Source organism: Podarcis bocagei, assembly GCF_964188305.1.
Source record: "Podarcis bocagei genome assembly, chromosome: 16".
Taxonomy (NCBI): Eukaryota; Metazoa; Chordata; class Lepidosauria; order Squamata; family Lacertidae; genus Podarcis; species Podarcis bocagei.
In genome coordinates, this window is record NC_138142.1 from 2918350 (window position 1) to 2989945 (window position 71596).

The 71596-nt window shown below is 45.6% G+C and overlaps 1 protein-coding gene across 3 annotated transcripts; it reads left to right on the forward strand.

The window, feature by feature from the left end:
• The first annotated feature begins 3400 nt into the window (after window positions 1-3400).
• On the forward strand, window positions 3401-58621 carry SCARB1 (scavenger receptor class B member 1). Of its 3 annotated transcripts, XM_081174473.1 has the most exons (14): window positions 3401-3597; window positions 16639-16796; window positions 21849-21990; window positions 23135-23338; window positions 25237-25332; window positions 27145-27260; window positions 29122-29288; window positions 33275-33393; window positions 41512-41585; window positions 42413-42464; window positions 45834-45980; window positions 54804-54899; window positions 55686-55820; window positions 57641-57775. In XM_081174473.1, exons 1-13 carry the CDS (start codon window positions 3472-3474, stop codon window positions 55797-55799), a joined length of 1611 nt encoding a protein of 536 aa, XP_081030599.1. In that variant the 5' UTR covers window positions 3401-3471; the 3' UTR covers window positions 55800-55820; window positions 57641-57775. The 3 variants fall into 3 exon arrangements, with proteins under 3 accessions (XP_081030599.1, XP_081030601.1, XP_081030600.1); XM_081174475.1 differs by lacking the exon at window positions 54804-54899; XM_081174474.1 differs by lacking the exons at window positions 54804-54899; window positions 55686-55820 and having other exon boundaries at window positions 3402-3597; window positions 57641-58621.
• Window positions 58622-71596: the final 12975 nt, after the last annotated feature.

The window sequence follows — 71596 nt, forward strand, 5'->3', positions numbered from 1 at the left end:
AAAAGTAACCAAGATGTTACAAGCATTGCAAGCTACATTAAGATGACCCAGAAAGTTCAGTTGATGTAAAGGAAGCCAATTCCCTCTTGATTATATTAGGAGTTCTACAAACACTGTGTTACAGTTGCTCAATTCAAGGTGCTGGTTTTAACACTAAAGCAGGCATAGGCAAACTGCTCCAAATGTTTTTGATCACCTTGTATGATAAAAAAGGCTTTAGAGCAGACATAGGCAAACTCGGCCCTCCAGATGTTTTGGGACTACAATTCCCATCACCTCTGACCACTGGCCTTGTTAGCTAGGGATGATGGGAATTGTAGTCCCAAAACATCTGGAGGGCCGAGTTTGCCTATGTCTGCTCTAAAGCCTTTTGTGGCCTGTGACTAGGATCGAGAGCTAAAGCCCTCCAAATTTAGAAACACTTCATTTGATTCCATTTATAAATACCTTTAAAGTGATTAAAAATATACCGGTACTAAAAAAAAGTAATAACATTTTCAAATGTAATAAGGATAACATTTGGATAGCCAATTAAAAGGCTTGTTGAAATTTTATTAAATATGTATACTGCCCTTCATATATCACAACATAAAAATACAAAATGAGAATACATAATAAATAAAAACAAATCAATCCCCCTCCCACAAAGACATTTGAAAGGCCACAGAATTTTAAATCAGCCAAAGGCTTGGTTACAGATAAATGTTTTCACTTGATGCTGAAGATATGTAACCAAGGTGCCAAGCAAGCCTTCCCAGGGAGTTCATTCCACAAACAGATCTGCTGCAGGAAGGGCCCATTCTTGCATTGCCACCTTCCAGACCTTTTGTGGAGGAGGCACACAAATGAGGGCCGCACAGAATGATCACAGGGTCTAGGCTGGCTTGTATGGGGATAGGTGGTCCTTGAGGTATTGTCCTGAGCTGTTAAGACTTTATAGTTCAAAATCCGCACTTTCGATTGGGCCTGGAAACTAATTGGCAGCTGGTGAAGTCAGGCCAGGATTGGCATTATGTGCTCAAAACGTTTTGCCCCCGTGAGCAACTGTCCGCTGAATTCTGCACCAGCTGAAGTTTCTGAACTGTCTTCACAGGCAGCTCTGCTTAAAATGTGTTGCGGTAATCTAACCTAGAGGTTACCAGAGCATAGACAACAGAAGTTAGGCTATCCCTGATGGAAGCAACTCTGTGCCACTGAGGCTGCCTGAGCCTCAAGCAACAAAGGATCCAGAATAATTTGTAAGCTGCGTACCCACTCCTTCAGAGGGAGTGTAACCACATCAAGAACAGGCAACCTCCCATCCATGCAGTCTAGGGAACCACCCACTAGCGTGCCTCATTCTTATCTTGATTGAGCTTCAGTTTTTTGGGTCTCATCCAATCCAGGCAAGACAACAGTCCAGCATATTCACTGTGTGTCTTGCTGATGAGGTACTCTAAAACTCTGGATAACCCCACTCAGTGGTTTGGTGCTAAGCGACATACAGGATGAAATCCAATCCTGAGGAACCCCACATGGAAAGCTTCACAGGGCTGAAGAGCACTCACCAAGCATCACTCTCTGGAAATGACCAAGTAGGCCCACAATGCAGTGCCATCCATCTTTAACTTGGGTAGCTGCTTGATTAGGAGATCATGGTCAACAGTACTGAAAGCAGCTGAGAGGTTGAGAATTAACAGGGGCCCATTTTCGCTGTCTTTCTCAACAGAGGTTATCATACAAGGTGATCAAAGCAGTTTCTGTGCCAAAGCACCAATTGAAATGAATCTAGAAATTCAGTTTCCTCCAAGAGTGCTCCAGAACCTTACCCAAGAAGGGGAGACTGGCCATTAGCTACTTAGATTTTCTGAATCCAGGAAGGGTTTGGCACTAACAAGATAACAGAGGCAATACTTGCTAGATGTGTAATGGGACAGAGTTCCAAAGGGCAGGTTGCTTGCGCCCTAGTGGCCCAGTATGGAAGATGGTATTGACAGGAGGCCCTCTTCCGCAGAATGCAGCAATTGATGGGGTATGTCTGTTCCTGTGTATAGATGTATGCACACTTAGCACAGATACTTCCTCTCTTGTCTATAGTAAACAGTTTTATGCATTCCATATACAGTCTTCCAATTTTTTCAGGGTGGGGGGAACCATAGCTCTCATACCCACTTTTTCCACACCTCTCTGTCTTAGCTTCTCAAGGCTCAGCTACTCTCCCCCTGCAATGGCAATCGGCAGTTTTTGGCTCTAAAAGCAAGCATTCAGGAAGTTATAGTCCCCTGCCCAGTGAAGTCTGCTCTATTGCAGGGTTGAGGGCTGATCTCTAAACCAGGTGTGAGGAATCTTTGGCCTTTCAGATGTTGCTGAACTACAACTCCCATCATCCCTGGCCACTGGCCATGCTTTGCTGAGGCTGATGAGTTGTAGTTTAGTAACACCCTGAGGGCCAAAGGTTCCCCCACACCTCTGCTCGGGGCCTGCAATCAGGAGCAGCTGTGTGCACTGTGCCCTGCCTTCAGAGTCCAAAGTAACATGGAAGGAACTTGCTCTGTTCTGTATTAAATAATAACAATAATAATAATAATAATAATAATAATAATAATAAGAATAAGAATAAGAATAAGAATAAGAAGAAGAAGAAGAAGAAGAAGTTGTCTTGTTAGCTGCTTGTTACCTAGAAGCCTACAAGCAGCTTCTGGCATATTAAAAAACATAAATGTAGTAATGGACTCCTCCCAAAAAACACAAAACAGCCACCTCATAAAGGCAGCAGTAAGTTTTGGCAGCCGACAAACTGGATAAATACCTGACCCTCCAAGTGTCCCTTTTCACCAGGGACAGTCCCAGATTTAAAAAAGCCACCCCAGTTTCTGATTTGATCCTGGAATGTCCAACGTTTCCCTATTTTCATTGTAGAAATGTTGGTCTACCCAAAACCAGGAGGGGGGTGGGGAGGTTGGCTTTTATATCCAAGAAGGATCCTTCACCTTAAAGAGCTTGAGAAGTCAAAACTGGGCTTGGAAACAGAGCAGGCAGCACAGAACTCCTCTTCCCTGCTCTGTTTACCACCCATCTGTCCACGTGTTTACACGGCCTGTTCCACGACCCGCCGCAGCTTTACTGGGTTCGCGGCCTGGGCGGCCAACCTGCCAGCCTGAAGAAGCGCCCTCCTCCGGTGCTGCTTTACTCGGAGGAAGCGCCGCTGCGTCCCAGCGCACGATACTCGCCGGAAAGTGCGCGCAGCACGTTTCCTCGCGAGTAAGCGCGTCCCCCAGGCAGCTCGCCCGCCCGCCCGCGAGATCGCGTCGGCGCCTCCCCCGGCCGGCCTTTCTGGGCGCGACGGGGCGGTCCCGCGGGGAGGGCCCGGCCTCAATCCGGGAGCGTAAATGGGGGCGAGCGCGGCGGCCGCGGCGTCTTCTCGGGCGCCGGAGAGCAGCTGGCGGCGGGTCCCCCGGAGGCACTTTCTGGCCGGCTCCTTCTGCGCTCGCCATGGCGCGCTGCTGCTCCGCCTTCCGCGCGGCCGTGGGGCTGGCCATCGCCGGCCTGCTCTGCCTGGGCGCCGGGGTCTTCCTGGTGGTCTCGCTGCCGGCCATCATGGAGGAGCAGGTGGTCAAGGTAGGGGCGCGGGGGGGAGGGGGCGAGGCGGGCACGGCGCGCTCCCGCGGGGCGCCGGGCTGGCCCAGCCGGGGGCGCGCGGCGCGCTCTCTGCCGCGTTGGCTCCCGACGCGCCGACAGAAGGGGCACCTGGTCCCCTCGAGGCGGGGGGGGGGTCTCCTTGGAGGTGCTTTTTAAAAATGCGACTCGACATCTTACTTGGCGCTCTGGGGGGGAAGACAACCTCCCCCTAGTCCTAAAACCATTCACATCAAACTAACAATTTCCCCTTTCCAGAAGTCTGGAAAGTCTGGACTTGCCAGCTGTTGCAAATCCGTGCTTGGTGGGTCCAGCATCCTCCAGGGATGGTCCAGCGCCTGGCCTCTCCTTCAGGGGGGAGCAGGAGCACAGCAGGAAGATCATAGCAAAAGTTTTCCCTGCTTTGAAGTTGACCCAGCTACTCTCCTGCTGCTACGACCATATGGTCCAATTCAGTATAAGGCAGCTTTTATGTTTTTTTTGCTCCTTCTGCCTTCAAACTAGAGTTCCCAGTTGGCCTGGGTTGGGGCTGCAGAGGGAAGAGAGCCTGACCACCATGCACCTGAGGGAGCTTGTTTACCTGTCCTGGGAAGAATGCTGTTGATTGTCCCCATCTTATACATCCTGTGCATTTGAATGGAAATTGGGACAGCATAGTTAATTATCCTAAATGCACGTTAGTGACTATGCATGTGTGTTAAGGCTGATTGCAACAATGAATTTTAAAATGTTTATTTGAAATGCTCCTAATGACTGCCTCCTCCCCACAAAGGCAAAATGGAGTATGTTTGGTGTTTGTGTCTGGGGGGGAGATTTCTGTTCGGATCACAGCTCAGGAGGTGTGGTGAACTCTATAAGCAGACCAAGCATATCTCTTTCTGTCAGGAGCGAGCCAGCAATAAATCACAGAGTAAGTGAAGTTAACTCTTTATTAGAAGAAACAAGGTCTGCTGAGGAATGCCAGGTGTAATGAGCACAGCAAATCTGATAGGTCTTGCCCCATGAGGCAGTTGTGGAGACTGAAGGTCCCTGTCTTCCCACAGCTACCTAAATCATCTCCTTTCCTGGGTCCTTCCCAAGCAATCCCTCTTCATACCTCTTCTGGTTCCGAGAGACAAATGGGAGGAGGGGAGCTGGTCACAGCAGGAGGGGGAGACCCCCTTGCTTCTTCACCAGCCTATCTCATCTCTGCCTCTGGGCCACACTCCTCTCCTGCTTCAGCTGGACTTCTCTCTGCCACAGACTCCCCCTGCTCACTAAGCCCTGCTGCCTCTTCAGCTTCCGACACCTCCTGCTCCCAGTCTGCTCTCTCTTCTCCCTCTGACCACTTATTGTCACCCCACCACCATTCTTTGGCTCTGAGCCTTCTTCTCTTGGACATTCCCCAGCTGGTGCCTCCCACCATTCCTCTGCATCCAGCTAGTCCATGACACTTAATCTGAGAGAACTGTTTTAAAAAGAGTGCCCTCAATAGGGGAAATTTCCCCCAGATCCATCACAGGAGGGAAGGAATTGAGCTCATTTCCTCATGTGCTCCAGGCCCAGTGCAAACTGATTCCCCTTGGCACCTAGTAGTATTATCTTTTTAAGCATGTAATTATTCAACTGCACATTTTGCATAACCTCTAGTTCAGCTGTATTTGCAATATAGCCTTTGAAGTGAACTGCTTATGAAGCCTTCCTCTTAAAACCCTTTCTCCAAGATCTAAGAAGTTCTGGTGCTTATTTCTGTTTGGGATGTGTGATGAGGGCAGGATTTGGCTCAGCATTGCCTTCACAGACTGATGGTTATTCTCCAAGGTTTCAGGCAGGAGTTTTCTTCCCTTGCCTGGAGATGCCAGGGAGATGCTCTGCCACTGAGCTGTGATGTCCTTGGTAATGAGGCTGGCTTGTGGGGTCCACCTGCTATGGGCTATCCACTCAACTATACTCAACAGCTCGTCCAAATAGAATAGACAGTTCCTTTTCACTCTGGATATCTGGCACATACCTCATGTAATTGTTCCTTTAACTGTGGGGGAAAGGCACACCCTGTAGCATTGTGGGTCTGTGTGATTTCTGCTCTGTGCATGCAGCTTGGGCAATAAATCATGGATGCAAATGAGCATCAGGCTAGGAACATCACCTACCATTGAAATTAATAGGATAAAATAAGGTGATGCAAATCTGAACAAGTAGAGGGGATGTGGAAAAGGTTCCTTACCTAGAGCACAGTTCAGCCCAGGTGAAAAAGAGACTATGTGTGCATGTGTGTGTCTCTTTATTCCTTTACCAGAAATTGGGTTGAAGCAAAATGCTGGAGGAAGATTTATAATGAGCATCTCATCTGGTGCAGAATGTTGCAAACTAATTGGGTTGTATGCCAGTTGAATGTGTGTTCGTATATTTGCTTTTTAAAGGCCCCTGCACAAAGCATATACTTGCTGACTATGATACAATTGTTCTCCTGTGTATGAATGACTAATAGTGAGTTTGAATGTCCTGTTTGCTAGATAATTATAATATTTTTGCTACTTGTATTGTGCTGTTGATTAGAGTATCCAGACTGCCAAAAATGCATATCATAAGGTGCTTTGCAGGGCTGTTGTAATTTATTCCTGTTTGATAGATTGAAAGTGGGAGTTTGTGTGTGTGTGCATTTGCGATTTGGGGCCAAGGCAGAGAGAGGCAAAGCACAATGCACCAGCCCTCAAATCCCCATGGGGTCCTCAGCTGGTAAGCAGCAAATGCTGTGATTTCAAGTGTGCTGTGAGGGAGGGCGGGCTAGCATGGGGATCTGATGCAGGTCAGAGGGCAAGTTTCCTCCTTTGGGAGCATCCTCTCACTAAGCTTCTGTTCACGCCTCCCTCATGTTAATATCTGCTCAAAGGAAATCTATCCACTCTGCAAAAGCGTTCATGACCCCTCATTGGCTAATTCAGGAAGAAGCAGGAAGCAGTAACTCTTAGGAAAAACATGATTATCCAAAACTTTCATAATCTTGACTTTCTGCTGCAGAATTGGGGTCCTCATTTGCAGAAATAGCGCTGAAGATAGATTTGAAAAAATGAGGTCATGCTTCTGTTCTTTCTACTGCTGCCTCCATTTTCTGGGAACAGGAAGTGTTCTGTCTGGGCGTTTTTCAGTTGTTGGTCCAACAAACTTGCATAGCAGAACTGTAAGAATTAAATTGCTGTGTCAGAAAACCCACATACAAGGCACTCCAGGACACTGTTTAGTCTTGTCTGGTGTCAGCTGACAATTCTTCCTCCTACTCTTGAGAATTACAAGAGGTTTAAGGGCAGATGGGGACTAGTTGTTGACCTGAACGATACCCTCCGAAGATGTTATGTAGTTGCAATGCGCAATGACTGTGTGTAACAAAAGAGAAGAAGAGCATTGGGGAAGTTTCCATAAAGACACTTGTGTTGTCCAGTGTTGTTTGGGAAGGGGAGAAATCGTGAAAAATATTTCTGAGGTAGATTGAACACTCCCCTGTCCTCTTGGAACTTTTATTTTTATATATGTATGAAGAGTCAATGCCAAAGTTTGTTTTACCACAGACTCGTCTTCAGTATATATTTGAAGCATCATCACACCACACTAAACAGTCATGGCTTCCTCCAAAAGTCCTGGGACCTGCAGTTTTTAAAGGGGGCTGTGAGTGTTAGGAGACTCTATTCCACCACAGAGCTACGGTTCCCAGAGTTCCCTGGGAAAAGGGATTGAGTGTTAAACCAATCTGGAGATTGCAGCTCTGGAAGGGAATCGGGAGCAGGGCTGAAACTGGGCTTCCTGCCACCTAGACCCAGTTTGGCACTCCACCCCCCCATACATGTTTGTGTACATACACATGCATGCATACAAGCACCCCCCCCCCTGAAAGATTTATTCGTAAAGGACATAAAAGTAGGCACAATATCATTTGAATACAAAGGAATCCTAAGAAGTATTATTACTGTATGAACAAAGGGAAAATGAGTATCTCTTCCACTAAAAACAAATTGTTTGTCAAAAGTAGAACTTCTGTGTGCAGCAATTGTCTATTTGGTCAGGTTTTGAATTGGATTATTTGGTCACAGGATCATTAAAAGACTGCATTTCCATAAGATCAGCCAAGACCCTCTGGTGTTTCCTTTTTTAAATTTTTTCCCCCTCTTTGAGGAAAAAACCCAACCCCCTTGGTTCTGTGCAAGGAGTTTTGACATGTAAATTTACTCCCGAGTAAGCTTCAACAAGATTCCTTTCAGTTTTATTTTTGTTTGATTACTCATTTTTAGGAAATGATAGTTTTGTAGTGATTTTAGGTTCCATGTGAGGTGAAGAAATGCTTTTTGCAAGTCTAAGGTAATGTAATAATAATAATATAATAATAATAACAAATTATTATTTGTACCCCGCCCACCTGGTTGGGTTTCCCCAGCCACTCTGGGCAGCTTCCAACAAAGACAAAAAATACACTAAAATGTCACACATTAAAAACTTCCCTAAACAGGGCTGCCTTCAGATGCCTTCTGAATGTCAGGTAGTTGTTTTTCTCTGTGACATCTGGTGGGAGGGCGTTCCACAGGGAGGGCGCCACTACCGAGAAGGCCCTCCGCCTGGTTCCCTGTAGCTTTGCTTCTCACAGTGAAGGAACCACCAGAAGGCCCTCGGCGCTGGACCTCAGCGTCCGGGCAGAACGATGGGGGTGGAGACGCTCCTTCAGGTATACTGGGCCGAGTCCGTTTAGGGCTTTAAAGGTCAATACCAACACTTTGAATTGTGCTCGGAAATGTACTGGAAGCCAATGTAGAAAGGTAGAAAGTGCCTATCTATTACATTCCTAATGCAGCCGGGCTGACCAGAGCTTGCCAGGGAACTGCCTCTGGCAGGGAAAATGCTCACCCCCCCTTACTTTCCTGTGTGCAGATCATGTATAGTCTGTAAAATCCCTCAACCTTAGCTATTTAAGCGCATTCAAAGTTCTGAAGGTATCATAGAATCATAGAATTGTAGAGTTGGAAGGGACCCCAAGGGTCATCTAGTCCAACTGATTCTCTTCCTCAGCTTCCTGTCCCTCCCTCTGTCCCTCAGAATTTCTTTCTCACACCGTGAGACCCCTTCAATTAATGTAGGATTCACCTGAGATCAGGCTACTTCCTGCACCACCCTCAAAAATGTTAAATTAGCATGGCAAAGCCATGTCAAACAGGTTCCTCTTTGGGCCCAAAGAAAATCTGGGAAGATGGCTTGAATATAGCAGCAGCGAAGTCTGTCTGAATGAGTGGATAAAAAACTGATTTAAATCTGTGTCACCAGGTATTTGTGAAATGTCAATGAAAATATTGCACCACTGATACAGAACTTAGGCACAGCTGGTAGATATTATACCTGCTTGTAACCTTGTTTCCTGTTAAAGGCACATACTTCCACCTTCGATGGGAGTGACCTTGTATTTCTTTTTGGTAAAGTTGTTGTTGTTATTTCATTTTATAGTAAGAATAATATATTTCTTGTACCCTTCCCATCTGACTGGCTTGCCCCAGCCACTCTGGGCGGCTTCCAATAAAGTATACACAGAGATAAAAATCTTTGGAATATTGGAGAAAGTTACTCCCATGTACAACTATTACAAGGGAAAGAGAAGCTGCAAACATTCAAGCTATATAGTGTAACTTTATTTCATATGCCAATTATGCATTAGCTACGTAGAACAGAGATTGGATTACATTATTTTTTTTGTCTTCACTATAAATGCAATTTGTCCTTTTACTTATTTTCTCTTCCTCTTTGTGCCAAAGTGCCAGTATAGTGATTTATTCTAGACCTTATGCCCATCTTATTTTGGGAAGATATTTAAAGGTTGTGTTTCTTTTTCTTTTGTATATATATATATTTTGAAAACTCCACACAACCACACACAGTCACACATGAGATGCAGCAGCAAAAAAAAGTTAATGCTATTCTAGGCTGCATCAGCAGAAGTCTAGTGTCCAGATCAAGGGAAGCTACAGTAGCACTCTGTTCCGCCTTGGTGATGCCACACCTGGAAGGAATATTGTGTACAATTCTGGGCACCACAATTTAAGAAGGATATTGATAAGCTGGAATGTGTGCAGAGGAGGGCAAGCGAGATGATCAAGGGTCTGGAAACCAAGCCTTGAACGGTTGAAGAAGCTGGGTGTGTTTAGGCTGGAAAAGAGGAGACTAAGAGGAGACATGATAGCCATCTTCAAATATTTTAAGGGTTGCTAGTTGGAAGATGGAGCAAGCTTGTTTTCTCCTGCTCTGGAGGGTAGGACTTGAACCAAAGGCTTCAACTTACAAGAAAGAAGACTCCAACTAAACATCAGGAAGAATTTTCTGACAGTAAGAGCTGTTCGGGAGGTTGTGGACTCTCCTTCAAGGGAAGTTTTAAAGCAGAGGTTGCATGGCCATCTGTCATGGATGCTTAATAATAATAATAATAATAATAATAATAATAATAATAATAATAATTTATTTATTTATACCCCGCCCATCTGGCTGAGTTTCCCCAGCCACTCTGGGCGGCTCCCAATCAGTGTTAAAAACAGTACAGCGTTACATATTAAAAACTTCCCTGAACAGGGCTGCCTTAAGATGTCTTCTGAATGTCAGGTAATTATTTATCTCTTTGACATCTGATGGGAGGGCGTTCCACAGGGCGGGTGCCACTACCGAGAAGGCCCTCTGCCTGGTTCCCTGTAGCCTCACTTCTCGCAATGAGGGAACCGCCAGAAGGCCCTCGGCGCTGGATCTCAGTGTCCGGGCTGAACGATGGGGGTGGAGACGCTCCTTCAGGTATACAGGACCGAGGTCGTTTAGGGCTTTAAAGGTCAGCACCAACACTTTAGCTTTAGCTGAGATTCCTGCATTGCAGGCGATTGGACTAGACGACCCTTGGGGTCCTTTGCAATGCTACAATTCTATAAAGCAGAGCTGTATTAAATTGTTGGTAGCAGTTCCAGCTGCTGTGAATGGAGCCACTCATCTTATCTAGTATACACTTGAGCTTTGCCTTGGAATGTCACAAGCTGTTCTTGTGTTTTATGGACCCCTGACTCCGCCACAAGCAGGCGTGATCTCTGGAGGGGGGGGGCTGCTGGACTGCAGCTCCCATCACTGGCTGTGTTACCTTAGGGCTGATGTGAGCTGGAACACAACCATCTCTGCAGGGCCACAATTCCTTGGCATATGAGTACGTGTACATATTGCAGCAGGCAATACAATGCATCTTTACTGAGAAGAAGTCCCACTGAATTTTTGAGTGGAATGTAATACTCCCAGGTAAATGTACATAAGTTATAAGACTGCAACTTTATGATGACATTTCTTACTTCTATTTCCAAAAAGAGCTTATGCTATAATGATTTTCTACATTGTTTGGTACAGAATAATAAATGTATCCAGTTCCTATAAAGAGAGGAGAGACCATACACACTTGCACTGAGTGGTTTACAAAGTTAGACAATTTACTGTTTTAAATATGGCCACAATAGTTTCCCAAGAAAAGAGGTTTGGCAGCTGTGATTAAAGGAAACTCCAACTCCAGGGCCTAAGCCAGGCATGAGGAAGCTGTGGCCCTTCAGAGGTGCCTGGGCGCCAGCTCCCATCAGCCCCCACCAGCGCAACCGTAATCTGCAAGGGGGACTTCAGTTGAACAGTCCTTCAGCCTTTGGAAAACCACATGAGGCAATGGTGTTTGTGGAAGGAATAAGCTGTAGGTTTAATATAACTATAGCCCAATTTTTGGCAACCCTATCCTTTACCTCTGCTTTTCAGGAAATAAACAGGAACTGCCTTAGTCAAGCCCTAAATAAATACAGTAGGGGGGCGGGACTTTTAGGAAAAAGTATTTTGCAACTGCCTAAGGGACATCTGAAAAATGGAGGTGCAATGATAGGGGAAGCTGGAAGACTCAGGCAGGTGGTGCATTAGACCACGGGTCCAGCTGTGGTCAGAAGTCTCGTGTTATGGCAGGAGGCTTGGGCTTGAGCAGCTGACATTGTCTTACATAAGCATCAGATCAGCAGAAACACTTCCTGCTCTAATGCACAAATAGGAGCCTCATTGCAAAATACTCCTAAAAGTAAGGGAAGGGGGGGTTGGCTTCCCCCTCCCTCCGCCCTTTCCTGCCTTCTCTTATCTGGATCTTATCTGCTGAGGCTGTAGAATGAGCAAAGGGATTAAGCCTAAATGAATTTGGTCAACTTGAGAAAAACATTCCTGTGAAGAAGGGAATTTGGGGACACAGAAACATAGAATTGTAGCGTTGGAAGGCACTGCTGAGCTATCCCAGTGACCACATGACTATGGCTGATCAAATATTTTCAGTTGTGGTCTATTTAAGCACAACCAAATATTCCAGGAATCCAAGAATGGCCTTGTGCGGGTGGTGCTTGCCTGTCTCCTGGCAGGAAACCCTCTCTCTTGTTCTGCCTGCCAGAGTCTCTCTCCACTTAGCAGTAGACATTCCTTGCCTTGCATTCAAGCCACTTTTGCATCTACGCTTGGGAAATAATAACACATCCTCCATTTAGAAAGGGGACCTGTGGCTTTTCGGACACAGTTGGACTACAGCTCCCATGATCTGTGTTAGAAACTCAAATATATAAGCTAGGCACCAAAGGGCTCCTTAAACCAAGGCTACAGTCACCAAAACGGAAAGTCTAGTTGCCTTTGGGGGGCAAGATGGCTCTAAAAAGTCTTATTTTTCAAATGATGGACTGTCTCTGATTGATTCTCAGTTAAACATCTGGCTAGTTCATATGACAACCTTGAGCCAGGCTGAGAACTTTGAAAACTTAGAGAAGGAAAGTCACTTGATCCAGGGACAGCCACATATATATTGGCCTATTCTGACCTCTTTTTCTTGATGGTGACCTCTTCTACAGGATGGGGTATTGGTGTGTGCAAACAGTCCCGATCCAATGATCCCCAGATGGTGGAAATGTCAGGTGCCATCCTGGGGCCCAGGCATCTTCACTTGCTCACAAGTGGTCAAAAGCAAGGTGCAAAATGCACCTGGCACCTAGCTAATTTTGAACGCTTGCCCATGATACCTCACCATTGGGCCTGCTGGCTGGGGCTAATGGCAGCTGGAGTCCAACAATATTTGGAGGACCCCAAGAACATAGGAAGCTGCCTTATTCCCAGTCAGACCATGAGTCCCTCTAGCTTATCATTGTCCACTGGTCTTACTGGCAACAGCAACTCTGCCGGGGTTCCAACGGGGCCTTTCTCTGCTCTGCCTCGGGACTGAGCCTGGCACCTTCTGCATGTATCTAACCCTGTATTAAAACATCATATGCATCACAACTATGAGAGGCAAGAAACCAAAGAGCAACAGTAACACAATGCCTGTTAAAAGGACCAACTACATGGTCACCGGTGTGTCTTGGGGGAGGCGTAGTACCTCTGGTGGGGGACATGCCATGCTCCTTCTGGGGTAGTCTGTCCACCTTTGGTCCCCACCCTGCACTCAGCTCTCACCTGTGGCTCCTAGAAGCTGTCAGCGTGCAACAGTAGCCACACCCCAAGAAACAGCTTTCAATGGCTGGCTAAACCAGGGGAAGATAGCTGATGGGTCTCAAACCCTCACTGAGTTAGGGACAACCCCCTGCATGTGAAGACAGGCCCCGGCGGATGGAGTGGACAAGACTAATAGTGGGTCCAATGATCAAGAAGGTGGTTTCTGCACATACTGTAGAGGGAAGTGAGGGGCAGATGGGGCTCATCAACCTGGGAAGGTAAACCATCTAGCAGAAGAAAAACTGTGATCCTAAACCTCCACTACTTTGCAGCTATGCTCATTCGTGAGAAAGGCTTTGGGAGTAAATCCTGAGGAAAAATCTGTACCCGCTGCCTTGTGAGACCTCTTCAGTAGCAAAAAAAGACCAAGGAGTAAACTGTTTACAAATCCAGAGAGGAGTTCCTAAAACGGTTGGATGTTACTGCAGAAATAAATAGAATGTCTCGTAAAAAGCATGTTGTATCTTGTAAACATTTGTTTTAACAATACAGCACCGTTCCAAATAAAATCCAAATGAGATTGGAGTTTATCACCGTGGTCAAGAGTGTGCACCTCTTCGGCTATGTTGGTTCAGTCCCCCCCCTTTTTTTGCTATTAGTCAAATGCGCAGCAGTCTTATAAAAGGTGCTTGGTTAGGTTACCTAACCGTGAAGTGGCAGCTTATACAATTACTTTTCCTGAGGACCAAATCGTTTTTGTAATCCTTGGTTTCTGAAGCTTTGTTAATACTTTCCCAACATCACACTTGTATATTACATTTGTTCCCTCTAATAAAATCTTTCGCAAGTTTAAATGATATCTTGATGGAAGACACGCACTGCCTTTGTGATTAAAATGTCCAAGGCAACATCACGCTCTGCATCCATTGGGATGACTCAGATTAAAACCTATTGCAGATAGAACCAATTTAAGAGAGTGGCTTTCCTGGGGCTGCCTAATGAGTTCATAGCAGACAAATTTCAAGTTGGGGAATTCATAATTTGTAGCTCAGTCCCTTTGGTCTCTATGTTATACCAACTCTTACTACTGCATTCTCTCTGGCTCCCTGCCCACTCAGTCGCTGGGCCCAATTCTTAAACTGCTTTGATTCCTGCTGTGGCTTTTGATTGATCAATTATCCGAGTATCTTCTGAGCCAGTGTGGTGCAGTGGTTAAGAGCAATAAGACTCGTAATCTGGGGAACTGGGTTCGCTTCCCCGCTCCTCCACCTGCAGCTACTGGGTGATCTTGGGCCAGTCACACTTCTCTGAAGTCTCTCAGCCCCACTCACCTCACAGAGTGTTTGTTGTGGGAGAGGAAGGGAAAGGAGAATGTTAGCCGCTTTGAGACTCCTTAAAGGGAGTGAAAGGCGGGATATCAAATCCAAACTCCTCCTCCTCCTCTTCTTCTTCTTCTCCTCCTTCTTCTGATAACCAAATGACTGACTCTAAAGGGAACCAGCTGCCTCTCCAAGCTCGCTCTGAGCTGTCACACTCTCAAGAAACCTCATTTTGACGGCACTACAAACAATTTCTGTTCTAACTGGAGCATATATAGTGAGTTCTCAGAGTTCTTCTCGCATCTCAAAAGATCAGGCTTCTGCCTCAAGTGGTTCTTGCAACTTGTGTTACATCGTAGAAAACACGCTTTAAAGCAGAACTTTGTTTGAAGCTGAGGATTTAATCTGGTGTGGAGAAAACCCGCAGTAGCATCTCAGGACTCGTAACATGTCCATTTTCAATAGGCTGTTTGTTCAATCCCCTGCACTGGCTAGTTATGAACCCTGACAGAACATCATGTGCTATTATGGCACATATGCCAGAAAACGTCTTGTGATTGGCACCGTTGGGAGTCAGAAGTGTTCTGTGGAGGTGGTTGTAGCTGGGGGTGGGGGGAGGAGTAGGGGATGTCCTAAAAACTCTCTGCACCCTTAACAGATGACAGTTCCCAGTTCCCATGGCTGTTTTTAAAAGGGGTATATTACTGCTTTAAATGCATACTGCAGAGCAGGCCTTACTTGCAGAGAAATAAGGAGAATGAAACAGGCAATCTTTTATCCCACTTGCTTAGAAGTAAACTTTTTCTCCCAGTGAAAAAGTTTTCTAGCCATTTAGTACAAAGGCACTAGGATAACTGATGTGAATTAGACCCTAATTTTTTTAAAAAAACAAAAAACGTATAAATAAAATTATATATGGATATTGTTAGTGATTCGGTAACTTAGGGTTTCTGTATTCCCCTTGTAGCTCTGTTTCTTCTTTGCTGGGAATGATCACAAGTGGGGGGAGTCGCACGCAGGTTGTTTGTTTGGACTTCCCAGAGGCACCTGGGTGGCAGCTGTGAGACCAGGATGTTTTGGCCCGAGCCAGAAGGGCTTGTCTTATGTCCTTAGGCATTTGTTCTCTCTTCTAGCATGGTTCCTTGCTCCCTCACCATGACATTTCTTGCAGCAGGCCAAGGCCTGAGCTAGGCAGGCAGATGGTGCCAAATGGCTCTCCAGCAAAGGATCCTGCATTTGCAGAATTGTTCAAACATTGGTTTAAATACACTCTAACTAAACTGATAAGCGAGCGATGTAATTTTGTTCAGGGATAGGGAACATGTTGCTGGACACTGGTCATGCTGCCCAATATCTGGATGGCCACTGGTTCCTCACAGCTGGTTCCAAGCAGCCTGGCCTGAGTTGGACACAGGGCCTAAACACCAGCTCCCGGGGGTGGAGGGTGGGGGACTGGCCCTTCAGGGTTCAGAGACAAAGTTACTCATTAATTACAGAATTTCGAGTTGTGGCTTTCCTCATCTCAAGGGTACAAAACTTGGGCAGTGCATTCCTCTTATTTTTGAGATTAGATCAGATGCTAGCTCAAAAATTCCCAGAATATGTGCCAAAGAATGTAAATATGACGCAACACATGCTCTGCTGATGTGTTCCAGGAGAAATAAACAACTGTATTCTCTTTTACTTCCCTTTTGTCCTCCTTTGTTTTAATATCCCCCCCTTTCTTTATTACTCAATTGCCCTCATTTTACAGAAACTGGCATATCTGCCTAATTCTCTGCTACTTTTTGGTTAAACGCTATATTGGCTATGTGGCGCATAAGATACACACACTTAGGGCTTTTTTCCCAGCCATATGAATTTTTGTTTCTTTTTATTACTACTTTTTATCTTTACTAAATGTTGTTTTTCATGTTTGTATTTTTTTTTGTAATTGTAAGGTTTTAAAATTTGGTTTTAATGTTGTCTAATAATAATAATAATAATAATAATAATAATAATAATAATAATAATAATTAACAATAATTAATAATTAATAATAATAATAAATTTTATTTATATCCCGCCCTCCCCAGCCGAAGCCGGGCTCAGGGTGGCTAACCTCAATAAAACAGTACAAAAGTACAGCATAAATAACATTCTAAAATCATTCATTCTAAAATTAATTTTAAATGGTTGCAACCCACCTTAGGGAGAAGGGGGAATAATAAACAACAACAACCTCTGATGGAGCACATGTTTGTCATTACAGAATGTGCGCCTTGATCCCAGTGGCATGGCATTCAACTTGTGGAAAGACCTCCCGGTTCCATTTTTCTTTTCAGTCTATTTGTTTGAGGTGCTGAATCCAAAGGAAGTTCTTCAAGGAGGAAAGCCGGTAGTGACCCAGCGTGGCCCTTATGTATACAGGTTTGAGCTTATTTCTGTCTGTTTCATCCCATGTGACAATCTTAATTTTTTTTCTTGTCAATTATCCTGTATGTTGGGCATGAGGAACCTTTGGCCCACCACATCTTGCTGAACTACAACTCTCATCATCCCTGGGCATTAGCCATCTTTGCTGGGTTGATGGGAGTTGTGATTGAGCAACATCTGGAGGAGCAAAAGTTTACCACACGTGATGTTTATCTAACTGGTGGTGAAGAAGCTTTTTTTAGCCTGCTCATCACATTCCCTGATGAGCAACGAAACCTGCATGCATGGTTAAGGTGACACCCCCAGAAACTAAAGAATGCAAAGCAGGCTGGTCAAGAAAACTCTGGTCCATTGTTTAAGCCAGCCTGAATGTCTGCTTTTAGGGTAGAAGTGTCTCTTGTCTACTGGAATATGAGAAATTGGGAGGCTTGGAGAGGCTTTAGTTCAGCTGAGATTGTGTGCCAGAGTGAAAAAGATACAAGATTTGTTGGCAGCTCTGAGTAACCTTCATGAAACTCCTTTCACTCTGCTTAAGCTTGAGACTAGGTCCCTCCCCAAAAACAACTAAGAAAAAAATAAAGCTCATTTTATAGGAGCTTGCCCCTGACATAATTTACCATAACAGAATTGTTTAAGTGAGAAAAAGGGTCTGTGTGTGAGAGAGATAAGAGCAGACGAGAAAACAGGTCTATTTGGAGGTGCCAGATCAAAAAGCAGCTGCCCCTCAGTCTCGGCCTGAACTTACTGCCTGTTTGGGCCATTCTGGATCACCTTTCTGACCTTTGCCCCTTAGTCCACAGAAACCAATTCCTTGGGTTGCTGCTGGGACTGGTAGTTATAATCCAGTTTTCTTATTACTCTTTAGCTTCAGCTACTAAAGGCTGGGAATTTAGTAAACTTGTAAATAGTTTGGACTGGTGGAAGATTTAGGAACATGATGTTCAGGTTTTACTGATTTTCATGCTTTATTTGTAGCTGCTTAACAATTAAAAATGATTAGTCTGTCTAATTCCCCCCACCCCGTTTATATATTAATTCAAACATTCCCTTTATTCTTATATTTCACTTATTGCCAAGCTTGCATATGCTAATCATCTCTGAGCTTTGTTTTAAAATAAATATTTCCAATTTATTTTGTTTGTGGTCTGACCCCTGTCGCATTCTGACTGCCAGCACCAGCTCAGTGGAGTGAAATTAAAAAACCTGTTTTCAGGAGCCAGAGGCACTCCCAGCCCTACCCAAAGATGCTTCTGCTTTTGAAGGAGATGCTGTGCCACTGATCTGCTGCGCTTCCCTAACGCATGTTCCCCAGCACACCTCCTTACTCACCCCAAAGCCCAGACCATTTATAATCAACTCAGGCCTTTTGGCTCTTGTGGGCAGAATATGTCTCCTAGACCTAGAGTGTTCCTAGTGCCCCCACCTGCTGCCCTTTAATGGTTGGTAGCAGTGGCCCGGCTGTCTCCTTGGGACATGTTGCTTCCCATTGGGGAGGGATCATTGAAGGGCCGTAGCTCAGTGGCAGAGCACCTGCCTTGCATGCATAAGGATGCAGGTTCAGTCCCTGCCCTCTCCCAGTAGGGCTGGCAGAGGCTTTTGTCTGAAACCCTGGAGAGCCGCTGCCTGTTCATGGGGACAGTGCTGAACAAGAAAGACCAGTGGGCTTTCCGTATAAGGCAGCTTTCAAAGTTCCTCTAATTTGGAGTTCCTCTGATGAGCTTCCAAGCCAAGAACGGAGTTTAAAGCCACCGAAACAGGTCAGCGGAGGGAGTGATGGAAGACCTTCTTGAAAGCTTATCCAAATCTTTTGCCAAGCACTCAGCAAGGTCTGTTGCCATCTCATGCACAATTCCCCCCCCCCACTGGGCTTAGCTGCCAGCATAATGCCAAGCTTGTCCTCTGCGTACGTTGTGCCTATAGTGGCTCCCTGGTGCACTTGCGGGTGCTGAATGTATGCATTGTGGCTCTGTGCAAAGGGAATGAAGCAAAAGCCTCTTAGCACAAATGTCTTTGTTTCTCCTTTGCCCAAGATTAGAGTCCAAGCGAATGGGGACTCTTATCCCTTCTCCTGCTCCGGCCCCAAGATTGGATTTAAATGGCGCATAGCAAGCAGGGTTTTCTGCTGAGCTGCCTAATCCACCATCCTTGTGTCACCCGTCTGGGATTGCCAGCTTCCCTTGCTCTCGGAGGCTCCAGTTCCTTTTAAGAACTATTGGGCAGCTCTTGGCAGGCTTTGTCAGCTGCATGATGTGAGGTCAGGAGCCCCCACCAGCTGAATTGCTCTTCACTGTTCAAAGCCTCTGTCAATCCACCAATGCTGACAGGTGGAGCCCCTGCAAGCATCTCATTGGCCTTTCAATGCAGTGAGTGTGCATGTGCATGCAAAAGGTTGCACACGACTGGCACGCTTTTCTGTTAAAACTAACAGGTGGCTCTCATGTGCAAGAGTGTCGGAAGCTTCAGAGGATCTGTTGTAGTCTGAACGGAACACTTCTTCAGAAGTCTTGCACCATCATCCTCTGTGAAGTTGGTGGTTGAAATATATAATTGGCTTTTCCTTTTAGTTCTCCACCCTTGGCCTGTGGATTATGCTGGGCCACTTATTAAAGGTTACATGATTGCTCCTTATTTGTTTCAGTATCAATGACTCCTTTTGTTCGAGGTGTTGATCTGTCCCTCTGTTGAAATAGAAAGTGTTGGGAGGCCAGTGAGAGAAATCTGCACCCATTGCTATGTCTGCAGCACACCTAGGATTGTTTTAGAAGTGTCAGGGTGAGAAAAGGTAGGATTAATGGATGCCGACATCCGAGGGAGGTTATGAAAAAAGCCTTGCAACTTACAAAGCAGATAAATAGCGCTTTTAGCGCTTCATAACATTAAAAATGGTGTTAAAGAACCAGTGTAGTAAACTGTAGGGCTGGGGAAAGACCTAGGAGACTAGGGTTCGAATCCCCACTCAGCCAGTCACTGTGTCTCAGTCCAGTTTCCCTCACAGGGGGGTTGTGAGGATAAACTAGGAAGGGTGGGGGAAGAACCACCTTGGAGGAGAGGTGAGAACAATGATGATAATCACTGAAGTTTTTTATAATGGTGCTATCCAGCCTTCTTGTCTCAAAACACTGTAACTCCTAAGCCAGGGAGATCAGAACATGACACTCTTAATCTCAAGATTCTGGGTTCGAGCCCCGCATTGGACAAAGGATTCCTGCATCCCAGGAGAGTAGACTAGAACTAGATGACCCTCATGGTCCTTTCCAGCTCTACAGTTCTATGACTCTTACGGAGTTTCTCACTGGGTTTTTTCTGCTTCGGGCCAGATTTTCCCAACCTGGTCTGCCCTCCAGAGATTTTGGGCTACAGTTCCCCTAATCCCTGACTGGTGAGCAAATGAGGACACTTTGTATGTGTATACCTCTTTAAAAAACTTTCAATAAAATCTTAATAATGAAAAAAATGTTTCGGAGTAAGAAACACACTCAGTTTTTAGATGCAAATAAGTATTGTATAGTCGTACCTCGGAAGTCAAACGGAATCCGTTCTGGAAGTCCAATCAACTTCCAAAACGTTTGGAAACCAAGGCACAGCTTTTGATTGGCAGGAAGCCCCTGCAGCCAATTGGAAGCTGCGTAAGCCGTGTCAGATGTTTGAATTCCAAAGAACGCTTGTAAACCGGTTTGCGGCATTTGGGAGCCAAAATGTTTGATTCTCGTGGCATTTGGGATCCAACGTACAACTGTATCTGGAAGCGTCATTCCCTCCCATGTGAGGAAAAAGCAGGAGCGCCTCTTAAGACTCTGCTTACAGTTTTTATGAGTACTTTTTATTGAAAAACCATGTTGTTTTTTTAAAAAAATCTGTTGCCCAATTGGAAGACACTTAAAAAAAATGATTTAAAGGGGTTTTTATTCAATTGACATAAATAGTGATTCAGTTTTTAAATGAACATAGGAAGCTGCTGCTGCTGCTGCTGTTATCATTAATTGTTTGCTAATAGAAGATCTCAAAGTGGTTTGCAATACTCATACCCTCTCCACACAAACATAATAGATACATAAACACAAATACATGAACATTATCATTGTACCTAAACGTCAGGGCTGGCCCACAGCATTTTGTTGCCTGAGGCAAACCAGAAAATGCCCCCTCCCCAAAAGCATCATTCCTACAAAAAGCAAACAGGCTTTCATGACTTCATCCCATTCTTAGCTATATCACAAGCCCTTCAGAATCCAGGAAAACAATATGGATAACCCCTCTATCCCAGTCAGCCATAACTTGGGCAGTACTGTATAGCTATGTTACAAAGTCCACGTAAGTGTGACATCACCACATGCACCCTCCCTGCAGTCACCTCCAAGCCGCTGGGAGGGGAGACCCACGCCCAGCCATCAACCCAGGCGTAGCACCAGTAGCCTCTGCCAAGCCTCCATTCGGCCCCCCCTGCTTCCATGGGCAGTGGCAGCCACTGCTGCTGTCGGTCAAAGTGAGGCACACACCACTACCATCTTCAGCTGCTTGGAAACACTTGACAAGTGTACCCACAAACCCCCAAGCGTACCAAAGAACATGGTTTGTGCAAGCGTCTGGAGGGGAGAGGTGCATGCCCTTGCTTCCTTGCGGAGTGGGCCCTAGACCGTTCCTCAGGGGCAGATCTGCTGGGCAGGTAATGAAGCTCCCAGAGGCGCCCCAGAAACGACTTCAGTCCACATTGCTTTTACATTTTGCGTCAAGTGGACCCAGTTTTTGTTGCATGACTCAAACTGATTACTTTTTTGTTGCATATATTTCAACAATCCCAAAGTTTGAGAGTCAGTAGCACAGGTGTTGTAAAGATGAAGTGTTGTGGTAAGTAGACTGTTTTGCTGAAGAGCACTTAAATTCTTTATGCATATTGTCTCTAGAAAATGACATTGCAAGAAAGCTTTCATATGACAAAACTATGGAGTGTCTGCAACGTCTACAGCCTATTATGGAGGAAAGCCTTCCATGGTGGAAGCAATGCAGGTACTGATTTAGCCTGCGTCTTTCTGCCTCTCTCTTCTACAGGGAGCACAGAGAGAAAACCAACATAACTTTCCATGACAATGATACCATCTCCTTCTTAGAGTATCGGAGTTTCTACTTCCGGCCAGAGCTGTCAGTTGGGTTAGAATCTGACTACGTTGTCATACCAAATATCTTGGTGTCGGTAAGTGGACTCACAGTTGCTGTGATAATTATTTCTAGTTTCTAATTGTTTTTGTTTACCTGGGTTTAAACATATGCTATGCAGTGGGAGGAAAGGGAAAGGGTACAATGTGGTTATAGGTTTTCAATTCCCTGAATACTGGCTTTCCATCTTTATCTTTTAAAAAAAGAAATAAAAAGAAATACCCAGACATCTAGTGCTTATGGTTGAGAAGAGATGCGTGAAAGTATGTAGGCCATTCAGAGCAGCGTGTTGAATTGATTCATTGCTTACTAAGGGCTGAAGGAATTTTGATAATCCTACACTGGAAAAAGTCAGAAATGCCACCAGCTACATGTAGGGAAATCAAGGGATAGTCATGGATTTCATACTTAAAATTGATTTCCCTCCTTTCCCCATTCCCTGCCCTCAACCTTTCCTCCCCCTGAACTAATACCAGAGGCACACTCCAGTCTTACATCCCTTTATCTGCTCTAAAGGTAATATCTCTGAATGAGTCACTATTCTGGGTGTCCTGATTGAAATGAGATGAGCCAAGAACACTGACTCATACAGAGATGTGACAAATTGCCTCTTCTGAGGTAGGTTTCCCAGTTAATTTTATTTACTTTATTTTAAATTACTTACTATTCTATACATTCCAAGTATAACATATAAAACAACAAAGCAATACAAACACATCATTTTAGATCCATATTTTTACATATTTTTACCACATACCCAAATGATTTAATATCTAGTTTAATTTTTATATTTCCTGGATTGGTGACTATAAGTTTCTGTTCATTTTATATCTATATCGACTGTTCTCATATATACATACAAATTGCAAAAGTCTGTAATCCTAGCTTCCCATACCTGGAAGTAAGCCCTGTTGAATTCAGTAAGACTTGCTTCTGAAGTAGAGATGGTTAACATTGTGCTGTTTCCATGGCATGTTTAGCTGTTGTTGCGGTGTGTGTTTAAATATGAGACATATATAGAAGGTGATTTGTGTATTAGAGAGTTTGCCTGGGGATCAGTTCCCAGTACTAGCCAGCAAGATGTATCTGTGCCAGACAACATGAGCTCTTCTTAGGAGCATCAATGCATGATAACCTGTCCGCCCTTCTCTCTCCCTCTTCTTTCCATCTTTCACAACCAGGCTGCAGCGGTGATGTTGGAGGACATGCCGGCGGGCGCGCAGATGCTTGTCAGCGCCACCTTTGCTGCCTTCGGACAGGGTGCTTTTGTGAACCGGACGGTGGGAGAAATCTTGTGGGGTTATGATGAGCCGCTCATCGACTTCCTGAACAGCATCAAGCCCGGCTTACTTCCCTTCAAAGGGAAATTTGGCTTGTTTGCTGAAGTAAGTAAAACCCTCAGGAGGGAGCTTGGGTCTCTGAAGTTAGTGATGGAGGGGTGCGGTGGAAGTCATGAAGGGCAAGGCGGAAATGAGAAGGGATAGGTGCAACAATTCTGTAGCAGATGCCAAGAGAGAGGCGTGGGAAGCTGCTCCAGATCAAACTATCTGCCTGCCCTGCCCAGCCTCAAAGAGACCTCTCCCCAGTCACCTCCCAACTAATCCTTCCAAGCAGAGGTGTCAGGAATTTAAGGCAAAATATAATTGGCCAAGGTTTCACACCCATGGCAAAACAAAGTAGCATAAGAGAAAGACTCCTTCCATGTACCAGCATTTGTAGGGCTTGCCAGTAACAGTCCAGGGCAGTGTGTGCAAAAGTCAGGCCAGTTTTGCAAGACATCTCCAGATAAGAAATTTCTGGAAGGCAGGGTTTGCTCCTGGCTTAGGGTTACCAGAAGCTCCTGGTTCCCAGGGACAGTCCACGGATTTTCAAATCTGTCCCTGGGAAACATGGCAGCAGCAGCGTCAACAGCCCGGAGCCAGCCTGGTAGCGCAGTTGGCTCTGGCTGGCTTCAGGAGCTGCTCGCTGCCGTGTCACAACACATCATGTGGGGACTTCCGGTGAGGAAAAATGGCTGGCGCCATGGCAGCATGCAGCTCCTGAAGCCAGCCAGAGCCAACTGCACTACCAGGTTGGCTCCAGGCTGCTGACTGCTGCTGCCGCCGCCACTGCCGAAGGGGAACCGGGGACAGTACAGATCTCCTGCCCCCTGCCCCCTTTGTTTCGACTGATCGGGGGAGGCTCGGGAGTCGCGACTGGCTGGCCGTTGCCCAGTTTTTAAAAAACTCTGGGCATTTATGTTTCACAGGGTGCGAAAGAAGGGCCTTTATACAATATGCATGTGTGCTTGGGCCCAGGGTCTTTTGCCTCACCATCCCTACTACTGACTCCCCGTTGCCACTCAGCTTAAAAAAAAAAGGGGGGGGGAGTGTCCCTGGATTCATTGAAAAAAATCTGGTAACCATATCCTAGCTACTACGCCTTTTGTTGGCTGCTATGGCGGGTATCAGTGGCAACAATGTGGTGACTGGTTCAATGTTTCCGTCTAGGGCAGTGTTTCCCAACCTTGGGCCTCCAGCTGTTTTTGAACTACAATTCCCATCATCCCTGGCCACTGGTCTTGCTAGCTAGGGATGATGGGAGTTGTAGTCCAAAAACAGCTGGAGGCCCAAGGTTGGGAAACACTGGTCTAGGGTGCCTTGTACAGAATCAGACTTTTGGTGCATCCAGCTTAGCAGTGTTTCTTCCAGTTTCCTCAAATTGGTGCCTGCCAGATGTTGGATAGCAGTTACCGTCCACCCCAGGCAGCGTGGCCAACCTGGGAAATGAGGTCAAAATGTCTAGAAGGCACCAGATTGGGGAAGGCTGCTCTGTTCACAGAGGCAACATCCAAACTGGGAGCTAGTGTGGCAGAGCAGCTAGAGTTGCGCTCACACCTTGGAGACTGAAGCTCAAATCCCTGCTCAGCCATGAAGCTCACCATATCTCAGCCTAACCTGGGTTACAGGATTGTTGTGAGGGCAAAATGGAGAGGAAATGTGGAGTATAAATGTAATGATAATGATACTGTCAAGGCCTAAGGTCAAGATCTCGCCCAGCCTAGGAACCTGAAATCGTTTTTGCTGGTGGTGTCAGGGATTTGGAACATTATTCAAGGCTCCGAGGTGCAGCATATACTCTGCCTCTGAGCTATGGCCAACCTTCCTTTCAAACCCTTCTTAAGAGGGCAATGTGTGAAGTGGTCTCCCTTCCTGTTCTCTGCTCCCTGATTTCCCTCACCCCAACCCTTCTGAAAAGCACGTGAACAAGGCATGTTAATAATATACCTTCTCTTCCACTGCAGTTCAATAATTCAAATACAGGGCTGTTCACGGTGTACACAGGCATGAAGAACATCAGCAGAGTCCATATGATAGATTCTTGGAATGGACTGAAAGAGGTAACTGCAAACTGCTCTCTTCGTGGAAATTCCTCTTCCATTGTCTCTCTCTAAAGGCAGACAGAATCAACCCATTCAGATCCTCCTGTGCAGTCAAGATGTTTTGGCTCTGCCTTTGTCTTCCCAGTGCTGTTTGCTGCCCCATCAACTCAGAACAGAGTCTTCTTTTAATATGGAAGACTTGGCACAGCATAGGATTTGCCATTGATTCCGTCGTTTTTTTCCTTTTGTAATCTCACCTGCTCCCATCACATAGGCTGAACCGTGTGCATCACATGGTTGGGAATAAAAAACTTCCATGGAGACAGCTCAGATTCAGCCACAAGAAAAAGTTGAATTCTTCAGTTGCTGTAATCCAAGTGTGAGGAGCCTTTTTCATCCCGAGGGCCACATTTCCTTCTGGGAAGCCTTCCAGGGACCACATGGCAATGACGGGCCGGGGCAGAAACGGAAGCTGCAACTTAAGCACATTCTTAACTTGTGGGCATTCAGCTTTACGTGCATGACCATTAATTAATTAAAATATAGTGGAAAGGTGGTGGAGTTCCAGGAGAAATGACTTTGGCAATCCCACCTGCCATTGAACCCAATGTGTTTTCACTATACAGTGGTACCTCGGGATACATACGCTTCAGGTTACATACGCTTCAGGTTACAGACTCTGCTAACCCAGAAATAGTATCTCGTGTTAATAACATTGCTTCAGGATGAGAACAAAAACCATGCGGCGGCAGCACAGCAGCAGCAGGAGGCCCCATTAGCTAAAGTGGTGCTTCAGGTTAAGAACAATTTCAGAGTAAGAACGGACCTCTGGAACGAATTAAGTACGTAACCAGAGGTACCACTGTACATGATTTTGGCTTTAGGCGCAATCCTCGGAACATAAGCCCTGTATAAGTTGTGGGCTTACTTTATGGTCAATTATACCTTTGCACAGTAGGCTAGTTTCTGCACAATATACTCACACACCCCTCTCTATCCTCTGTCCGGACTAAAAAGAGTCATTTATCAGAGTTGAAGGATGCATCCTAGCCAATCTCATGTACTTGTGGTGTGAAGTGGAGCCAGTGAGGCTTGGGGAAAGGGGAGGAGTTGCAGGGGCCAAATTGAGAGGTCTGGAGGGCTGCGTTTGGCCCTTGGGCTGGAGGTTCCCCACCCTGGTATAAACTATACAAGTGAAGAAGGTCTGCATTTTTTTATATAAAAAAATAACAGTGCTTTGTGCAACACAATCCTCTGGAAATCTTCTCAGACACAAGTCCTATTTGTGTGTTCAGTGAGCCATGTGGCCAGGTAAGTGTCTCTCTTTTAAAGGCAGACAGAATCAACCCATTCAGATCCTCCTATGCAGTCAAGATGTTTTGGCCCATGTCAAATAATAGATTTAAGTCCTTTGCACAATCTGAAAGGGGTTCTTAAATGGATGCATTCAGCTCAGATAACTTGAGATTGTATCTAGAGTGGCTGCTTTAGTTTTACACAAGCTAAGAAAAAAAAATCTGCACTCTTTTTTTTACAGCTTTTGTATGGTACTTTTATTCAGAGACCTTTTGCTTCCTAGTGATTCAGACCTCGGAAGAGTTTCCTGGTACAGTTTGTGATTGGCAAGGAAAGTTTCGAGTCAAGTTGTGTAGCTGAATTAAAGGAAAGATTGTGTGGCAGAAAGGTCTGGGGAATTCCTCAGGATTGGGCACGGGGAAGACGAGGCCACGGTTTGTAATGAAAGCCAGGCTTAACCTGTTTGGCAGGGAGGGTTTCTTGCTAGACTCAGCCCAGCTTCTGGTTATTCTTAGGGATCCATTTTCCCTCTAGGTGTCCTACTGGAACTCTGATCAATGCAACATGATCAATGGGACATCTGGACAGATCTGGCCTCCATTTATGACCCCTTCCTCACCTGTGGAATTGTACAGCCCTGATGCCTGCAGGTAAGCTGAGAAGAAATCCCTGCTTGCCCAGCAGGGACAGTGCATACGCCTCCAGGTATTGCTGGACTCCACATCAGCTCCAGCCAGCAAAGCCAGGCCTTGGAGATTATGGGAGCTGTTGTCCACAAATACCTGGAAAGCCACAGGATCCCCCCCCCCCCCAGTTCTAAACTGGAAGCATAGGAGTCTGCATTCTATCCTGAGCTCAGTAGATAGACTTGTCAAGAGGACAGGCCATGACTCAGTGGGAGAGCATCTGCTATGCATGCAGAAGGCCCCAGATTCAATCCCCGGCATCTCTTGGTAGGCCTGGAAAAGACCCAGCCTGGAGAGCCACTCCCAGTCAGTGCAGGCAGTGTTTCTCAGATGACAGAGACCAAAGCTTGCTAATTTTTTGTGGGGGCCTGACACTCCCTTGCACCCACCTCTAGTCTGCTTGAGTTTCATCCTCCATCTCTGTATTATATTTTATAATCTCTCTCACACACCCCACTTTCCCCCTTTTAGAGGAAGCAGTGCAGAGGCTGACCTGAGGCTCCTGGCTTCTGGTGCAAGATCTCTGCCTCTGGCTTGTTTAGAATATATATCCTGATCAGGGCTGGCTCGAGACATTTTGCTGCTGTAGTTAAAATGCCCTGCTGCTGCCCAGCTGCTGCTGCCCCCAGCCACCAGCGTGCCCTCGCTGCCACATGCCTTGTCATCGCAACTGTACCCTCACCTGCAGCTACTACCATGGCGCAGCAGCACTGGCAAGGGCAACAGCACTGTGTTGGCAGCATGGTGGGGATTGGATTCACCATCTGAGGCAAATGGCTTCACCTTGCCTCACCCACTGGCTGCCCCAATCCTGATGTACCCTTACAGCTCTGGGCACTGGGTGAATACATACATAATTGCAGAACTTGACGCTCTCCAAAAAGGCAGAAAGTGATTAAAAACTTGCCTTGAATCATCCGCAAATGGGCTTTAGGCCTGTCAGCAGCTGCCCATGGGAAAAGTTGGCTAAGTCCGAGTCTCCGCTGGGAAGCGGAGGCGTGGAAACATCTCCTGGCTGAAATGTGAGGTTGGTGTGTTCTTTCAGGGTTTGCTTTTTTGGGAGGAAATCCTTTGATGAGGCTGTAGTCTCACACAGGAGAAGGTACAGTCCCTCTCCTACCTGGCAATTTCCCTCTTGCAGCTGCACTCAGAAAAGGCTGCTCCCGTGTGAACGGTTGAATCAGGTGCAGTCTGTTGAGGATGTTGAAACTGGATTCTTAGTTTTCCCAGTGGCCTATTAGGGGCTGCTCTGTATGGGACGGGCCAACATCCTAGAAGCTAGGTTGGCTGTCTACAAAAATAAATGACTCAGCGTTCTAGCTTGTTTACAGGCACAGTTCAAAGTACTGTTTTTGTAGTTTTTTGCTCTCTTTATTTTTGAACATAAAGCACTTTATTTATTACATTTATTTATATATTTATTTATATATTTATTATATGATTATTCTCTTCCCATTTGTCTGATTCTTTAGAGTTTACATCACTAATACCAAAACATCTAACATGAAGTATGAGGGGAGAAATGGTGTGTGTCAGACAAAAGTAGAATTTGTTAGTTCTGCCCGCATTGGCTTTGGCTCCACTTCCTGTGAGCTTCGCTGACCTCCGCCTTATCAGTCCTACCAGTCCAAATGGGCATCAGACACCATGACTCACTTCTGTTCAAAAGTGGCCAGATAGATAGTTCTAGAAAGCTTAGAAAGTGTACCAAGGGACCCCAGTTTCAGCAGATGCTGTGGTGGGCCTCAACGTGTTCAACTTTCATCTCTGAAGTATGTCTTCTGGTGCTTGGCTGCCCCTCATCTCTTGAAACCCCTGTTTTCAGGTCCATTAAATTAAACTACAGTAGATCCGGAGACTTCAAGGGAATACCAACGCTGCGTTACGTGGCTCCAAAGAACTTGTTTGACAATGGTACAGACTATCCTCCCAACGAAGGCTTCTGTCCGTGCCGCCAGTCTGGAATCCAGAATGTCAGCAGCTGTCGATTAAGTACGTCTAAAAAGTATTTTGGTCCCCGCCCCCAGCAATCATCAGCATTGTCCAATTTGTTGGGTTGGGGGGCTAGAAGTGTTTAGACATCTCTTTCATTGCCTGTTGCTGTTTGTTTTGCAGGAAAATCTGGTACTATAACCCAACCTTTGCTAGCCTGGTTCCCGCCAGGTGTTTGGCGGATTCCAACTCCCACCAGCCCTTCCTAGTATGGCCAGCAGTCAGGGATGATGGGAGTTGTAGTCCAGCAACAGCTGGAGGGTGCTAGGTTGGGAGACAGCTGCCATAGCCTCTCACATGAACGTGGAAAGCCTGCCTGATGTGGAATCGGAAGCATTGCCAATCTAGCTCAGAGTTTGTTTTGCCCCTTCATCTTGGCCAGACTCCTTTTCTAGCCCTCCTGCCCTAGATTTCTTAAGTGGAGTTGCCAGGGTTTGAACCCCTAACATTTGTATATAATTTATTTCCCAAGATTGGGTTGCAATAAAATCCCCAGAGCAGTTTACAAAAGCCAAGTGAGTGCAACAGCAGCTTCCTGTAAGATGAAAACTTGGATCGTTCCTCTGCCTTACAAAATGCTCAATATCACAAACTGTTATGGGAGAGAACAATAGCGATGCTGTTCTCTGTGGGGATTGTGTAATACGTAAAATGCTGTTGGGCAGACTTCATTGTGCGGGCATGTTCTCTCAGTGTCGTATAATTGTTAGCACCTCTTCGGGACCTACAGGCTCAGAGGCTGGCTTTGGGCTATTCACTTTCTCAGCCTAACTTACCTCCATGGGGCTGTTAAAATAAAACACAGTGGAAGAAGCCATATTTGCCACCATGAATGCCTTGGAGGGAGGGCAGGATATAAGAAGAGCCTGCTGGGCCAGGCAATGTCACATCGAATCCAGCATTCTGTTTTCAGAGTATCATAGAATCATAGAGTTGGAAGAGGCCCCAGGGGTCATCTAGTCCAACCCCCTGCCAAGCAGGAATCTCAACTCAAGCATCCATGACAGGTGGCCATCCAACCTCTGCTGAAAAACTTTCTTTTTTTTTAAAAAAAATATTTATTGCTTTTCCAAACTTTAAACACTACAAAAAGCAACAAAAAAAGAATAGACAATACAATACAATGCAAAAACACTACATAACACTAACACAAAGCACTAACGCATTAAACTAACAAAACAAAAGCAATTTAAAACACATCAAATAATTTCAATATCTTATCTTTCATTCACTTATTTCAGCGACCTCCTCACACCTCCCTTTTTGTATTCCACTTCTGTTAATTATTTCAGCAATTCCTTTCCATCTTCCTCTGTTTTCTATCCTAAAATTATCTTAACATTCTGACCTTATTTTTCCCCTTTAATATTCTATTAATCTATTTATACTTAATTCCTTATAACATTTCTACTAAAGCCATATAACTTCATTCCAACATTCTTCTAACATTCATTAATTTTGCAGTATTTCTGTAAATAGTCTTTAAACTTTTTCCAGTCTTCTTCCACCGACTCTTCTCCCTGGTCTCGGATTCTGCCAGTCATTTCCGCCAGTTCCATATAGTCCATCAACTAAAAAACTTTCAAGAAAGGAGAGTCCACAACCCCCTGAGGAGTCCGTTCCACTGTGAAACAGCTCTTACTGTCAGAAAGTTCTTTGTGATGTTTATTTGTAACTTGAGTCCAGTGATTTGAATCCTACCCTCTGAAGCAAAAAACAAAACAAAAAACAACAACACCAAGCTTGCTGCATCTTCCATCTGACACCCATTCAGATATTTGAAGATGGCTATCATATCTCCTCTCAGTCTCCTCCTTACCAGGCTAAACATACCCAATTCCTTCAACTGTTACTCTTGAGACCATTTATCATCTTGGCTGCCCTCCTTTACACACATTCCAGCTTGTCAATATCCTCTTTGAATTGTGGTGCCCAGAATTGGACAAATGACTCCAAGTGTAGTCTGACCAAGGCAGAATAAAGTGGTAATATGTCTTCCCTTGATCTGGACACTAGACTTCTGCTGATGCAGCCTAGAACAGCATTAGCTATCAGGTGCCTATAGAAATAATCTCCCCACTTGATCCTCCCACCAGCCACTGGCCCTCAGAGGCATTCAGCCTCCAACAGTTGAGTTAGTCATCCTAGCCAGCTAGCTAGTCTTCCTTTTAAGCCATCAGGCTTGGTGGCCATCTCTGCTTCTTGTGGGAGCAATCTCGTGAGAAAAGGCAGTGGCTGAGTGCCAGGGCATCTGCTTTCCATGCAGATGGCTCCACATTCAGTCCACAGTGCCTTGAGGCAGAGCTAGGAATGTCCCCTCTGCCAGTCAGTGGTAGACTGTTCTGGACTAGATGGATGACCTCGGGTCTGACCCCATGTATGTCAGAATGAGGTTTCCAGGGGCCAAGAGTGTCTTCTGTTGGCACTTTTGCCTTAGCTAGCAGAAGAAAAATACATTTCTCATTTGCACAATTCATACTGGTAGCCTAATCTGGATGATGAGTTTTTTGTGTTTGTGTGTTCATGGATCTTTGGTTAACTTGTGTTAATCAGTGGCTTTCCATTCACAGCCTCTCTCTTGGAAATGTGTTAGTATCACCCATTATTTACCCTAATCTGTAATGCTCTTCAGAATTAGGATAAGTATTTCCAAGCTGCCGTTAAGAAGTGGCCCAGTCCAGCTGTGTTAGGTGCCAAGTTGGTTAAAGAGTATGTAATACAGAGACCCCTGTAGTGTGTGGGATTCTGAAATTTGTGGCTTTACAGTTTCATGACTGATGTATAGGTGTGCAAAGAATGTGTTTTTTCAGCTGTTGAGTCTTGGTCCTCACTCATGCTTCAGGTGAATCGTTTCCTTTTAAGCAAATGTCTGCTTGCATTTTTTATTTGCTTATACATTAATTTTCCTTAAAAATGGGGGCAGGGGAGGGGGCTGCTCCAGGAATTGGTAATGAAGTTGCTGTCCACAGCCAGCTTTTGCTTCATCCTTGGAAAACCAGCCCCAGCTCAGCCCCAGGGAGGAAAAGCTGCAATCTATATTGAATGCAAGGGCTATATTGAATTCTGTGGGTTAAATCACAGAGTCTAGGGCTTGCCGATCAGAAGGTCAGCGGTTCGAATCCCCGCGACAGGGTGAGCTCCCATTGCTCGGTCCCTGCTCCTGCCAACCTAGCAGTTCGGAAGCACATCAAACGCAAGTAGATAAATAGGTACCGCTCCAGCGGGAAGGTAAATGGCGTTTCCGTGCGCTGCTCTGGTTTGCCAGAAGCGGCTTAGTCATGCTGGCCACATGACCTGGAAGCTGTACGCCGGTTCCCTCGGCCAATAAAGCGAGATGAGCGCCGCAACCCCAGAGTCGGTCACGACTGGACCTGATGGTCAGGGGTCCCTTTACCTTTATATTGAATTCAGTGAAGGCTGTTGCCTCTGGGAAGCCTGCAGGCACAACGCAGGGGCACCAGATGGCCCTGCTGTGAAAACAGTTTGCTGGACTGGAATTCACCTTTGGTGTGAACCCACAGGGCTGCTCCTACATTTTATGCTGTCTTCCTGAAGGCCCCCACTGCTCTGAAAACATTGTCTCTCTGTATTTGCTCTCCAAATATGATTTTTGGCACTTTTTTGCTGTGGTTAAGGCTTGCATTTGGCACAGAAGATGCTATTCACAGTAATGTCTGATTACATGTTTGTTTGTCTGCAAAATCATATATTTTTTCCACCCACTGGTGTGTCACACAATCTCCATCCTGCAGCTTTGCATGCGGAAGATCAATTGTTGTGATTGTTTTTTTAAGTGACGTTTCTAATCTTCATGCTCATAAAGGGTGTGAAATACTGTTCATCGTGTCAAGTTCCTGGCTGAAATATTCCAAAGGCTAAAAAATAAATAAAAATCACAGGATCAGGGATGAGTACAGGTAGCAAGATGATTCTATGCCTCAAACAGCTTCGTTTTGATCTGCTTGTCTTTGCTTCTTCTTTTTTAGACGCACCAGTGTTCATGTCCCACCCACACTTCCTGAATGCTGACCCAGAACTGTTAGAGACAGTGGATGGCTTGCATCCCAACGAAGAGAAGCACGGGCTTTTTGTGGATCTGCACTCAGTGAGTGAACCATTCATCCACTAACTCTGGTGCTTTCTTGCATGTTTAGTGGGCGTCACTGTGGTGATGGAGCCGGGGGGGGGGGGCTTTTTAGGTTAGAGAACAGGCAAGTCAGAGGAGGTGTGATAGAGGTGTATAAAATGATGTACAATGTGGAGAAGGTGGACAGAGGGAAGTTCTTCTCCCTCTCTCATTTTACTAGAACTAGATTGGGATTGTGAAATGACACTTGCAAACCCTGCTGTATTTAATGTTATCAGGCTCTTAGATGTAAGCCTTCTGGTTGCCTCTTGATTACAGTAATATTTTATCAGCACAATGAGGACCCTTATCTGTGACCCACAAATATGGCCTGTTGAATGGAAGAGTAGATTGCATCACTTAAGATTATGGGGAGGCGAGGAGGGATGCCATGCTTTTAATGCACCATCATGTTAAACGTAATGGTCTGTAAGTAGAAAATTAGCCGCGTTGGTGGGGGTGAGGAATTCTAGCCTGACTTGCTTCCTGCTGTTCTAGTTTTCTACATGCAAGGAGGGAGCGCGGTGTTCATGTTTTCAAATGTCCCCATATGCAGTGATACAGTCCATTTACCATCACATTGGGTGGACCAGGGTTATTTTTATGATAATTATTGCTTCCACTACACCCACCCTTCACCAGCAGGCAGGTTACAACAATTACAAATGGAAAAGTTAAAACAAATAAGCTATTCCAATAGTCATGAACGTAACTTCTGTATTTTCTGCTCTTTTGAAATTGAACTGGGAAGTTACTCTTGGTACAAACCCAACAGCCTTCCCTTGATCTGTAGAAGTCAGTTTTACAATCTCGCCTGCTTGCACCTATATCTAATCTGCTCTCCGTGTCTGTCATCTGTTTGTGGCATATGGCTTGCCATGGATTCCATAGTACAAGGATATTCTTTATTATTGCACTGATTAAGGTAGCTTTAAAATCATAAATCAATTAGTGCAGTGATTTGTCTCAAATGGTGGGGCCGTCTCCGTCTCCTTGTGGGAGTGTGGGCAGGACACCTGAAGGTGAGGCATGTGGAGATACGGGGTGGCGGAAGAAAGATCTGTGGCAGACAGAGCAAGAATTGCTTTCTTCCTCTTGGCAGAGGTTTGAACATTGCAGTCATCCAACCTGTAGCTTTCTTGGCATGTCCAGTTAAAACAAGTATGGGGAACCTTTGGTCCTTCAGATGTTGCTCAACTACAACTCCCATCACCCCTAGACATCGGCCATTCTTCCTAGGACTGATTGGAGTTTAGCAAGACTTTGACAGCCAAAGGTTCCCTACTCTTCAGTTAAGGGGACATCAGGTAGTGTCAGGGACTGGCTGGACACTGATGAGTGGAGGCTGGATAAGGAGGAGAAAGGGGGTTGGAGACTGACTTGGAAGAAGGGACCAGTGATCTGGGGGAGCTTGTAACAGCCAGGAGAAGAGAATCAAAGACAGGAGATGCCTCACTGGGTACACACCTAGGAATAGCTGAGGGACGAAGGATTGAGGGACGTACCTTGTCCTAACGTGTAAGTGTACTTTTGAGAACAAAGAGTTAATTCCTTCCTCTGGACCTTCCTTGGCTGACAGCACTATGGCAGCTAGTCCATCAAACTCAGGATTGCCTATGATGGGCAGCAGCTTTCAAAGGCACATGGATGGAGAACTTACGGCTTCCAGATGTTGTTGTACTCCACCTCTCATCAGCCTCAGCCAGCAATGCAGAGGCCAGGGATGAGCGGAGTTGTAGTTCAGCAGCACCTGGAGAGTGGCAGGTTCCTGACACCTGGTGTACATGGTGCATGCAAAATGTGTATTTTGTTGTTGGACTCCATCTCCCATCAGTCCAAGGCATTATGGCCAAGCAGCAGGGATGATGGGAGTTGCAGCTGGAGTGTTGCTACACCTGGAGGAACACAGCTTCCCCTTCCCGGGACTAATGGTGTAACTCAGCTTTGTCAATGTTACTTGGCAACCAAGGTGATAGCATTTTTAATTTCACCCAGTGTTGCAATAAGATGGTTAGGAGAGAACTGGAACAGTGAATGTGTAGATGAGAGATTACAATTAAAAACAAACCAATAGAAAACCTCCTAAACATCTTCCTAAGTGGGGAAACAGTTGCAACACAAAATCTGTTATGTGCAACACAATTTTAAAAACACAGAGAGAGAGACGACAATAGTTTTATTTAGTATTATGAAACTAGCTTAAGTTATTTATTTAAATCATTTTTATGTTTTATTTTTATAAGTAACAGAACAATCGCAACACAAACACAGCTACATGTTGTACACAAAATAATTACATCAGCCATCTCTCGCTTCAAAAGAAACTAAAATGGCCTGAACACACAAATTCAAGCAGAAGCAAAAAAACAAAAACAAACCAGCTTTCCTTTTGCCCAGCAGGTCACACGAGGCCGAAGAGTCTCTCCCAAAGGATCTGAGGATTAGGAGGTCTGGGCTCCTTTGGATTGCTTCACATTTCCAAAAAAACAACCACCCCAACCTCTAAGAAGTATATAATCTAGCTCAAAATATCAATTAGAACATCACCTTAGTTGGTTAGAACATGTTGTTGATAATTCCAAGGTTGCAGGTTCAATCCCCGTCTGGGACAGCTTCATATCCCTGTATTGCAGTGGGCTTGGACTCGATGGCCCTCAGATTCTCTTCTACCTCTACAATTCTGTGATACAATAAAGACCCACATTTAAAGCAACATAATTAATAGAAGAACAAAAGGGTATTTTAAACATAAAAAAGAAAAAGAGATTACCAGTTTTAAAAAATACAATATAAAAATTCCACATAAAAAGAAAGTAACACAAAGAAATGACAATGTTACTGGTGGTTACAGTGTTGAACCCATAACCTGCAGGACCAGGGTTCAAATCCCCACTCGGCCCTGAAGATCGCTGGGTGGCCCTGGGCCTCTCAATATCACTCAGCCTCCCTCACAGGGTTGTTGAGGACAAAATGGGGAGGGTAAGAATTGTCTTTGCCCCCGAGCTCTCTAGAGGCAAGGGGGAGTATAAACATCGCAATAAATAAATGAAAGTGCAATATACCCCTACTCATAATTTGATATTGCATTAGACCATCTCAGGTATGTTGGATCTTGAGAAGAATGGTGCTTTATTCAGCAAACATTGTCTCCAATTTTACATACTAAATTTTTACTTTCCTTCTTTTACTCTAAGACCCATCTGCACTATACATTTTAATGTAGTCTCATACTGCTTTAAACAGTCATGGTTGTCCCCGCAATGCAGAATCCTGGAAACTGTAGTTTATTATAGAGGGTACTGAGAGCTGTTAGGAGGCCCCTATTCACCGCACAGAGCGACAATTCTCAGAGTAATTGAGCAATCAATCCCTCTTCCCAGTAAACTCGTTTGGGAGAAGCCATGGCTGTTTAAAGTGGTATGATACTGCTTTAAATGTATAGTTTTGTCATAACTGCATATTCAGAGAGCTATAGCAGGTCTCTGGTGGAACTACATTAAGCCTAATCTTTGAGCTTTTACACTGGACTAATATAATAATATAGATTAAAGGAAAGATTATTTTTAACATGCTTCTGATAAGTTATGTTATATTATTTATTACACTTTGCATCCCAAGGCACTTGAGATAGCATTTTTGTCTCGTAACAATTGTTACCTCATAGTTGCAGAAAAGCCAATGGTAAGGGCTATTTCCTGGGCCTTCTGCACTCCAGCCATGTTCTCTAAAATGGCAGGTTTGTGCTCTTTGTCAGGTTACAAAGACCAGGGGTGGTGACAGTCGGGTAAGTTGTATTTTTATGTGTATTTCAAACAAATACATAATTTTGTATGTCCCTTTATATTCTTTTGTTCTACCCCAAAGGGATTTCCCTAAAGGGATACAATTGTAAAAAATAGCTAACTTAGAACAAGGATATACAACAGCATAAAAGCAGCCAGGGCCAGCCCTGTCACTAGATAGAGGGAAGCAGTTGCCTCAAGCAGCTGGTTTTCGAATTCCAGAGGGGCAGTAAATTACGTATAGGTTAATGGACTGCTGTATTCTACTGCCAAGGGCAGGCACTTCACAGGATTGTCTGCTTCAGATCCCAAAATAATTAGGCAGGCCTGCAGAGGGACATCCCTTTTGCTGTTCCACCTCAGGCAGCATGATATATTGGGCCCTAAATGAGGGTATTTCAAGCCAGAGCTGGACAAGTTGACAGCTCTTTATTTGAAAGAATATCGAAACCTGGACAAGGAAAAACATTTCCACCCGGCGCATCACGGAGATTTAATAATGGCCACAGACTTGGACAACTTTGGTTGTCTGTGGTGGTATCCTTCTGGATACCAGTTGAGACAGATGTGGAAGGCAGTTAATAAGCAACAAAGAAAAGTAGTAGTTGCTGGGGAGCGCAAGTGAGGAGAGTGCTGTTGCGCTCTTGGCCTGCTTTGGGGCTTCACTCAGTTGGGAGAGCATGAGACTCTTCAGGGTCGTGGGTTTGAGCCCCACGTTGGGCAAAAGATTCCTGCATTGCAGGGGGTCGGACTAGATGACCCTCATGGTCCCCCCAAACTCTATAGTTCTATGATTCTATGAATTGTCGGTGCCTGGCATCTGGTTGGCTGCTGTGAGAATGGACTGCTGGAAGGGGAGCAGGGGACTTTGGTCTGATTCAGCCTGACCCATAGTGTTCTTTGGTTATCTTGTGTCAAGATAACAAAAAAGCCCTCTGGTGAATGACCTGTGTTTTCTTTGACCCTTACAAATTGTGACAATTTGCTATGCAGCAGGCAAAAACCAAATGGCACCAGCCAATCAGCCAAATGGACAAAATTCCTACCGGGCCCCTGCCCCCAAAGCAGATGATCCCATGACAGGCAATCGCAAGGTCAAGCAAACAACCCTGAACATAGGGAGGGAGGGTGGGTGATCCGATGCGCGCAGTGAAAAGAGGAAGCTCAGTGCTGCGCGCAGGGTATTTAAAAGCTATGGCTGTCAATCTTAAAATGGCAACATATAAATTTCCCCAGCAACAGATAGAACCCAATTGTAATGGTGGCTAACATTCTTTTCCCGCCCAGCAACAGTGGGGTGTCTTGTTAGCCCCCACCGCAACATGTGCTCTCCATGAAGGAGAACACGCTTTATCAAACTGCCATTATAAAAATTGATTGTGAAACCACACCTGGAACACTGTACCATTCTGGTTGCCCCACCTCAAAAGGAAAATGGCCCAAGGCATGTTGGCCAAGGTATGCTAAGTGTGCTGCAATATTTCAGTTAAATAAAAGCCCTGATGGAGTCAGAGAGGTTGCCTTTGGGAGAGGCTTCTTGTCATATATGAGTCACTGATCACTCTTCTCTTTAAGAAGGCAGATCTGCAAAGCAGCTCAGGTAGAAATTTCAGCACTAGCTTCCTCCTGACAGCAGGTAATTCTTATACCTGGACAGAGGTGGGAGTGTGAAGAGTTATGGGAGTCCATCAAGGATCAACGAGTAGATGTCTAGATGGTTTTTGCAGTAGGCTGGCAAAGGTTTCAGACTTGCTCTTAGCTCTAACAGACCCACCAAGTGGTCTGTCCCTATTTTCCAGGGATAGTCCCGGATTTACAGAAGCCTTCCCGGTTTCTGATTTGATCCTGGAATGGTTTTTGCTTAGGACATCTATTTTCATTGGAGAAATGTAGGAGGGTATGCATAGCTCACCTTGTACTAATTTCTTCTCTCTCTTCCTCATTGTTCCATACCTGTAGAATAGGAATATTAATAGGTTGTCTTTGATGAGTTCTTTATGACAGTTTTTGTATTTACACCCTTAATCTGTACTTAATCAGAATTAGCTGTGGGCTTTGTTATGCAGGTCATTTCAGTGGCCTGGTTAGGACACTGAACTGAGCCATGGTTTGTTTTATACCATGGCTTAATTGTGAATGTGCCTCCACCACCCCCATGGGTAGCACAAACAAGCGTTTGTGTAGCTTATGTGCGGTTTGTTGTGCAAACCTGAGTAGTATGAAACAACACATGAACACTAAGCCTGAAAAAAGCCGAGCTTAGGTCTTAGCTCATCAGTTGTAGCCTGTCTGAAACAAACCATGATTTGGGGTTACATGACAAACCAGGTTATATACGTGGTACCTGAGAAGGGTTGGAAGATGGAGAGGGGAAGAAGCATGTTCACAGTGAAGTCATGGTTTGGCTTAGCATGTCACATGAACAAGGCTGCTGTGTGACTCCTGGGGTCCATCTGGCAACTGACTCTACCCCTTCTGCCATCTTTCTGGCTTGTCCTCCAAGCTGCCATTTTGCACCTGGCGAGTTGGTGGCCCTTGGGGTGTTCTAGCTGAGAAAAACACCACGCAAATCCCAGAAGCCTTTGGGAAATTTGCTCACCCATGGAGGTAATGAGGTGTATCCAACTGAGTTTTCTTTGGAGTAGACCCATTGCAATTAACAAACTGGTTAGTCATGGTCCTTAGTTTCAGTGGGGCTCCTCAGAGTGGGACTAACATTTTGCACAACCCACTGGCTTCATTGCAAACCCTCTAGCTTTTGCAAGCCACAGTCATGGTGATTTGCCACAGGTGAGCGTCATTGTAACATCAGGAGCACCTCCCTTGACATGCTGGATTTTCTTATCTTTATGAGTGCTGGAATCTAAGGCATATATAAAAAAGGTAAAGGGACCCCAGACCATTAGGTCCAGTTGCGGACAACTCTGAGGTTGCACGCTCATCGCGCTCTATAGTCCGAGGGATTCAAACTGCCGACCTTCTGATTGGCAAGCCCTAGGCTCTGTGGTTTAGACCACAGCACAACCCGCATCCCTAAGGCATATGTACTCTCTGTCATATTGAAATAAAAGGGATTGTGCTTTTCCCTGCCACACACCCTGGTTGTGTCAACCATAAAACCAAGCACCACAGCAATAAATACTTTATCAAAGTAACTGTAATTAAGGAGATAAGATATTTAGTGGCTGGTGCTAGGAGGTATATTGCTTCAACAAGATAACTACTAGGCATAAAATGATTTTTTTTGGGGGGGGGGTTGAATTGTGTCTTGACTACTCTGGGTCAATGAACCTGGCCAGTCCTGCGGCAGAGGTTTTCCTCTGGCTGTCCCCACTGTCAGAGGTGACACATCTGGCAGCCAGGGAGGGGCGTTTTCAGTGTTGGCTCCTCATTTCTGGCCCATGCTTCCCAAACAAGCGAGGGATATACCTGGAGCCACTGTGATGTAGCTACTCCTAACTCCCATCAGCAAGCATGACCAATGGACAGGTACAATGTGAGGAATAGTTCACAACATCTGGGAGGCACCACATTGGCAGTGGAGGCTGGTCTATCAGGGCAAATGGGGCACTGCCCCACAAACTGGCCCCCACCTGCCTGCCACCCAGTGCAGAGGGAGGCACTGCCTATTACTGTAGCTTCCTCCTGCTTAGTCCAAGTGTTGCGCTTGTACTCAGCAGGAAGGAAGATTAGGACAAAAGTAGAATAGCAGGCTTTGCCTATCATTAGCTTTGGCGCCACCTAATGTTGGGCTCCCTGCCTCTCACCCTACCGGTCCCCATGGGCACCGGCTACCACTGCACATTTACTGCCTGTGGGGTAGAGGAATGTGACCAAAGATGGCAAGGTCAAATTCCTTCTCAGCTATGAAGTTCAGTGAGTGATGTTGGACCAGTCAGTATCTCTCTGCCTGACTGACTTCATAGATTTTCTTGTTTTTACAAGTGCTAGAATCTAGAGTATCTGTGCTTTCTGCCATGCTGAAATAAATAGTGTTGTGTTTCTCCCCCACTTCACTCCATGCCACTTGTGCCAGCCATAAAACCAAGAGCCCTGGAAATAAAGACTTTATCAAACTTTTAATGGTTGCTTTTTATTTTGCTATACTGTGACTTCTTTTAAAAAGTGACTTAGTGTTTTGCTGCTGCTATCTCATTTCATTGCTTTTTTTTTAAGGCTTTCATTTGGTTTTGTGTGCTGCTGCTGCTGTGAATTGATTTTTTTAGGCTGTCAATCCTGGAAGAGCAGTGTAAAAGTACTTAAATGGGGGAAAAGTTTTTAAAAGATAAAATCCATCTCTTTCCTCCTAATGCAGTTGACTGGCATTCCTATGAATTGCTCCATCAAGTTGCAGCTGAATCTTTTCATGAAGAGAGTCCCCGGCATTTGGTAGGTAGCAAAGTTCTCCAGGTGCCACGAGCCTGCTTGTTCTCCACCCTGTGACCCTCTGCTCTCTCCATCTTGGCTGTCCTTCTCATCCAGATCCACCCCTTCCTCAGCCAGCTTTGGCCAGATCAGGTTGCTGGGGGTTTATATACTGTAAATGGACAGAGCAGCGAATGTAAATTTTATCTGTGTACACTAGGCTAGTTTTTACACACCCACGCACACCCACCCCTGTATCCTCCATCCAGACAAGCAAGAGGCATTATCAGAATTCAGGGACCATATTCCAGCCATGCAAAACAGTTGAGGTGAAAAGCAGAGCAGTTACCGTGGGTGTTTCTGGAGTGAGAGGGCGGCCTGGGAAAACTTCTCTAGCCACGCAGGGCCGTATCTGGCTCCCTGGTCTGAGCTTCCCCACCAATGAGCTTTACAAAAAACCAAAGGTTTTGATGAGCGCATGTGTGCATGCATGCGCACACCTCCCCTCTCTACTCATGCAAGCAAGAGGCATTAATCACCGTTCAAGGTCATGCTCCATCCAGGTAACAGCATTCAAGGAGGGATGAATGCCTGGAGGAGCATTTTCCTTAAAACTATCTATAAGATCAACTATAGCTTGCCTGTACAGCAAAGGGATGTGGCCAGGGAAAGTGCCAAGGACCCAGTGCAGAGGCTTGGAGGGAAGCATTTGGCCCCTGGACCTGAGACCCTCCACCTCTGCCTTCTCATGTAACATTCAGCTGGGCCCTAAATCCAGAAAGGAATGTTGAACCAGCGGTCACACCATCAAAAGTTCTTGCAGTTCTCATTGTTGTCCTCTAATCTTTCAGGCAAACAGGGTCAATCAAGACAGTCGTGTTACCTCTCATTTGGTTCTCAGAGGTGAGTTGTGAGAAGCTTGCAGTGGGCTGAATCAGGCCAAACACTGTTGCTTCCTTTTTTATTTTTTTAAAGTGGGGGTGTTTAAACGTTTGTTGGTCTTGCGTAAGCCAATTTTGTAATGGCTTATTCAACACTTGGCTTCAAGTTTTAAATCTTTTCGCCATGGATCACGCCTCTGTCCAGAATAATCTCGTCTAGAAAAAGCTCCCCCACCCCACCCCTTTGTGAGAATGCAACTATTTTTGCCACTTTTGATACCGTCTGGATTAGGCTCTGCAAAATGAACCAAAAGAGGCTGATGTGCATGTAACATTGGCTCCCCTGCCAATCTAGGGCCACCCTTGGAAATTCTGCCTAGACCCTGGAGCCCAGGGGGACCTCTTCCAATCCCTAGGCCACCTTTCCTCTTGTGCCACCTTCCAGGGGCCGCCTGCTGGTGGTGAGCAGGGCCAGAGCCCTGTGTGCATCCTCTGAAGAGGGGGGCAACACAAGAACAGGCTTTTTCAATGATGACTCCCCCTTTAATTAATGCTCTCCACAGGAAAGCAGGCCTGGCGCCATCCATGTCAGCTTTTAAGCATCCTAGAGTAGCATCAGCTTTTTTTGCTGCTGTATCACACGGTTGACTTATGTTAAACTTACAATCTAACTCCCTAGATACTTTTCACATCTACTGCTGGCAATTCAGGTGTCCCCTGTGTTATATTAGGGTAGGGGTAGTACCTCTGGTGGGAGACACATTGTGCGCACATTGTCTACCTTTGGCCGCCACCTTGCACTCAGCTTATCACCTGTGGCTCCTCTAGAAGTTGTTAGCCGGTGACAGCAGTCCCATCCATTCAGGGAATGGCTTTGCCAGGCCAACTATACCAGGTGAGGGTAGACAGTGGGTCTCAAACCCTCAGTGAGTTAGGGACTTTGCCTGCATGCGAAAAGAGGCTCCAGCAGATTGAGCAGACGAGACCAATAGTGGATCCAAAGATCAAGAAGGCGGTTTCTGCTGTAGAGGGAAGTGAGGGGCAGATGGGGCTCTTCAACCCCATCTAGGAGAAGAAAAACTGATGCTAAACCTCCACTGCCTTGCGGGATATCTTTGGGAGAAGAAAAGGCTAAGGAGTAAACCCTACAAAATCTTGGGTGCAGTCCCTCACAGGGTTGGATAATGCCTTCTACACCTCCTTCCGGCAACTCTTGCAGCCAGACTGGTGCCAAACGTATTGCTCTACTTTCCTTTGGACCACATCAGTGAGGCTGAGGGGGGATCTTGTTGTCCGGGCAGCCCAGGAACTCCATACACAGGCTTGCGCTTCACCGCCAGAGGCACACTCCATTGTCTCGCAGGACAGACGGATGCCAGCAAAAGTAGTTATTCTCAACTTAAATGAAGAACCTGACATTTGTCCCTATTGAAATTCATTTTGTTAGTTTTGGCTCAGTTTTCCAATCTGATATAGTAAAGATTAATCAACAAAAGCTATTTTGTAAGTTGGAGAAAGAACTGGAATTCTGGAATTCCTAATCTATCTCTTGGTGTGGGAAAATACCCTACCCCAAATTGTAATTATACTACTAAGCATTCCGTTAGTTGTCCCATCTGAAATACTGTCAAAATACTACTACTACTACCACTACTACTATTACTACTTATTTATACCCCGCCCATCTTGCTGGGTTTCCCCAGCCACTCTGGGCAGCTTCCAACAAAATATTAAAATACAGTGGTCTGTTAAATGTTAAAAGCTTCCCTAAACAGGGCTGCCTTCAGATGCTTTCTAAAAGTCTGGTAGTTGTTGTTCTTTTTGAGCGGGCGTTCCACAGGGCTGGTGCCACTACCAAGAAGGCCCTCTTCCTGGTTTCCTGTAACTTGGCTTCTCACAGTGAGGGAACCGCCAGAAGGCCCTCAGCGCTGGACCTCAGTGTCTGGGCTGGACAATGGGGGTGGAGACGCTCCTTCAGGTATACTGGACCGAGGCCATTTAGGGCTTTAAAGGTCAGCACCAAGACCTTTGAATTGTGCTCGGAAACATACTGGGAGCCAATGTAGATCTTTCAAGACAGGTGTTATGTGGTCTCGGCGGCTGCTTCCGGTCACCAGTCTAGCTGCCGCATTCTGGATTAGTTGTAGTTTCCAGGTCACCTTCAAAGGCAGCCCCACATAGAGCGCACTGCAGTAGTCCAAGCGAGAGATAACTAGAGCATTCACCACTCTGGTGAGACAGTCTGCGGACAGATGGGGTCTCAGCCTGAGACAGAGATGCTACAGTATTTTATATGGAATGAAAAAAATCACCTAGGGTAGTGGACAAAACTCTGTATTTTATTTTTTTTAAAAACCAAGCAGTGGTGGTATGACAGTACCTAGCAGAAAGGGTACACAACAAAACTGACTAAGTTAAAAGAATGTTTTAAAGAAGATCCACTGTTGGAGGTGGAAGAATTGATAAAAAAGAGATATGCTTAAATATATGCTGTGTTTTAAAGTAAAGAATTGGGAATCTAAATTTGAAATTCTTCTCTCAGTATTAGCTTCTATAAGAACCTCTTCCAATATTTTCAAATTAGAGGTGCGACCTCTCTGATATGGGGAAGTCAGGAAAGAGGGAAATTGGAAATTCTATTTATCTCTCATTTGGATAAAAGCATAATTCTGTAAACTTCTGCAAGATTCTGTAAACTTTGGTTGAACTTGGATCAGAACCAGGATACATATGTTAGAAAATGGGTGTGAGGTTTGGATCAAAGAATAACCAGGCAACAATGGAACTTTATTTGGGACAATTTCCATTCTAATATAATTCCAGCAAACCTCTGTCAATGGTATGTAATGCCTTTTAAATTGAATTTAATATACAAATTAGGATTGGATAAATGTTGGGATATGTGGATCAAATAAAGCATATACATATATATCTTTTGGAATTCTTCTCAAATAGAAGTATTCTAGAAATTTGTTCAGGCGAATATCTCTGATATGTTAGGAAATCATATACGCTATGAACCTAAAATATTTCTGCCATTCTGGAAAATAATTCAAGAACTAGGGCTCAACCTTATAACTGCTGTTGTTTATAATATCTAAAAACGGGGCAGAGGGAGTATATATCTTACTGTATATGAATAGACTGAAAAAAATTGGTCCATAGTAACTGTGATTAAGCTAACATTACAAAATAATACATATAAACCAGCCAAACAAGTTCATGGGGAAATGAGTATTTTTTGTAATGTTTTGGAGCTGCAAGTCCAACCTTATGCTGCTTACAGCCTGATGTATCAGTATTTTTTATGCTCTTTATCTTTGGTTTATTAGGTTTATTCATAACCTTATTTATTTTAAAATATGGACACCCATTTCTTCATTTTGCGCAGAGCGGCGAGATCGAAGGTGATGTATTCACAATGTACCGTACCTTTATGGTGACTATCCCTGCGGTGCTGAACTATGCTCAGTATATCCTGGTCGCCCTGGGAGGTTTACTGCTTGCGACTGCAACTCTTCTTGGGCTCAGGAGCAAGGTAGGAATAAAACGACATCATTATTATCGATTGAATTATGTAAATTATTATTTCACTTTTCCATGTAAATATGCACTAAGCTGTTTATGACAAAAATCCAAATTGGTGCATAATTACAACATCAATAAAATAATAAATCAAATCAAAACTGAACCCCTGAAATCTTTGCTCCTTAAATCCCATGATTGACTTGCTTTCAAACTGGAAAATTCATATTTGTTTCAGAATGCAGGTTTTGGCTTTCCTTTTTATCCTCTCAGATTTTATAATGGAAGGCCAAAACTCAGAGCCAGGCTGTACGATCTGCAACAACTCCATGGTGTGACTCTTGATGGATTTGCACCACCAACTGAGGTGGCAATCTAAGGGGGTGGCATGCTTTCATTCCCATTTCCAATATGGGAAGTAGAATGGCAAGAAGAAGAAAAAGTCATATTTACATCCCACCACAAAAAAACCTAGTTTTCTACAAGTTGGGAGGTTTCTTGTATTTAACATGGTGTGCATTCAAAGATGCTATTTCCGCACCGGCTGCCGAAGCTGGTACATTCCTTGAACAACTGTCTGACGTGATTCTGTCACTCTTGAAGTTCAGCTGTATATTGAAAGCTTTGCTTTTAAAAATTAAATGAATGGCAAAGAAACAGAAAGTACCGGTAGTTGTTGTGGAAGGCTTAGAGGGAGATGTTTGAAAAGAACTTTATTCGCTTTCCAACCAGGAAGCACAGACCCCGGATACTCCTGATTCCACCCAAATACATACCTTGTAACTAAACTATATAATGACACTAGACAGGCAGTAATGAGATCTCAACTTTTTAGAGGCTGGAGAAGGGAGGTATAGAACCACACATTTCAGCCCAGAATTCTGCAGTTGAAATCTGCAGTATTAAAAAAAAATTAAATTAAAGGAAATGCCTACCTATCAGTTTTTAATCCCTATCTGCATTGAAGTGATTTGTCAAAAGGCTTGTGCATGCCATGACTTGAAAAGTCATTTCCAAGGATCTTTTGACAAGACACTTCACTTCCTGGATTTCTCACATCATGCGCATCCACACATTTTTAAAGTGTGCGGGAGGGGGCAAAGTTTGAGTGGCTTTGTTTAGAATGTGACTTGGAATTTTGTGCTGTACCAAAATAGTTACCAAATCAGTAGGGTGACGTGGCTATGAGTTTTCCCACTGGTGCCTTCTTCACTGGCAATGTTTTAAGCAGGGGCAGAGAACCCAATGTTTCCAAACTATAACTCCCACCACCCCGGTTATTGGCAATGCTTGCTGGGGCTGAAGGAGTTGGACTAGATGACCCTCAGGACCCCAACTTTACAATTCTATTATTCTATGACTTCTGGAGGGCCACTGGCTCCCCGCCCCTGATTAAAGGTGCTCTGCAAATCTCCTGGTCACCATCTGCCAAGGTTGGTAGTGCTACATTGTTAGCGTTGAAAGATGGATGACCAGTGATGTGAGTTCTTGCTGTCAAAGGGATATAGGTGTGCGCTAGATGTTCCATCTGGTGCATGGGATGAAGTGGACTCTGGGCAACCATAAGTTTGTTTGGAAGGTGCTCCAGTGATTTTGGCTGTGAGTTTTGAAGATAACACAAACAAGTATGTTAACGGGCTATTGGAGTAGGACAGCTTTCTCCAACGTGGTGCCCTCCAGATGCCCCTTCCCTGACCTTTGGCCATGCTGGCTGGGGCTGATGGTAGTTGCCATCCAAAACATTCCCACATTGGGGAAGACCAAGAGAGGGGCTAGTAAATTAGCTGCTTGCAATGGCAGACTGAGTAATTTTACAAAAAATGGGATTCCTATTAGTAAGCAAGTATATTTTCTTGCCCTGTGCTACAAGAAATTATTTTCCTGTTTTTGAAAACAGGAAAAACCTGTCCCTTCAAAAGCTTGCAAATGTTCACAGCCATGAGAGAAATCAGTTACCAGTTGAGTTGAGTTCAGCGTTACTAGGATTTCCTTTTGGAAACCTTTTCATGTGTGGCATGAAAAATAATTGCAATCTATATTTGAGGTGACCAGGGGGTTGGGGAGCTAGTAACGACAACAGCAACAGCAACAGCAGCAGCAGCAACAACAACAACAACAACAACAACAACAACAACAACAACAACAACAACAACATATTTATACCCTGCCCTCCCCGGCCAGAGCTGGGCTCAGGGCAGCTAACACCAGTAAAATTACAGTAAAAATATAATGGGGGCAGGGACCAATTTAAAATACAGGTTAAAGTGCGACTTAAAATGCAGCCTCATTTTAAAAGTAGCCCCTAGTTAGAAAGGAAGTTGTTTTTGCCCCTCCCCCATTCTTTGAAGCTGCCTGAAGGAGCCTCTCCTGTCTGCTCTGTGCTGCTTTGTATAATTGACTTAAGTCTGTTCAGTTGCAAATCCCTTTGTTGCAAAATGTTGCAGGAGGCAAGCTTAAGCAACCTGTTCTGGCACGACTCTCAAAACCATTTAAATTGATAGCATTGTATCTACTATTCATTAGGTTTGCTTTGAAGTTGGTCATGCTCCTCGGAAGTTGAAAAGTGTGTTGGAATCACAGAATCGAAAGGGACTCTGAGGGGCATCTAGTCCACCCCCTGCAACGCAGGAACCTTTTGGCCCAATGTGGGGCTCAAACCCACGACCCCGAGATTAAGAGCCTCATGCTCTACCAACTAAAATAAACTTCAAAACTGTATTAATTTAATCTTACCCAGTTTTCGCCAATTTAGGGAATCTAGGCACTACTCTAGGATTGAATGTGAGAAAAAAACAACTGAGGAATGTGGATGTCAGGGGTACACGGACAGAGGCACAGGGAAGGCAGGAGATGGAGAGCGATGGAGAGGAATCCCAGGACAGCGAGGAAGAGGATGACAATGATGCAAGGGATTCCATGAGTCTCTCCAGCGAATCAGAGGATTCCCAGAAAGGGGCGCCTGCACTCAGGGCAAGGGGAGCCCCAGGGGGAAAGTGTCAGGAGTGGGGGGCCAGCAGGGGACCCCAAAGCGGCAGCTGGGAATCAGGGCCAGCTTCCCCACCAGAGCGCAGCGAAGGGGGGGGGGGGAGGTTCCAGTGTGTCAGGAGAAACAGCTCCGGCAGCAGAGAAGGAGGAGGGCTCAGAGGAAGCCATTCTCCCGGAAGGGGAGGAGGGCAGTGAGGGGAGTAGCATAACTGTCAAAAGGAAGGTTAGAGGTTGGGCGCGCGCGCCAAGTTCAAATGTGGAGGCGTGCGGAAGTACAGGGAGCCCGGAGGAGGAGCCAGGGCCCAAAGCACGCAGGAGGGGGGGAGAGCAGTCTGAGGATTCAGCGTCAGGGGAATCCAGGAGGAGCGGAACCCCAGCGGGCAGAAGGACCCTGCGGAAAAGGAAAGAGAGAAAGAGGTGGAGCAGCGTATGCCTCTTAAACTGGTGTAGGGGAGGGACTGATTCAGAGGGGACTCCTACCGTCTAAGGTTAACAGACGTGGGGGCTGCACGCCTCGGTTGTGGAACTTACTATGAACTGAAATAAACATTCTTGTATATAAGAAGAACTTGGTGTTGGTCTTTGGTGAGCTGAGACCTGAGGCAGCCCTGACAGTTAAGAAGTAATAAAATAATAGATCTTATTCTAATTCCCCCTGCTAAAAAAATTGTGGTTTTTGCTGTCACCTGGTTATCTTGATCTACTGGGAAAAAGACACAGTAGCAAAGGTTGAGCAATCTGGTATGGATAGTAGTAGAGGGGTAATAACCTCACTCCTCAGATCTTTATAAAGAATGCAAGCTAGCAGCACATGAGCTATTGATTCAATACTGCCATCTCCACAGGGACAGTTTTCCTAGTGGAATTTTTAAAAATCGACCCTCAAGTACATCTGATGACTTTGGGCGTTCCCATCCATTCTCCCTCCCTGGGTTCTGGTGAGGTATGGCATGGCCTGTAGGATCAAATTTGGCAGACCCTGCCACCACCTGACCAGTGCTGGAAGCCTGGCTTGCTGCAATAGGGAAGGACTACTCGGAGGAAAGGTGTATAGCTCAGTGATCCAGGTTCAGTCTCTCGGGTGCTGTAGTCTTTCCCCTTTGTTGCCTCCAAAGTTTGGCAGCCTCTGAAGTCAGAACAGGGACTAGATGGGTAGATATGTTCCTTGTTTAAGATCAAGAAGTGGTGGTGAGGATTTCAGCTCAGGATCAGAGTTGGGATTTTGATGTGCTCTTGTTTTTCTTAAGCAGCAGGTCCCTAGGTTGCCTGCCCAAATACTTTCAGGCAGGAATGGAAAAAAAGTCAAAAACAGAATGAAAAAGGCTGAACTTTGTAGGGGGAGGAATGAAGAGTTATTGAAGCAAGCAGGGTGCTCAATTCCTGGGTCAGAGACTATACTGAGGCCAGTCAGAAGCACATTACTCATTCCTTGTGGTTTTATTGTTTGTTTGGAATGCCTCTGGTCATGTGCAGTGTGCCTTTGAGCTAATACACCGGAGGGGGATCCTGGCTGTTTTGCAGGGAGAAGGGTTTACAGGCAGCGGGGTGGGTGGGTGTGATTTCTCTCCACCTGCCCCCAACCCCCACTTCTCTTTTCATGAATAAAACACTTAATTTGGTTCCAAATAACTACTTGGTGGGTGTACAAACTCTGAGTAGCTTCATGCAGGCATAGATCACTTGATTACTGTGTCTTCGACAAAAGGCAGCTAAATGTGTAAACTGGCAGTTTTTGAAAAGTGGTGTGTTAATCATACGTATCAGAAATGGGGTCAGAAATGGCCAATTTCAGCAATTCCCAAATCACATGCTCTCTTGAAGACACTGGGATTTCCCCTATATTTATCACCAGCCCTCATTCTTCTGACAAATTCCTTATCCAAAATACCATATTTTGTGTTTTTTATATTCTAATTTTATGTTGTGAACCACCCCGAGATCTACGGGCGTAGGGTATACAAGTGCATCCTCCAGATGTTGTTGACCCCAATGCCCATCAACCCCAGCAAGCACAGCTCCCCTTTCCCCGCCCTGAAAATTTGGGGAAATGCTGGCCCATTAGATTCACGTCATCCTTGATGTGAAGAGATGAGTGATGAGTAGACATAGAAGTTTGGACCAAACTATAGTTCTTTACAGGGTTGGCAATCTGTGGCTTGTCAGCAGTTGCAGGACCACAGCTCACATCTCATCTGGCCATTGGCCATGTTGGCCGGGGGCTGAAGGGACTTCTTAAGTTCAGCAATATTTAGTTGACATTTATCTCGCACCTTTCTTCCAACACGTGATCAAAGGCAGCATAAATGCAATTTCCAGGTGGCACCCATCCCAGCCACTGACCAGATCCAAACCTACTTAGCTTCAGCAAGCTGGTGGCCTCATGTACCAAGATCCATCCTCCAGGACCCATCTTCTACCCATATGATGTTGCTGTTGTTCACAAATCAGCCACTTTCCTTCCTCCTTCCAGTAGTAATAACAGTTACTGGTTGCTGATCAAAAAAGTTATCAAATTGTCCTATTGGGAAGTTGTCCTATTGGCAAGTTGTCCTATTGGGAAGACCCAGTTTTCTGAGTGCATGTTCTGGAAGTTGGGCAATAGGGGCAGTACAGGATTCCTTTTGGTGTACCGACCTCCCCGCTGCACCAAGGATTCCCTGCCCGAGCTGCTCCAGGTCGTGGCGGATGTTCTCCTGGAGACACCTAGCCTGGTCGTCCTAGGGGATTTTAACATCCATGCCGACACGACCTTACAAGGGGCCGCTCGGGACTTCGTGGAAAGCATGGCCTCCATGGGGCTGTCCCTGAATAAGTCTGGCCCAACCCATAGCCGTGGACATGCCTTGGACCTGGTGTTTACCTCTATGGATGTTGGTGATCTGACACTAAGTAAAAGCGAAATGAAAGAAGTGCCATGGTCAGATCACTTCCTGGTGCAACTGGACTTCTCTGCGACCCATCCCCTCTGCAGGGAGGTGGGACCAATTCGGATGGTCCGCCCCCGCCACTTAATGGATCCAAATGGTTTCCAGAGAGTGGTAGGGGATGCTTTATCCCATGTTGATGGCCTTTCAGCCGATTCCCTGGTGGCCCGCTGGAATGTGGAGTTAACCAGGGCTATTGACTGTTTGGCTCCGAAGCGCCCTCTCCGATTGCATGGAGCCCGGACAGCCCCGTGGTTTTCCACGGATCTGAGGGCAATGAAACAATCGTTGAGACGGCTAGAGCGCCGGTGGCGGATAACTCATTCCGAATCTGACCGGACACAGGTTAGAGCTCAACGTCGAGCCTACCAAGTGGCGATAGCGACGGCGAAGAAGAATTTCTTCACCGCCTCTATTGCATCTGCAGAAAACAGCAGCAGGAGACTTTTTCAGGTGGTTCACAATTTAGCGGAACCACCTGCAACATCGGGGCCCAGTACGGGCCACATGTTCTCCTGCAATGATTTTGCAAAGTTTTTTGCAGATAAAATCGCCCAGATTCGGGAAGAAGTAGACTCCACCGTGGGAGCAGGGCCGGGGCGGGAGAGTGCTAGAGTTCTGTCTAGTCAAGTTGAGTGGGATCAATTTCAATCTGTTACCTCCGAGGATGTGGACAGGCTGCTTGGACGAGTGAAACCAACCACCTGTCTCCTGGATCCTTGCCCATCCTGGCTTATAAAAGCTAGCCGGGAAGGACTGGGCGATGGGCTTCGTGGGGTGGTGAATGCTTCCCTCCGTGAGGGAGCCTTCCCAGACCCGCTGAAAGAGGCGGTTATTAAACCGCTTCTTAAAAAACCATCTTTAGATGCGGCCACGATGGCCAACTATCGCCCAGTCTCAAATCTTCCATTCCTGGGCAAGGTGATTGAGCGAGTGGTTGCTGAACAACTCCAGGCACGCCTGGAAGAAGCGGACCATTTGGATCCCTTCCAGTCGGGATTCAGGCCTCATCATGGGACTGAAACTGCCTTGGTCGCACTGGTTGATGATCTCCGGCGGGCTAGGGACAAAGGTGAGAGCTGTTTCCTAGTTCTGCTGGATCTCTCAGCGGCGTTTGATACCATCGACCATAGCATCCTTCTGGACCGTCTTGAGGGGCTGGGAGCTGGGGGCACTGTTATACAGTGGTTCCGCTCCTTCCTCCTGGGCCGTGTTCAGAAAGTGGTGGTGGGGGATGAGTGTTCAGACCCTTGGGCCCTCACTTGTGGGGTGCCTCAGGGTTCTGTCCTCTCCCCCATGCTTTTTAACATCTATATGAAGCCGCTGGGAGAGATCATCAGGAGGTTTGGGCTGGGTGTTCATCAGTATGCGGATGACACCCAGCTCTACCTCTCTTTTAAATCAGAACCAGTGAAGGCGGTGAAGGTCCTGTGTGAGTGTCTGGAGGCGGTTGGAGGATGGATGGCGGCTAACAGATTGAGGTTGAATCCTGACAAGACAGAAGTACTGTTTTTGGGGGACAGGAGGCGGGCAGGTGTGGAGGATTCCCTGGTCCTGAATGGGGTAACTGTGCCCCTGAAGGACCAGGTGCGCAGCCTGGGAGTCATTTTGGACTCACGGCTGTCCATGGAGGCACAGGTCAAATCTGTGTCCAGGGCAGCTGTTTACCAGCTCCATCTGGTACGTAGGCTGAGACCCTATCTGCCTGCGGACTGTCTCGCCAGAGTGGTGCATGCTCTGGTTATCTCCCGCTTGGACTACTGCAATGCGCTCTACGTGGGGCTACCTTTGAAGGTGACGCGGAAACTACAACTAATCCAGAATGCGGCAGCTAGACTGGTGACTGGGAGCGGCCGCCGAGACCATATAACACCGGTCTTGAAAGACCTGCATTGGCTCCCAGTACGTTTCCGAGCACAATTCAAAGTGTTGGTGCTGACCTTTAAAGCCCTAAACGGCCTCGGTCCAGTATACCTGAAGGAGCGTCTCCACCCCCATCAGTCTGCCCGGACGCTGAGGTCCAGCGCCGAGGGCCTTCTGGCGGTTCCCTCATTGCGAGAAGTGAGGCTACAGGGAACCAGACAGAGGGCCTTCTCGGTAGTGGCGCCCGCCCTGTGGAACACCCTTCCAGCAGATGTCAAAGCGATAAACAACTATCTGACATTCAGGAGACATCTTAAGGCAGCCCTGTTCAGGGAAGTTTTTAACGTGTGACATTTTACTGTATTTTTGGTTTTTATGGAAGCCGCCCAGAGTGGCTGGGGAGGCCCAGCCAGATGGGCGGGGTATAAATAATAAATTATTATTATTATTATTATTATTATTATTATTATTATTATTATTATTATTATTATTATTATTATTATTATTATATTATTATTATCAAATGTTCTGCTGTCCTGACTACACTCTAAATTTAGAGTTTTTCTGTCTTCCTTCCCACCCCACTGCTATTACATTTTAAAAAGTCATACATTAGCTAATTTGTGAATAATGTGTCCAGTTTGGTCCTGTGCAATACTGATTCAATGGACAAAATTCCCCTATGAAGGCATAGCGCTGGTAGTTTGTTCATTAAGGGCTGTTAAGTAGCCTTGCAGTTCCAACTAGAGTGCATTCCTTGATTTCCTTAGCTGATTGTTTTAATATTCATAAAACTTTTAAGCATGATTTTTTTAATCAGCTGGAGTTCTTCTGAGATGCTGCCACTGTTGGACATAAAAGTATAAGAAGGTTGAATCCTGATTCCTTAAAACCCACTTTGTTTTAAACAAGAAGAATTCCTTCCAACTCAATTGCACAGCTATCTGTGATTCGTAGCCTGGATTAGCAAGTGAAAAATATGACTATAGTAATTAAATGAAGTTCTAATCTCACTCAAGCCAGTTGAGAATGGTGTTCCCGTGAAATCTTCATTCTCTCAACAGACATTGAAAGATGGGCCCCCTGAGATGCGGACCCAGTCTGCCCCAAAATTTTCTAATCCTGGATCCCGCCCTGGCTATAAGTATCGGGGCCCACAGGTAAGAGCCCCCTATATGGGAAGCCTTATCCTGAAAAAGCCGGGCATGCAAACAGAGAACTCTCTCTCTCTCGCTGCTTCTTGCCCCATTGGGAAATCTGAGCAAAGTGGAAGTGGCAGAGGGACAAGGAGAGCCAAACACTTTGCCTGGAGCCCAAGACGTGCAAATGCCTGAGCCAGCCGTGATGCATGGCCAAGTTCTGTCTGTCTGTCTTTCTCTCTCTCTCGTCGTTGGGCTGGCAGTCTATAAGGGTGGCCTCCCTTGTAAGCTGGTTGTGTGGACAGACAGATTGAAAAGCCCCCCGTGAACTAAAATAACATACAGGGTGTGTGTGTGGGTGTGTATAACTCATAGGGGAAGCTTGCAGACTTATAACTCTTGCCTTAAATTTCCAAAGGGAGAAGATTTGAGTTTTTAAAGCATTTCTTTAAAAAAACAAGAGAGAGAGAGATGTGAACAAACCATTTTTGAATCTGGCTTGAGAACCAACTTTTTTAAAAAAATAAATCCTAAATAACACTTGACATCTCTTAATAAATCTAAGATGGAAATCATCTTGTATCTAGAAAACCAAATCTTTTCTACCAAACATTGAATAAATTAGACTCCATAAATTAGTTCCAGTGATTACTTTGATCTTATTCTTCAGGTGAAATTATTATTTTTAAAAAAACAAAATCATCCCTCACTTAAATGATAATCTTCTCCTTTCTTCAGATAAATAACCAAACAGACCTAGTAGTAGAGCATAAAAACACTGTTTAAACCAGACTGATTGTTTTCTAGGGAAAGCTCTTTTTATTTTGGAGTAGTAATAAGGGGTCAGGACCTAAAGGGACCGACCCCATCTCCAAAGAAAAAAACATCTACTCAGCAGCTCGGAAGGAAGCGAAACTATAGGTGGATACATGACAATAAAAGGTAATGTCAACCATTGTAAAACCAAAGTATCTTCATTCTGTTTAAAACCTTCTTGGTTTTAAACGGCTGCTTTAGTGGTTGGGTGCTTTTAAAATGATGTAGGTGCAACGGTGGGCATCTTGAGTTCCACCCAGGTAATCCCTCTTGCTCACAACAGCCTCCTGGGATCCCCTTCCTCCAGCACCCCATGCCCTGCTATTGCTCACCTCATTTTTCTTGAAAATAATGATGATGATGATAAAGCTGGATCCAAGTTTATGAAGGCCTGCTTGGGATTTTGGGAATTAACTCTTTGCTATAATTCCAATGTAAGAAATACATTCTGGATCAGACATCCTAGTCCACATTGTTTTTGAAGGTGTCTTTTGAAACTATCTACACACAGCTCCTGGTGTTTGGGAGCTTTCAGCATCCGAACATGGGGTTTTTGTTTTAGTTACCAACAGCCTTGCTAAGATTTCTTCTCCAGGAATTTGCCTCAATGTTGTTGTTTTTTAATGCCATCTAAACAAGGTCCATTATCTTACAACGGTGAATCTTATCAGGTATGTATTGTGCTAAGAAGTTGCCTATTCTTGGTCTGTCCAGAATTACTGCCTTTTGGCTTTATTTATATTCTAGCGTTATTGGAAAGATGAAATATAAGACAGCGAAACAGATAAAGCTGTTGGTTTATTCTGACCAGCTGCTGTAGGTGTGAAGGTAATGTGAGCTTTAGATATTTGTGCAGTTTGCATATTCTTACACAGATGGAAATTAGCCTAATGGAGGGATGTATCAATTCTGCCCCATCAATATCTTGTTCAAAGGTGCCCTTGTCTGGTAAAGGTTGGTAATGTGAGGGGAAACTTCAGTCACCTCAGTGTGGTAAAAGATTGAGGCTGTGTTTGGATGTAACACTGGACTATGGTGTAGTGACTGGGGCTCAGGCTTGGCTACTCTTCCCCTTTCTCCTTTTCCAGCATGGCTAGGTGGAAACGGGAAGCTTTCACTTCTGTGCTTAGCTGCAGCTTAGCATTCTGTCCAAACCTGGCCAAGCCAAGGCTAGTCAGCTATGGCTTCCTTCAGCCTTTATCACCCTGGTGCCCTACAGAATTTTTGGATGACAACTCCTATCATCTCATACTACTGGCTATGCTGACTAGGCATGATTGGAATTGTAGTTCAGAACATCTGAAACAAGCAAATTTCAAAACTGTAGTCTTTGAAGCTGGCATGTTGTTTTGTTTTTAAAAAACAGAATTAAAATTAATCACAGTGTCTGGACACAACACTAAACTATGGTTTGTTTAAAATGGAAGTGAGAGCTCATAGCCACACTGAAGAGGAACAGAAAGGGAACAAGCCTGAGGCTCTTGCACACAAACACTTAGCTAGCTGTGCTGTTGGTGTTGCATGTGAAGCAGGCCAGATTCCTGCTGTGTGGAGGTGTGTTCTGGTAAAATGTTCACTTTCTGCAATGGATGTGGTACAGTGGTACCTCGGTTCTCAAATGAAATCTGTTCTGGAAGCCCATTTGGCTTCCGAAATGTTCAAAAACCAAGGTGCGGCTTCCCATTGGTTGTAATAGCTTCTTGCACTCAGCAGAAGCCGCGTCGCACGTTTGGGTTCCGAAAAACGTTTGAAAACAAAAGCATTTACTTCTGGGTTTTTGGCATTCGGGAGCTGAAATGTACGATAACGGAGGCACTTGGGAACCGAGGTTCCACTGTAAGCTGACTCTCCACACCAGGATTTATAAGAAGGATCAGCCCAACTGAAGCATATGCTCTCCTTTCTGACAGTCCAGGTTCTAACTAGACTTTTCTTGCTTCTTTCAGAGAGATGCTCAAGCAAAGACTCCACAGATGCCAAATCTACCAAACGGCCAAATTCAGGATTCAGAAACTACCCCTCTTCTGCAAAAGGACATAAACACAGTTCACTCCAGCATTTTTCCTGATACTTGATACCTCTGTTCCTCTTTGCCAAGGATCCTTAATGAGCTATTACCAATCTATGTGGCCTGGGTGTGGGTGGGCCCAGCAGAACAAACTCAGGTGTATTTGCACTGACTCTGGAAGAGTGATAGGTGCACGTGGTTCTTCTCTTCTTACACTACAGTAGCTTTCCAGAAAGCTGACCCTTTTGAAAAAGTAAAGGTGGTTATCTCCATGCCCTGAGATTTTAGTGCCTTCACTCCCACAGCACCACCTTCCTATTACAACCTATCAAAAGTTTCATGTAAGAATTAAAATTGGGTGGGTTTGGAGAGCAGGGTGGAATTTGCATCTGTGGAAGCTACATAGGCAAGATGTCAGAGTCTCTCCCTGATTTTATCCCGAGCACAACGCCTTACACTCCACAAGCAATTAAATGCTGTTGTCATTTTTGTATGTTTAAACCCAGCTGGAAACATGATGCATCCTTCCTTGCTCATGCGCGCACAAACGACACTTGGTTTTCAATGCACAGCATTACAGGAGAAACACTCGGTTCTTCTCCACATCAGGGTTGCTGAGGGTTATAACAACACGGTGCTAATTTTGGGGTGACAGAAGGGAAAGTGCCTTTATCTTAAGATTATTCTGGGAACCAGAGTGGCACAGTATCCTTGACTTAGCTCACCACCACCAAAGTGTTTCCAGTTTCAGACTTCTAAGACTTTCCACCTTATCCCAGCTTTGCTACTGGAAAGGACCTGTTTTTAACAACTGTTGCCAAACACCATTTCATCCTATTTCCCATGCCATAGTATACAGAGAATATTCCAGATGTGTGTCTTTTTTCAAGAGAAAAATTAAAGTACTCTGAGTCTTTCATTAAGGTCTTTCATTCTTAGTGTGTCAATGCAGGGTTGTGAAGAGGGGAAGAGGGAGAGAAGCATTTTAGTGTTGGCCTGTCAAAACAGTCTTAGCGTGTGTGGTGGGGGTGGTAATAATAATAATAATAATAATAATAATAATAATAATAATAATAATAATAATAATAATAATTTATTTTTTGTACCCCGCCCATCTGGCTGGGTTTCCCCAGCCACTCAGGGCAGCTTCCAACAAAGACAAAAAATACAGTAAAATATCACAGATTAAAAACTTCCCTGAACAGGGCTGCCTTAAGATGTCTTCTAAACGTACTGGGAGCCAATGTAGGTCTTTCAAGACCGGTGTTATGTGGTCTCGGCAGCCGCCCCCAGTCACCAGTCTAGCTGCCGCATTCTGGATTAGTTGTAGTTTCCGAGTCACCTTCAAAGGTAGCCCCACGTAGAGCGCATTGCAGTAGTCCAAGCAGGAGATAACTAGAGCATGCACCACTCTGGCGAGACAGTCCGCGGGCAGGTAGGGTCTCAGCCTGCGTACCAGGTGGAGTTGGTAGACAGCTGCCCTGGATACAGAATTGACCTGCGCCTCCATGGACAGCTGTGAGTCCAAAATGACTCCCAGGCTGCGAACCTGGTCCTTCAGGGCCACAGTTACCCTATTCAGGACCAGGGAGTCCTCCACACCAGCCCGCCCCCTGTCCCCCAAAAACAGTACTTCTGTCTTGTCAGGATTCAACTTCAATCCATTAGCTGCCATCCATCCTCCAACCGCCTCCAGGCACTCACACAGGACCTTCACTGCCTTCACTGGTTCTGATTTAAAAGAGAGGTAGAGCTGGGTATCATCCACATATTGATGAACACCCAGCCCAAACCCCCTGATGATCTCTCCCAGCGGCTTCATATAGATGTTAAATAGCATGGGGGAGAGGACGGAACCCTGAGGCACCCCACAAGTGAGAGGCCAGGGGTCTGAACACTCATCCCCCCCCACCACTTTCTGAACACGGCCCAGGAGGAAGGAGCAAAACCACTGTATAACAGTGCCCCCAGCTCCCAGCCCCTCAAGACGGTCCAGAAGGATGCTATGGTCGATTGTATCAAAGGCCGCTGAGAGATCCAGCAGAACCAGGAAACAACTCTCACCTTTGTCCCTAGCTCGCCGGAGATCATCAACCAGCGCGACCAAGGCAGTTTCAGTCCCATGGTGAGGCCTGAATCCCGACTGGAAGGGATCCAAATGGTCCGCATCCTCCAGGCGTGCCTGGAGTTGTTCAGCAACCACACGCTCAATCACCTTGCCCAAGAATGGAAGATTTGAGACTGGGCGATAGTTGGCCATACTGGCCGGGTCTAAAGATGGTTTTTTAAGAAACAGTTTAATGACCGCCTCTTTCAGCAGATCTGGGAATGTTCCCTCACAGAGGGAAGCATTCACCACCCCGCAGAGCCCATCGCCCAGCCCTTCCAGGCTTGCTTTTATTAGCCAGGATGGGCAAGGATCAAGGAGACAGGTGGTTGCTTTCACGCGTCCAAGCAGCCTGTCCACATCCTCGGAGGTAACAGATTGGAATTGATCCCATGTAACAGGACCAGACAGAACTCTAGCACTCTCCCGCCCCAGCCCTGCTCCCACGGTGGTGTCTAGCTCCTTCCGAATATGAGTGATTTTATCTGCAAAAAACTTTGCAAAATCATTGCAGGAGATCTTGGGGTCTTTACAAGGCCCTGGTGGTAATGGTGGTTCCGTTAAATTGCGAACCACCTGAAAGAGTCTCCTGCTACTATTTTCTGCAGATGCAATAGAGGCGGTGAAGAAAGTCTTCTTCGCCGTCACTATCGTCACTTGGTAGGCTCGACATTGAGCTCTAACCTGTGTCTGGTCAGATTCGGAGTGAGTTTTCTGCCACCGACGTTCTAGCCGTCTCAGCGATTGTTTCATCGCCCTCAGCTCCGAAGAAAACCACGGGGCTGTCCGGGCTCCATGCAATCGGAGAGGGCGCTTCGGAGCCAGACAGTCGATAGCCCTGGTTCACTCCGCATTCCAGCGGGCCACCAGGGAATCAGCTGAAAGGCCATCAACTTGGGATAAAGCATCCCCTACCACTCTCTGGAAACCATTTGGATCCATTAAGTGGCGGGGGCGGACCATCCAAATTGGTCCCACCTCCCTGCAGAGGGGAAGGGTCGCGGAGAAGTCCAGTTGCACCAGGAAGTGATCTGACCATGGCACTTCTTTTGTTTCACTTTTACTTAGTGTCAGATCACCCACGTCACTAGAGGTGAACACCAGGTCTAAGGCATGTCCGTGACTATGAGTTGGGCCAAACTTATTCAGGGACAGCCCCATGGAGGCCATGCTTTCCACGAAGTCCCGAGCAGCCCCTTGTAAGGTCGTGTCGGCATGGATGTTAAAATCCCCTAGGACAGCCAAACTAGGTTTCTCCAGGAGAAAATCCGCCACGACCTGAAGCAGCTCGGACAGGGAATCCTTGGTGCAGCAGGGAGGTCGGAACACCAAAAGGAATCCTGTACTGCCTCTATTGCCCAACTTCCAGAACATGCACTCAGAGAACTGGATCTTCCCAATAGGACACCTAGTGCAGACTAATGACTTCCTAAAAATCACTGCAACCCCCCCTCCCCGCCCATGTGACCTGGGTTGCTGTGCGTAAGAGAAACCTGGTGGACAAGCAGCGGCAAGGACAGGCCCATCTGCTTCATCCAACCAGGTCTCTGTCACACATGCCAGGTCAAATCCTCCATCCACAATCAAGTCGTGGATGGCAGTAGTTTTATTCATCATTGACCTGGCATTGCACAGCAACACTTTCAGGTCATGTGGGTTTCCCCTGTTGATTCCAGTATCCACCTGGTCAAGGCCAGACCCGGAGACAGGGATAGTCTTCAAACAACGACTAAACCTGCCTCCTCGGTAATGACATGGTCTGGTCTTAGCGTAACTCCACCTCCTGCCCATGATCACCGAGATCGGATGTCCCAGTGCTTCCCCCCCTGTGGAACTTGTCCCAGCCATCGTGTTGGATGGGAAGCCACTCCCAGGCAGCCCTGATCCCGCCCCTTAAAAACAAAACACAAACTATACAGAACCAATAAAACAACAACAACAAAAAGGAACAGAACAATTATGCTAAAATTAATCCCCAACCAACTATCCATCCCACCCACCCACCCCCAACAAAGGAAAAAAGGAAAAAAGGAATAAAAATTTAAATTGCCACTGACTGCTTGAGGACATTTTAAAGCACATTAACCACCTGGAACAGGGAAGCAATGTCAGAACACTTCCCACACTTCCCCAAAAGTTTGTTCCAAATAAGGGCCTGGGCCACGCCCCCGGGGCCAGTTGGAGAAGGCCCTGGAAGGGAGCAGGCCCTGCAGTCCTCACCCAGCCGATGGGTAAGATTTCATAAATGATGAGAAATTTTTATTTGTTTGATTATTTATAGAAATGCTTATACATCACAGTTTTGGGATGGGGAAGTGCTATACAATTATTATATATACAATACAAAACCTCATAAAAACAGAAATCGCATATCAAGCAGCCAACTTATTACAGGAATATTTTTTCTTATTAGTCTGCATAAGCCCTGACAGTATAGAAAAGTTTTCAGCAAATATTTAAACATTAATACAGAAAGTGCCTGCTGAATCTCCATTGGTGAAAATGTTGGGGCAAAGTGGGGGACTGCTATGCTTGGCCTTCCGGTGGTGTTTGACTCCAGTTCCCATTGTGCCTGACTGCTGGCTACCTTGGCCAGGGCTGATGGGAGCTAGAGTCCAAGAAACGCCTGGAGGGAACCCCCACAAATTCCCCATTCCTGTGGAAGAGGATTGGGAGCATTAGGAATAGCACTTTAGCACTTGGCCACTGGGCGGAGATATTGCTACATGGTAGTAAACAAATGTTCCGTGAGGGTGCTTTAGCTACATCAGCCAGATCCTCTCCCTCCTAGTTTTAATGTTTAATCTGGGTTAAGGAAGAGTGCTGCACTTGATAAACCTGGGCACAGTGAAAAAAGCATCATGCCGGATTTCCCCTGTGTGGCTTGAAAAGCGTCCAGCCTCAGTGTGCGTGTGTGCGTGTGTGTGTGTTTTGCAGAGGAAGTCCGGTCACTTTAACCTGCTGTGGTCAACCAGCTGCTTTGAAGTCAACCTGTCTGTGAATCATTAGCCACTTAGAACATTGAAAATAATTAATTGCATATATTCTGCAAATAATTACTTGCATGCTATAGTCTGCCTTTTCTTCCAAAGACCTCAAAGTTGCATGCATGGTTCTCCTCTGCCCACAGTTTTTTCCCTCACAGCAAACCCTGTGATGTAGATTAGGCCGTGATGGGCCCAGGGCCTGGAGGGAGCTTCCCAGGGGGACTCTGCTTTGAGCCTGGTCTCCTCTAATCCTAGTCCGCATTCCCACCATACCTTTAAAGCACTGGGAAACAGCTGCGGCCTCCCCCAAGGGATTCTGGGAGCTGTAGCTTGTTAAAGGTGATGAACATTGTTATGAGACCCCCTTTTCCCTTCATAGATCTACAGTTACCAAAGTTCGTGAGAAGAAGGCTTGGCTGTTAAACTACTCTGGGAATTGTAGCTCTTTGAGGGGAATAGGGATCTCCTACAATGTTTGCCAAACTATAGCTCCCAGAATTCTCTGGGGGAAGTCATGCCTGGGCGGATGTGGCCCTAGCCTAACACTCCCAACACTGGGAAGATTTGAGTCTTCCAGCAGCTACACTCTTCGTACATAATTGCATAGTGTTAGCACCAACCATGAACTAGAAGTACAGAGTGTATTGTTGTTTATCTTTGTTTATCCCTACTTGAAGGCAATGGCTGTCAGGCTGCCATGCAGAAACCTGAAGATCCTGTTTTTTTTGTTCCAGAAAGCTGCACAATATTACAATATTTTGCCACTCCTTTCAACGAACCCAAGGTGTGACGTACAAATTGGTTCTCACCTTCCCCAGCAACCCCAGTTTAGCTACAAAATAACCCTGGAGTAGTTTTTATTTTATTTATTGAGGGTTAAAGGTTAAAGGTAAAGGGTAAAGGGACCCCTGACCATTAGGTCCAGTCGTGGCAGACTCTGGGGTTGCAGCGCTCATCTTGCTTTATTGGCCGAGGGAGCCGGCGTACAGCTTCCGGGTCATGTGGCCAGCATTACTAAGCCGCTTCTGGCGAACTAGAGCAGCGCACGGAAACGCCGTTTACCTTCCCACTGAAGTGGTACCTATTTATCTACTTGCATTTTGAATTGCTTTCAAACTGCTTAGGTTGGCAGGAGCAGGGACTGAGCAATGGGAGCTCACCCCATTGCGGGGATTTGAACCGCCGACATTCTGATCAGCAAGCCCTAGGCTCTGTGGTTTAACCCACAGTGCCACCCGTGTCCCTGAACTTGTACCAACTGAGTTCTACTAGGTCTAGACCCATTGGCGTTAACTGGCCCAAGTTAGTCATCCCAACTTGAAAGCCTTCCCCTCATTCACTTGCCAGGGCAGGCAGGGTCCGGCACTTACGCTGGCTGCACTTACGCTGGCTACCCCAGCAGGAGATGTCATTGCTTCTGGTCTGGAAAAACTCCTGGAGCTGCAGTCCTCCTCCCATGCTCACTCTGGTCCGAGGGACACAGCCATTCCTTTCTCCTGGGGTCCTGCCAATGGGCCATGGCCAGTGTACTGCTTGAATCATGACTATTCATGAAACTCCAGTTATTAATAGCATGTAAACACTTCTTTGTTTTGTTTCTTCTTGTCATATGGACAAAAGAAAGTTGTCCTCTGATCTCTCTGCCCCCAATCTCAAAAGCTTTGGCATGAAAGCTAATAGCTCAAACCAGCCTGGCACAGCTGCTTGCAGCTGGCATCTCAATGCCACCTGCATGCGCTTGGCCTTCAAGTCAAGCATTAAGCAACCCTGGAAAAGTGCAGCTGACCGAAGGTGCTGGTGCAGGCCTGTAAATCATTGGAGCAGGCCACAGGTTTGTCGAAAGACTGCCAGCAGCCTCAAAGGGTCTCCGCTGCCCTTTTTATACTTTTGCCTCCACTTGTCTGGTGCTTTCTGACTGGGGGAACAGATGAGGAGGGGTGTGCAACAAGTTCAGTATGAAATTGCATGCATTTAAGTGCAAAAGAAAGGCTCAGTTCTTCTGTCAGTTCTGGTCTGGAAACAATTTGGACCTACTGGATTATTTCACACACACATCTGGAGTGGCTTTTCCTAAACTTCTATTGTACTCCAACTTCCATCAGCCCCAGCCAACATGGCCAATAGGCAGGGATGATAAAAATTGTAGTCCAGAGATAGCTAGAGGACACCAGATTGTCGATGACTCTTTTGTGTTTTTGTGTGTGTATGCACACATACACACACGTGTAATATATAATATATAATAATGGATCAACATAGCTGCCGGCAGTTTTGGACACTCCTTGTGGAGGAGTTGTGGCTGTCGCGGTGAGCTCTTGCATGTCAACATTCACCCCTGCACCACCGCCACTGAGCCATCATTTTGTAATGAGCTTCGTTCCCTGTGCCACTGTTTTGGATCTGGCTCCCACTGGCGAAACTCAAGTTTCTCGTATCTACTATCCCCCTGCATTTTTTTACTAGAACCCTGAAGTCTGTCATCCAGTTTTCGAGACAAAAGGAATTCTTCCCTGCCCCCCCCCCCCCATACCCCAGCTCTCTGAAACAGAGATATTTCTAATTCCACGATTTCCTTCTGCTCCTCCTCCAGCTCCTCCTGGTTACATAATTCTCATTATAATTTTGAGATAATGAAAGTGGTGCAAAACAGCATCTTGGGATAATGGTCTCCTTCTACTACCCAAATGTCAAGGCGAAGTCAATGCAGTAATCAAGGCCGTTTGTTAAAAGGCAAAAGGCAAAGAGGTGCTTGTTTCCCTAGCCCAGGGGTCTGCAACCTTTAAGACAAAAAGAGCCACTTGGACCCATTTCTGAAGGGAAAAAAAACTGGGAGCCGCAAAACCACTGCGACATTTAAAACAAATATATCTCCGGAGCCGCGATCTGACAGCGGGCGGGAAGGTGACGTCGGGACGGTGCGTGACTAACGCATGCACCGCCCCCATGCGACGTCACAGCCAGTACAGCGCCCGCCACAGTGGGGAGTGTCGGGACGCACAATGCACCTCCTCCCCTCGCTAGTATCCGCCCCGGAGCTGCGGCAAAGGTGTAAAAGAGCCACATGTGGCTCCGGAGCCGCGGGTTGCAGACCCCTGCCCTAGCCAAAGGCATTAATCCCCCAAGTATGCTATTTTGCCAGCTGATTTCCCCCCAGTGCTGTCTGATTGATTACTGCATTGATTACTGCAGTATCATTTTGATCAGAAGGAATGCCAGAGTACAATGCAAATTTAGAAATGCAAAGCAACTTCAATCCCAAATACACACACACACACACACACACACACACACACACACACACAAAATGCAACATATCTCTTCACATTAATATAGAATGAAAATGCATAGAGTGACCCAGTGGCTCTTGAATTGCAGTGGGACACTAATAAAGGCCCAGGCAAACAGGTAAGTCTTTGCCTGGTGCCAAAGTGGCACAAATGGTGCCAGTTGCACTCCCAGGGTGAAGTCGCATCCACAGTCTGTAGCAGAGGGGACAGTCGCTTGCCTGTTATACCTCAGCATTTGTACAGGATGAAGGCAGATGAGGCTACCTCCTTCCCAAGCCATCAGTGGCCACTAGCCATGATGCCTGTGTTGAACCTCCAATGTCAGAAGCAGTAAGCCTCTGTATACCAGTTGTTGGGAATCGCAAGTGAGGAGAGTGGTCTTGCATTCTGGTCCTGCCTGCGAGTAGCCGGCTGGATCAGGCCAGCGGCCCACCTAGTCCAGCCTCCTGTTCTCCCAGTGGCCATCCAGACACCTGTGGGAAGCCGGCAAGCAGAACATGAGCCCAAGAGAGGCCTTCTCCCCTCCCACGGTTTCCAGCAACTGGACTTCCAAGGGGCCACTGTGAGAAGAGGGTGATGGACTAGGTGGCCATTGGCCTGAACCAGCATGGTTGTTTTTGTGTTCCTATGTTGAGACTGGCTACTGGCGCTCTTTGCCCCTCCAGAGTAGGAATCACACCCAGCCCAATGCAGCACACAAGCTGTGTATTGGGGGTGAGACCCTCTCCCTCTCAATTCTGGCAGACTTGCCCAGACCTCAGCAGGCTGCCCTAGATGGCTGGTTTGCTGATTTAGCTTGGCAGGCCACTGGTTATAAAGTGAACCCATTTAAAATGCATCCAAAATACCATAGCAAAGGGTTAATGGACTAAGTGGCATTTCTGCAGCATTTGAAATGGCAGGCATGCAGTTCATTTAACTGCTTCTCGGTGGCAGCACCCAATTCTCGGCTAACCTTTCCTTTATGGGGCTGAGTTGGACTTTTGATTAATTGCTTTCCGCAACATCCAGCAACAAAGTGCACAGAGGCTCTTGCTATAAGCTCGAAAGTGAAAGACAACTAGCTCAGAAGAATGATGAAGCACAACAAAACTATTATATATATTTGCATAGGAGGAACCAGTAGACTCTCTACAAAAGGCTGTAATGTAAGGATCACACACACACACACACACACACACACACACACACACACACACGATGAGTTAGCTTTTTGAGGAGGGAGAGAGCTTTAATTGCTAGACTAATGTTTTGTTGTTTTTTTAAAAATATTATTTGACTTTGCCAAACTGGGAAATAAAACCTAAGTTTGCAAAATTGCAAGTCATTTTATTTCTCATTTTTGCACAACTGCAAGTAACTTTCTCCCAGTTTTGCAGAACTGCAACTTATTATGTTCCAGTTTAACCAGAAGCCACATGAAGGTTGCTATAGAAGCCAATTTTCTGCTTAGCCTTGGTTTCAAAGGTTCTTAATGTTTGTTTTCCTACGCTGTGAAAAAGACTTTCAGTTGTTAAAATATTTTGTATATTGTTATTAATACTTACACAGGGGTTACATTCTGGGGATTGTGCCTAAAGCCGAAATTGCATGTAGTCAAAACACATTTGGTTCAATGGCATGTGGAATTGTCGAAGTCTTTTTTCATGGATGTCTGCCCCCTTTCCACCCTATTTTTATTTATTTTCTTTATTTTGCCAAGTGTGTAAAGTGTGCAAGTTAAATACGCACAAGTTACAGACTTACTGTATTTCCATTTATAGACCACTTACTATCTGGTGATGTCAAAGCGGTTTACAATAGATAAAGTTACCTGTTAATTCATTAGATGTCTAACTTACACCTTCCTCCAAAGGAACCCAGGCAAGTGGTATATGCAAAGGCCTGCTTATGCAGGATTCACTGCTACTTGGCCCAAGAAACCTTCTACAGTCTAGGGCTTAGTCTACTATATGGACCAAGTCCTGGTGCAGCTTGGCTCTCCCTCCCCAATAAAAGCTGGCTAGTTTTTTTAAAAAAAAACAGCTACACCAGAGCGGACTACTTAGAGCGGACTATCTTCTGCCCTTTGGCCAAGTGAAGAGGGACAGTGGTGAGGAGCAGCAGCCTCCCCTGGCTTTGGTCTTTTGCTCCTCTGGAGCCAACAGAAAAGGACAGTGAACTGGTTTTCCTGCAGAAGGTCCCAGGTTCGATCTCTGCCGTTTCCAGGTGGAGCTGGGAGCGCTGCCTGCTGGAAACCCTGCAGAGATGCAGTCAGTGTAGAGACAGTACTCAGCTGGATGGACCAAGGGTCAGACACAGTGCAAGAGGTGCACAGGTGGCTCGGTTCAGGGGCAGCTCGTGGGCCGGTAAAACAGACTTCGTGGGCCGCATCCAGCCCATGGGCTGCATGTTGCTGACCCCTGATCTAGTCCAACCCCCAGCAATGCAGGAATCTCAACTAAAGCGTCCATGACAGATGGCCATCCAACTTCTGCTTAAAAAACCTCCAAGGGAGACTGTTGAACAGCTCTTACTGTCAGAAAGATTTCCTGGTGTTTATTCAGAATCTCCTTCCTTGCAACTTGAATTGGTCCTCTGGTGCAGGAGAAAACAAGCTTGCTCCATCTTCCACGTGACAGCCTTTGAGATATTTGAAGATGAAATAAGTGATAATGACAATAATAATATCCTTTGCACTCCAATTTTGTTCTCGTCACTTTCCTACGTGGAAGCAATTTCTATCGGCATCTTTACAATATCAGTGGTCTTATGACTATTTTTTGGGTGGATTTCAACTACAAACCAGAAAATTCAGATTGTGCAATTAAAATCAATTTGGAGCTCATTTGTAACAACCCCACCTAACCCCCCCCCCAAAAAAAAATTGTGGTGATGAGTGATGAAGAAATGCACTGGAGAGTGTGGGATAACACTTGGTGCGATGTCGTCTAACCTCCCTGCATGCTTACTAACTTCCTTCAAATTTTAAGTGAACAAATGAGGATGAATGATTGGTGCTCAAACACCCGTCTGGAAACAGCCTTAGTGATGGTTATGTAATATTGCTTACTAATGAGCATGGCAAGCCCCCAGACATGGTGGACTTATACAGCAACATCAGTTGGATCAAGAGCTAAATGTATACTGTCAGTGCTCATCCCCCCAAACTGCTTCTTGTACTCTAGTATCCAAAAAGTCAGATTACTGTCTCCTTCACTAACTCTTAATACTTAAAGATCTCAGGAATGGGTTAATACACACAAATGACATCAAATATGCATTTTGCTTACATGTATAAGCACAAATTTAGATTTTAAATGTCACAGAAGTCAAGTCCTATCCACATCTCCCTAAATAAATAAATCAACTAATTTGTACTTCAACACAGATCACACCAAATCAGTTCCTCTTCAATATACTTGCCCCACCCAATTAACTTCCCAACAAATTCTGCTCCAAATCAGTTCAGCTCCCCTTCAGTTACCCCATTCATTAACCTCAGATCATCTTTAGAGAAAGTTATCTTAAGTCATTGCCCCAAATTAAGATCCTACCAGTAATTCAATTCCCACCCCCAATTTATGTATCCACTCAGGGCACTCAGGGAAAAAGTGGGGGGTCTGTGTCCCATGGCCCATATCTAGCGTGAGCACCCTTTATCAAAACCAGCAGTGCTCACCATTTAACTACTATGGTCACTTTCACATCATACATTTAAAGCACTATGATACCACTTTCAAGAGTCATGGCTTCCTCCAAAGAGTTCTGGGACCTCTTGTTTAATAGTTGTTTGGAGACATCCCATTCCCCTCACAGTGCTACAATTTGCAGAGTGGCTTAACAAGCAGAGTTCAGAGCAGTGCTGCTGGATCAGGCCAAAGCACATTCTGGTCTCACAGTAGCCAACCATGAGGAAGACATGAGCACACCTATCTCTGACTCGTAGGTCCAGCAACTGGCAGCCTCTGATCAGGGGCGGACTTTGGTCATCATTCATAATACAGCGCCCTGTAAAAGCCCAACATTTGGTGCTCCCAAATAGAACTTATCAGTTATGGATCTTCTCAATTTTGTGCCCTCTCAGCTTGGGGCACTGTGTGGGGGAACTGACTACAACGCCCTAAAATCCAGGTGGTACACAGCCTTTATAAATAGGAGCCATTGGTAGCCCTTCATGGCTGTTTTTCTCATTCAGAACCTCCCTCCTCCTCCTCCACCAGCTTCTGTAGAGCCTCTGGTTTCTCCAGAAGTCAGTTGGCAAACTGCTGAACTAGGCAGAGAAATCAGGAGATGTAAAGAAGTAGAAGGCACTTTTTATCATATGTGATGGACATGCAAAGCGGCTAAGGACTTGGGGGGGATTTATAATGAGATAAAAAAATGTTTAAGGTGACATTTTTTTAAAAAAGAAAAAACCCTCTTAGGGATAACTGGGTCAGAGTTTCAAGAAGACAGATGAACCTATTCTTGTATGCCACAACAGCAGCAAGAGTACTTTATGCATAAAAATGGCAGAACCAGGAGATACCTACTGTATAAGAATGGCAGTTAAAACTGATGGAATATGCCAAGCTGGCAAATTTAACTATGAAAACTAGAGACCAAGGAGAGGCTGATTTTAAGGAGGAGTGGAAACCTTTTGTTCTATATTTAAAGAATTATTGTAAACATGTAAAAATGCAGGTAGGAGTTGAATAAAGAACAGCAGTTGAATATTTATTGGATTACAGTATGGAAAAGATAAAGTATAGAATGTCTATAATATGCAGCGCACTTAGAAATGACAGGGAAACCATGGAGAGGGGGGAGGGGAAGTCAAATGTGACATGAATGTGTATTTGGAAAAAATATATTAATTTGTAAGCTTTTGAAACTCATAAATAAATTTATTTTTAAAAAGGACTCAAAGGTGTAACCTTTCTTCAAAGGTATTTAGAAGAAGATAAATATGTTTTGGTTTGTTGGGACTCCTTGTCCACGACAGATGGCTGTCTTGCAGTTCCCATCTGGATAGACTAGATCTTTGCCATTTGCAATTTTGGAAAGAGCCACCCACTTGAAGCAAAGTGATTCAGAAGGATTTATCCTCTTGACAGAAAGGCTCCCTGTCATTGCAAGATGGCACTGCGACGCGTTGTGGGTTTAATTTCTTAAATGCTGGCGCATGGCGTTTCCCTCTGAGCCATCAAGTAGTGAAGGGCAACCTGTCTGTAGGAACCTCTCATGTACCTTTGTCAAAGCAGCATTCCCTTCCCCGCCCCCGACACGCACTTCGGAAATGCCTTTTGATTGATGACTGGCAGGCTTTATTGGCTCACCATCTCCTGGTTTAATGTGGTGAAGCAGGAGATTTGGCTTTCCTGTTAATTAGCTGTCTGCTAGATAGCTGGGGAAGACTGTCCTGCTCTCAACCCTAGTTGGAAAAGTTTAGAGGCAACCCTGTTCTCTTCTGGAGCAGAGATGGCTAATATCTAATCGACGCTGTTATGAGCAGTGGTAAATTTCGTTCATTTTACACCCTGCTTAGGCTG

Coding starts and splice junctions, on each gene's coding strand:
- SCARB1 (XM_081174473.1), top strand. CDS start 3,472: ATGGCGCGCTGCTGCTCCGCCTTCCGCGCGGCCGTGGGGCTGGCCATC. Junction 21,991..23,134: donor TACCAAATATCTTGGTGTCG/GTAAGTGGACTC, acceptor TTTCACAACCAG/GCTGCAGCGGTGATGTTGGA. Junction 54,900..55,685: donor ATAAGTATCGGGGCCCACAG/GTAAGAGCCCCC, acceptor ATTGTTTTCTAG/GGAAAGCTCTTTTTATTTTG.